Source organism: Nicotiana tabacum, chromosome 22 (assembly GCF_000715075.1).
Source record: "Nicotiana tabacum cultivar K326 chromosome 22, ASM71507v2, whole genome shotgun sequence".
NCBI classification, from domain to species: Eukaryota; Viridiplantae; Streptophyta; class Magnoliopsida; order Solanales; family Solanaceae; genus Nicotiana; species Nicotiana tabacum.
The window spans coordinates 205,254,304-205,326,392 of NC_134101.1; the positions used below are offsets into that span (position 1 = coordinate 205,254,304).

General features: G+C 40.1%; 1 pseudogene; it reads left to right on the forward strand.

The window, feature by feature from the left end:
• The first annotated feature begins 28,335 nt into the window (after positions 1-28,335).
• LOC142176923 (5S ribosomal RNA) lies at positions 28,336-28,439 on the forward strand (annotated as a pseudogene).
• Positions 28,440-72,089: the final 43,650 nt, after the last annotated feature.

Below are 72,089 nucleotides of genomic sequence, written 5' to 3' on the forward strand. Positions count from 1 at the left end.
GTTATCTCGCTGCGGATCAATTCTCTCTTTCTCCTTCCCCTTTTCCGTGGTGTCTGACCCCCTTGGACCTTGGTCCGTGATTTATCAAAGTTTTTGCTGGAGGATCTTCTTGGAACTTGGTCCACAAGTCCTTCAACCGTCGTTTTCCACTTTTCCTCATGTTCCTCTTATCTTCCTAGGCCAGTTTGTCATTTGGTTTGGCAACAAACGCCTTTTGTCCTATTGCCTTGGCTTTGGCCTGTGCCCTTCGCATTTTGCTTTGCACCATTTTGGCCCTTGGTAGTAAACTCTAAAAAGTCCTTCTCAAAACAAATTTCTGGAAAAGTCTTTTTAGACAAAGAAATGAAAAAGGTAGAAAAGAGAAAGATCTTTCTGAACAAATGCTGGGGGAGAAGAAAAGGAAAGAACTTATCTGGATGGTATGACTGGTCCCTACGATCATGTCGTGCATTACGGATTACCCGACCCAGTCTATTTGTATCAATCAATCTTCCTGATGGCCTTATTTGCTGGAGATAAATAAGTGCCCACCTCTTCGCAAATGCGGATCCTTTTGCCAATCTATCTTGTCGCCTTATAGTGTCCTTCGAGGGGTTTTCACTAATAAGACTCTCTCTTTTCTCTCAGCTCCCATCGCCTTACGGTGCCTGTGAAGGTTTTCACCGATAAGACTCTCTCATTTTATCTATCAACGGGGGATTTGAGTGCTGCCGATATGACTCTCTCTTTCGGAGATTCTTTTCGGCTATCAATTCATTTCCAGTTTAAGCTCCCCTTCCTTGCTGGGGTTCAGCGTATTATTCTCGACTTTCATTTGCCTGACTTGGCACCTCTCAGATATTGATCGGGAGGTCTTTTTGGACATCGATATTGGTTTTGTGTGGGTTTAAAGAAAGGCTATCAAGAAATTCAAAAATAACTTTGACGGGTGAAACATTACAACTCTTGGAATCAACCCATTTTTGAAACTTCAAAAACATAACTCCTGCCCCAGTTCTTTTTTTGCTTGGGGATTTTTATATTTACGCTGTGTGGAGATATGCACATTACGCATACTATGCACACTATGGTGCACTATGGTGCCTTATGACCGAGCCGTGAGGCGCCTACGTATCCTCTTTGAGGAATCAGGTCAAACGTAGTTCCTACGGTTTTCTTATGATCTTTATCTTGTTTTCATTTTTCTTTTCTTTTCTTTTTTTTTTCATATATTTTTCCCGTTAGTGATTCCAAAAGAGGGGTATGAAAGAATAAATAAGGCTCAACGGGGGGAAACAAAGGTTAAAAGTGTTTGGATAGAAGAAAGAATTGCCTCCGTCATTTCATTATCCGATAAGTACCAAGTACAAACAAACGAACCAATAACTATCATAATCAAAGAAATTATGCATAATATCTTTTGACTGCATCAGAATTGATAGCCATGTTGACACATCTTCCTTCGATATCTGTTAGACATAAAGCGCCGTTGGACAACACTCTGGTCACGACATAAGGCCCTTGCCAATTTGGGGCGAACTTGCCTTTTACTTCAATCTGATGTGGGAGGATCCGTTTCAATACTTGCTGCCCTACTTCGAATTTTCTGGGGCGCACCTTCTTATTGTATGCCCTTGCCATTCTCTTCTGATACAACTAGCCATGACACACTGCTGCCAACCTTTTTTCATCTATTAAGTTCAACTGCTCCAGTCGAGCTTTGACCCATTCATCGTCGTCAATCCCGGCTTCAGCGACAATCCGGAGGGACGGAATTTCGACCACTGCCGGTATTACTGCTTCAGTTCCGTACACCAACAAATAAGGAGTTGCACCTATGGAAGTCCGGACTGTAGTGCGATAACCCAACAAGATAAAGGGTAATTTCTCATGCCATTGTCTAGATCCTTCTACCATCTTCCTCAGTATCTTCTTGATGTTCTTATTGACTGCTTCAACTGCTCCATTCGCCTTGGGATGATATGGGGTGGAATTGCGGTGTGTAATCTTAAACCGTTGGCATACCTCTCTCATCAAATTGCTGTTAAGATTTGCACCATTATCCGTGATGATCACTTTTGGGACCCCAAATCTGCAGATGATATGGGAGTGAACAAAATCCACCACTGCCTTCTTGGTTACCGATTTGAAAGTTTTAGCTTCAACCCACTTGGTAAAGTAGTCGATGGTCACCAGAATGAACCTATGGCCGTTGGTCGCTGCCGGCTCAATAGGCCCAATGACATCCATGCCCCATGCAACAAATGGCCATGGCGCTGACATTGTATGCAATTCCATTGGCAGAGAATGAATCAGATCTTCGTGTATCTGACATTGATGGCATTTCCTCACGAAATTGATGCAATCATGCTCCATAGTGAGCCAATAGTACCCTGCTCGAAGAATCTTCTTTCCCAATACATATCCGCTCATATGTGGCCCATAGACTCCCGCATGCACCTCTACCATAACTGTCGTGGCTTGACCGGCGTCTATACATTTTAGAAATCCCAAGTTTGGGGTTCTTCTGTACAACACTCCTCCACTGAGGAAGAAACCATTTGACAAACGTCGGATGGCTCTTTTTGGTCTCCGGTGGCCTGCTCCGGATATATCCCCATCTTGAGGTACTCCTTTATGTCATAAAACCATGGCTCGCCATCCACTTCCTCTTCTACCATGCTGCAATAAGCGTGCTGATCACGAACCTGAATGTGCAAGGGGTCAACATACATTTTGTCGGGGTGGTGTAACATTGATGCTAAGGTGGCCAATGCATTGACAACCTCATTATGAATTCTTGGGATATGTCTGAATTCCACTGATCGAAATCGCTTGCTCTGATCGTACAAACATTGTCGATATGGTATGAGTTTCAAATCCCGTGTTTTCCACTCACCCTGAATCTGATGTACCAGGAGGTCCGAGTCTCCCAAGACCAAAACGTCCTGGACATCCATGTCTGCAGCTAGTCGCAGACCCAAAATACATACTTCATACTCGGCCATGTTGTTGGTATAATAGAAACGTAGCTGAGCTGTAATAGGATAGTGACGCCCTGTTTCCGAAATGAGTACCGCTCCTATTCCAATCCCCTTCGCGTTTGCGGCTCCATCAAAGAAAAGCTTCCAGCTTGGTCCTCGGGTAATTCCAGCTCACCTGTATGCATTACTTCCTCGTCCGGAAAATACGTCCTCAAAGGCTTGTATTCTTCATCAACGGGATTCTCAGCCAAGTGGTCGGCCAGCGCTTGGTCTTTCATGGCCGTCCTCGTCACATAGACGATATCAAACTCTGTGAGCAAAATTTGCCATTTTGCTAACCTCCCTGTAGGCATAGGTTTCTGGAAAATGTACTTTAATAGATCCAAATGGGAAATGAGATAAGTAGCATACGAGGACAAGTAGTGCTTCAACTTCTGAGCCACCCAAGTTAGGGGACAACATGTCCTCTCGAGTTGAGTGTACTTGACCTCATATACTGTAAACTTCTTTCTAAGATAATAAATGGCCTGCTCCTTCCTTCCAGTAATGTCGTATTGCCCCAACACGCAGCCAAACGAATTCTCCAGGACCGTCAGATAAAGAATTAATGGTCTCCCCGGCTCAGGTGGGACCAACACATGTGGATTTGACAAATACCCTTTGATCTGGTCGAAAGCCTCTTGATATTCCGCCGTCCAGTCTACCGCAGCATCTTTCTTCAGCAGCCGAAATATGGGTTCACAAGTCGCTGTGAGTTGAGCGATGAACCTGCTGATATAATTTAGTCTTCCTAATAGACTCATTACCTCCGTTTTGTTCTTTGGCGGTGGAAAATCTTGGATGGATTTGATCTTGTATGGGTCCAACTCAATACCCCGTCGACTGATGATGAATCCTAACAGCTTTCCTGAAGGAACCCCGAAGGCACACTTGGCCGGGTTGAGCTTGATATCATACCTTCGAAGTCTTTGAAAGAACCTCCTCAGGTCTGCTACATGATCTTCCTGACGCCAAGACTTTATGATCACATCATCTATGTACACTTCAATTTCTTTGTGTATCATGTCGTGAAACACAGTAGTCATTGCTCGCATGTACGTTGCCCCAGCATTCTTCAGTCCGAATGGCATTACCCGGTAGTAGTAAGTTCCCCATGGTGTAATAAAAGCTGTCTTTTCCGCATCTTCTTCGTCCATTAAGATCTGATGATATCCTGCATAGCAGTCCACAAAGGATCCGATCTCGCGCCCGGCGCAATTATCGATCAGGATATGGATGTTGGGCAATGGAAAATTATCCTTAGGACTGGCTTTATTGAGATTGCGGTAGTCGACACATACCCTGATTTTTCCATCCTTCTTCGGCACTGGTACCACATTGGCCAACCAATCGGGATATCGAGTGACCCGAATAACCTTTGCCTACAGCTGCTTAGTCACCTCTTCTTTGATCTTCACACTCATGTCTGTTTTAAACTTCCTCAGTTTTTGCTTGAACGGAGGGTATGCCGGGTCAGTGGGTAATTTGTGAACCACTAGATCGGTGCTTAATCCCGGCATATCATCATATGACCATGCAAAAATATCTTGAACTCAATGAGGGTTTTGATTAATTCCTCCCTGATGTTTGGCTCAATATGGATGCTGATTTTGGTTTCTCTGACAATATCTGCATCCCCTAGATTTACAGCCTCGGTGTCATTCAGATTAGGCTTGGGTTTCTCTTCAAATTGGCACAGTTCTCGGTTTATTTCTTCGAAGGCTTCACCCTCATCATATTCAGACTCATTATCACAATCGATCTCTTATATCATTAAGTCAGAGTTAGATTGATTTATTAGACTAGGTGGAAGATCCGCTGTGCATGCCATGTCATTAGAACTAGTAAAAAGAGAAATGTTCAGAAAGAAAAAGAACAAAATAAAATTAAAATGAGACAAGAGAAGAGAATTTTATTAAAAATGCGGGATAAAAGGGTTCAAACTTTTACAAAAATAAAATGAGATTTGGATTACACCCTGGAATAATCCGAAAACAAGAAAGAAAAAATCAAAGCCTACTACCAGGACTCCCCCCGGATAGGAAGATGAGTAACCGTCCAATTGCTGGTTTTGGCCTCAGGCCCCACAAACTGTATGTCTGCTCCGCTGGAACCCTCTCCAAATTTTACCATATTGACGTCAGCGAACAGTCTTTCAAAGCTCTGATTCAAATCCCCATCCATCCCAATCAATGGCCCGAGAATTTTCGGGACCGGTGACCCCTTAGCACTTGCTTTAATAAAGGATCTTGAGAGACGCAATATTGGTTTGGGAAGAAACCAAACTCTCTTCTTCATTTTCCGTGCTCGCTTTACATCTGCCGCAGTCGGTTTGAACCCCAATCCAAAGGTCTCCAAATTCTTGGGCAAGGAGACAGGTTGGACAATCCCCTGAAGCTCAGCCCCCAGGCCTTTTCCTGGCACAAACCCATTACCGAGCATCTCTGAAACCATCATGACAGTTGCGGAAGCTACCCTGGGGTGTGGAATGCTTTCACCCTCGAGAATCTTGTCTACTGACACTGCGTCGAAAATCTAATAAACCCAGGGACCTTTGTCACTGTTGGTTTCTATGAAGGGCACAATGGCGCCTCCCATGGTGCATGCAGTGTCTTCGCTGTGCAGCACGACATCTTGTCTATCCCATTCGAACTTGACCATTTGATGTAAGGTGGATGGCACCGCTTTAGCCGCGTGGATCCATGGTCGTCCCAACAGAAGGTTATAAGATACCGCGACATCTAATACTTGGAACTCCATGTAAACTAGACCGGGCCGATGGTCAACTCGAGTATAATATCCCCCACAGTGTCTGTTCCACTTCCATCAAATCCTCGGACGCAAATGATGTTCTTGCGGATTCTACCATGGTCAATCTTTAACTGTTTCAGGGTGGATAATGGACAAATATTGGCACTTGAGCCGTTATCCACCAATGCCCGAGTAACTGCCAAATCTTCACATTTGACAGTCAAGTAGAGAGCTTTATTATGTTCTGTGCCTTCTACTGGCAGATCATCATTAGAGAATGTTACCCTATTCACCTCAAAAATCTCAAAATTTTTGTTGGCAATCGTTTCAAGGTAGTTTACTGAAATTTCATTGGGCACATGAGCTTCATTCAGTATCTTCATCAGGGCCCGATGATGTTCATCCGAATGGATCAGTAATGATAACAACGAGATCTGGGCCGGTGTTTTCTTCAACTGTTCGACAACAGAATAATCCTTCACTTTCATCTTTTTCAAGAATTCCTCCGCCTCTTCTTCTGACACAGGTTTCTTTGTTATAGCTGGGTTGGATCTTCTCAATTCTACTGGAGAAAAACACCGTCCTGATCGAGTCAGTCCCTGCGCCTCACAACTATCCTCCTCCACTTTCTTTCCTTTGTACATTACCACTGCCTTTTCATATTTCCAAGGCACAACCTTGCTATCAATCACTGGTAATTGGACTACCAACTTTATGGTGACCAGTTCCCTGCAGACCCCTTTCAATACAACTACGGGTGTGGATGAGGTCCCTGATACTACCAATTTGGGTGGCTTTGATTTCTTTGTTGTGGTGGACGGATTCTTCCCTAGTATCACCACTGGCTTGACATCTTCCCTCTTCAACTGCACCCCTGCTTCCCCACCGGTTGATTCTTCTTTCGGAGTGGCCTGGATCATCATCACTGCCTGTGAGGGTTTCCTCGGCTCTACTCCCTTATACACCAACTCGATCATGTGAGCTTCGTGGTGTGCTGGCAATGGGTTCTGGTTGATTTTGGGTGCCTCCGGCGCCTGGACCTCGATCTTGTTGGTATCAATAAGATCTTGTATGTCCTACCTCAACCTCCAACATTTTTCAGTATCATGCCCTAGCATTCCTGAGCAGTACACGCAGCTTATTGATCGGTCCAAATTTTTGGGTGGGGGGTTTGGCTCTCTAGGCTCGACAGGACTCACCAAACCTAGCCACCTCAATTTGTGGAACATGGCGGTATAGGTCTCTCCTAACTCAGTAAAAGCTCTCTGTCTCTGTAGCCTGTCATTCCTAGCAGCGTGATTTCGTCGAAAGCCCGCCCCTAGAGGGTTCCTGTATGCTCTTGGTGGAGGATAGGCGTTTTGTGGTGGAGGGTATGTGTTTTGTGGTGGTGCATATATGTTTTGGGGAGCCAGCGCGCGCCATTGCGGGCAAACCGGAGGCTGAGTGTATGATTGGGCTTGGTGTATGGAGAAGTGTGGTTCCGGAGGTGGATAGTAGTGTTGTGGCGGGCTGTGTGGATAATTTGGCCTGTGGGGTCTGGGTTGGTTGTAGTATGGTTTGCCGGACCTGGACCAACTGCCTGCCTCAACCGTGGCGACTTCTTCTTTCTTCTTCCTTCCCAGCGCACCTCCCGTGCCGCTCTGAATAGCCTGGGTCCTTGCTTTGAGCGCTGAGTAATTCAGGATTTTATCAGATCTCAGTCCTTCCTCTATCATGACCCCTATCTTTACTACTTCATTGAAGGATTTTCCAACCGTCGTCACCAAGTGACCAAAGTAAGTTGGATCCAGCGTTTGCAGGAAGTAGTCCACCATTTCTCCCTCTCTCATGGGAGGATCAACCCTGGCTGCCTGTTCTCTCCAGCGGAAACCAAACTCTCGAAAGCTTTCCCCAGGCTTCTTTTCGGTCCTTAGTAATGTGAGATGGTCAGGGACTATCTCGAGATTGTATTGAAAGTGACCCGCGAAAGCCTGCGCTAGATCATCCCAAGTGTACCATCTGCTGGGATCTTGCCTAGTATACCATTCCAATGCCGATCCACTCAAGCTTTGACCAAAATAAGCTATCAGTAGCTCATCTTTGCCGCCTGCGCCTCTCATTTTGCTGCAAAAACCCCGTAAATGTGCCATAGGATCACCATGCCCTTCATATAAGTCAAACTTAGGCATCTTGAACCCAGCCGAGAGTTGGACGTCCGGAAAAGGGCATAGATCCTTGTAGGCCATGCTGACCTGGTTACCCAATCTATGCATGCTCCTGAAGGATTGCTCCAAGATTTTGAACTTCCTCATTACCTCATCTTGCTCTGGGACCTTAACCGGCTTTTCAATCTCTGCCGGTACCTCCAAGTGTGGATTATAGGTATGGGGTTCTAATGCATTGAATGTGGGTTCAAGGGGATAGTACTGCACATCGTGAGCCTGAAACAAGGGCTCACTAGTTGATCTTTGCAGTGTGGTTGGTGGGGGTCCCATAAAGGTGGGAACATTTGGTGGTGGGAAAGGTTGATAGAGTGGTGGAGCTTGGCAATCATGGGGACTTCTCTCCTGATAATAGCGGTGATTCGGGAGGCTTGTTGAAGGGCCAGAGTGAGGGTATTCCGGCATATGCCCTGATGGTTCAGGGCTCTTTTGTACTTTAGCCAAGGCTAACTGCATCGTATTCATCTCCAATCCCATTCTTTCTATCTTCTCCATCGCTTCTTTCAACAACTGGCTTACTGTCCTTTCTTCCTCGGCACTATTTTCTGAAGTAGTCATGCTTGTCGGTACCGATCCTTTGGATCTGGTTTGATAAGGATGTGTTGCCAGAACGTTTTAACAACTAACTGTATGGTATTTGTGGAAAACAACAAATTTGTTAGTGTTAGAGTTTAACAGATTTTGATAATAGCACATTGGGGATGCAATGCTCCTAGGCAGTTAACCATTTCTAACATGTTTTGCTCCAAACGCATGCGTCATCCCAACTTGCTTTATTTGTGCCTTTAAAGTGTTTTGGGAACCCCCATTTTTCTCTCTATTATTCTTTCTTTCTTCCTTTTTTTTTTCTTTTTCTTTCTTTTTTTTTCTTTTCTTTTAGTGGTGGTCGAATCTTATGTGGATTGCCTACGTATCACGTCCTCGCGTGAATCAGACTGGGCGTAGTTCTGCCACAAAGTAAAGACGCAAAATTCTTTTGGAATCATTCAATTTATCACCAAAATTTGCTATTACAAACTACTTATTTTAAACAAAGAACAGCAATAGTACAAATTCCAAAATTCTTAACCTGACTCGATAAAAGAAACAAAAAACAACATAGGGGAAGATAACAGACCCATAAAGTCAACAAACAAGACTCGAACTAGGGATACATTAAGGATTTCAACTTAGGTGCTCGCGAGGCATCGTTCGGCCTTTCCGCGGGCTTTGGTTTGAGACCTCTTTGTAAGCTTTTCAACTCATTCAGGATCCGGTGAACATAGCCCATGACAAAGGCGAGTAGGGTATCACGAGGCATCTGCTCACACGCCAAGCATCTCCTGTAAATGTAGTGCCCAATTTCGTCAATCCTACCTCGAATGTTGTCCCTTTCCCTGAATAAGTGCTCTATTCGCCGGATTTTCAGTCCCAGTGCTTGAGCATTGTCGGCAAGTCGATCCTGGAACCTTTCCATTTGTTTTTCCATTCTGGTCATCACATCATAACAAAGCCTTCTGTCAGCTTGGGCATCTCGGGCTTGTTTGAAGATCTGCTCCTGAAGAGTGGAGTTCATTTTCCTTAATAGCCCGATGCTCATTTAAGAATCCCTTATGACTTGTTGCAGATGCTTTCTCCGGGCCATTGTACCTTTTTCCCATCTGACCCTCATTCTTGCTACGCAAGCTTTAGATCTCTCCAAGTCCTCTCGGCTTTTGCTGACCTGACTCCTTAGCTCTGCTATCAACCTCTCATTGGACTGATTTTTCTGTTGGTCACCGGCATTCTTTCTGTCTTGGCGGAGTCGGGCTCTCAGGGCCTTGTTTTCTTGGGCCAACTTATTCTTTTCCCCTTTGTCGGCAGCAATTTGCACATCATTTTCAAATTCCAGGTCCCTAATCTGTTGCTTTAGCTTGCCTATTTCTGCCCTGTAGTTTTCTTCTTTTGCAAGCCAGCCCCATTGTTCTTGCGATGACTCAACAAAATCTTGGAGGTGAGGTCTTTTGGTTGGCCATTCCGGTTCGTCTCTCGCAGTGCTCTTCTTCCTATGCCAAGCTAGATAGGCAGGTGAGACTTCACCTCTGGATAGGTCACTCACTCGAGTATTCGCCGGCAAATACTGGCATTCGCTCCATATATAACGAACTGTCTCTTCATGAAATTGGCCGTCGTTGCTGACCTCGACTGCGTAAATACTGAGATCTTCGTCTGGATGTACCACCTGACATCTTCCCATTTGTCTCATCACCCGGTAAGGAGCATAAGGCTGAACACCTCTGAGTCCCATTAACAGGAAGTAAGGACCAGTGGCAGGCATGTACACAATTTCTTCAACAGGAAGCCAACCCAATGTCCAATCTATTTGAACTGCGGTGATGGCATGGAGATAGGATACCAGTCTTCAAACCCTTCCAGTAATCTGAGCCCTGAAACCCTCAGGTTATATCCTTCGATGCAGCCTTCGTTCGTAGATATATAGCGCATACACTGAGGATGATGACATAAGTGCTCGATCATCCACATCTACAATAACAAATTGCACCCTACGAAGAAATCTGCCCCGGCTTTACAGGCTGTGAGAGCTGAGTATATCTCGGACACTATCATAGGAGAAAACATGCTTTTGTCGTTGGTAATCAGGACCTTGACGATTCCAGCCACCTTCAAGTCAATATTTCTGTCGTTCCGGGGAAACACCACAATGCCCAAGAATGCTACCATGAAAGCGAACCGCCTATGTTCATCCCACTTTGTCCGATTCCCTCTGCTGCAAACACCGCTTTTCGGATCATCGAACCCTCCTATATGCCCATACCTCTGATATGTGAATTGTAAGGTAGAAAAACCCCTATCCAATTCAGCGTACGGGACTCCCTTGCTTATATTCAGTAGATCCATGAATTTGTGTGAATTTACGGCTCTCGGAGCGATCGAATATTTGTGCCTTAACCCTTCAGTAACGTCCATGTAGCCTGCTACCTCTTCTAAGGTTGGGGTGAGTTCAAAATCCGAGAAGTGGAATACATTGTGGGCCGGGTTCCAAAATGTAACCAAAGCCTTTACGATGTCGCCTCTGGGCCTGACATTCAACAAACTGGTCAGACCTTCCAGATGCAGTTTGATCTTGTCTTGCTCTGACTTTTCCAAATCCTCCCACCATAAGCGCAACTCCAAAGGGATATTGCTCCTAACTGTTACCGGCAAACTTGGACCTGTGCTCAATCTGCATGTTTATTAAGGTGATTAAGCAAAAATCCAGACTCATTTGACCCAGAGACAAAATTGACACACTTTTTCTTTTCCCTTTTTTTTCGAAAATAAAATCCGGTTTTGTGAATACGGCCTTTCAACACCTCGACGACGAAGGTTTTAAGGCTGTGTTGGCTAACTGGTGAAAACCTTGAAAAATGACCATATGCAGTTGTTCTTGCAAAAACAGCCTTCCGGCGCCCTTTTAGGGACATTCGGCTATTTCTGAAAAGAATGGCATCACCCTAACTAAATAAAAGTAAAATTTTTTTTTTGGATTATTTTTGCAAAAGAAAGTTGGACCCGACGGGGGTTGCCTACGTATCTCACACCCTGCGAGAATCAAACTGGCGTAGTTCGGGCGGAGACTATAAACCAAATTTGGAAACATGACAAACAATGACCATCCTATTTTCCAACCCAAAATAAAAGACTCTTTTTCTATATTTTGTTTTGCTTTTTGAGTGAAACAAACTATATATATAAAAAAACCAAACATTTTTTTCTCATTTTCCAAAATTTCAGCAAAATTTCGACAGTATTTGGGCATGGTTTTTCTAAAATAGGCAATTAATTCTCTATACTATTACCTCACTTTTTTTTCCCACAATTTTCCCACATTCCAGATCTTTCGAAACCGGTCAGCATGCAAGTCTGAAGCAAATAAATGCATAACGCAAACAGGATGTAGCAGGATGGTCTTTTCATTTCAGTTTGCTAGTCCTAGACGGACTCAACCCCTGTGTTGAGTCCCCTAAGTCAAATGCACATGATGCAAATAAGCGTTACTACTAGGGATCCGGCATGAATCGTTATACTAAGTTTTAAAACCTAGGTGTTTGTTCTAGACCTGGCTTACCCGAGCAGACAACTCGAGCTAAGGATGGGAGCTGTGTACCTGTAACCAAAGGGCCATCCAATTTTGCAACTCCTCCAAATCCTCGTTATATTTTGGTATATGACACTAACAGAAAGAAGTCACGACCAGCGTGCACTCCTCGAGAGAGAGAAGAGAGGGGTTTCGGCATAGTTTATATATACAGTCCAAGTAATATCAAAGCGGTAAGAGCAACATTTTGCACATTTAGGCTAAAACATGTAATAAAAATCAGATAATAAATAAAGCCAAATAATAACAATTATTCTAAGCTCAAATTCTTAACCCTAAACCAGTGGTTCGGGGCTATTTATCCCCAGCGGAGTCGCCAGAGCTGTCACACCTCCTTTTTCCGCCCCCGCGAGGGGTGAAGGAGTTTTTCCAATTAAAGGACAATCGAAACGGGATTTATTTATTTATTTCAGAGTCACCACTTGGGAGATTTAGGGTGTCCCAAGTCACCAATTTAATCCCGAATCGACGAAAAGAATGACTCCATATTATAGTCTGCGAACCAGAAATCCAGATAAGGAATTCTGTTAACCCGGGAGAAGGTGTTAGGCATTCCCGAATTCCGTGGTTCTAGCACGGTCGCTCAACTGTCATATTCGGCTTGATTATCTGATTTAATACATATTGAACCTATGTGCAAATTTTAATTTTCAACCGCTTTTGTCATTATTATTATTATTTTTACAGGGAATTGCAATGTTGTGAAAATGTATCTCGAATCGCGTCACAATCAATGCACCCGTGGTTGTCGACACACTTTGACTCCGTTGAAATTTGGACTTGGGTCACATAAATATGCACCCGAGTTTAAGAAAATTAAATTATTAAAGGCGCGCCTAAAGAGACTAGCGTATCATTTACTTTGGGTAGGGCCGTGAAATTTGCTAAACGGCCCGTCCCGGAATCTAAGCAATTTTAAAGCAAATATTTACTGAGGGCCCCGCAATTTTTGTATTTTTATTCGGCGAGGTTTATCTCATTCTTATTTTTAAAAAAGGGAATTTGCAACGTCATGGACACGCATCTCGAACCACGTGTCACAATCAATGTACCCGTGATTAGAGACACATTTCGACTTCAATGTACCTGGTATAGGAAAGCAAAAGAAGAAGGGGAATGATCAGTAGAGCAGTATGTAACAACACAACAACAACAGCAACAGGTACAACCCAATAATAGACCAAAACTCAACAGCAACTTAAGTGAAAACCCAGCAGAAACTTCAGAAAAACCCAACAGCAACAAACCAGTGGACTTTTAGTCCAAACAGGGAACCAAGACACTTAACTGAAACAGTTTTTAGCAAGTAAAGAACCCAGGGAAGCTAACTGAAACCCAGCAGTGTGCCCAACCAAACCAGACCAAAGCAGAGAAAGAAAACAGGTGCAGAAACACAGTGACTTCTGCTTGTTATGTTTAGAAAACCAGCACTCTTTTAACTCTCAACACTTAAAATTGTCCAGCCTCTAATTTCTGATTTTTCTCCCCTTAAACTCTGATGTGTAACCAAACAAACACCCCAGAAAGAAGAAACAGCCTCCAACTCCTTGATGTGGAGTTTCAACTTTAAACACTCTATTTCTCTCTCAAACTACTCTTTTAACTTTGGAAAATTATCTCAACTTTCAGCCTATTTCTGACTTGTGAAGGTTCAGAAAAACAGCAGCTGAAAGCTTTTCAAATTCTGAAGTCTTAGTGTTCAGCCTTAATTTCTGATTTCCTAACCTCTTAACCTCTCATCTCTAACCCTTTACTCTACCTTAAATGAGCCTATATATAGGCAAAATACAAGCAAACCCCCAGGCTGCCTCGTTTTTCCCAGCCCTCAACTCTGCCCATACCCCTTTATTTCCCATTAACATGTGTTTTGTGCCCCAATGGTATGGGCAGTTGATAGTCTTCAATTACCCCCATGCTATCAAGTTTTATTCCCCACTATTGTATTAGTTTAATGCTATTTCAATACCCTATGTCAGCCCAACTTAAACTAACCATTTCTAATCTTTTCCCACCCCTAAACTACCCCTGTTAGCCCCTGATTATTACTGTATTACCCAACTGCAGCAGTAGGACATTTTGAACTTCTGAAAGTTCAAATTCAAGCTGCCTTAAACTGAGTTCTAGCTATTACATTGCAGCTACAATCCATTCACAGATAATGTCAAACAATCAACTAAACGACAATGATTCGATCAGTCATATGAAGCTATACGAATCAGAATATTTGCACATTCAGTCCTATGAAACTAATCGACGACATTTATCTAATCGACTATACTAATCATAACATAGAACAAACAGTCGATTAAATGAACCACATGAACAGGGCATCAACTGCCTTCAACAACTTTGCATGACACAGGGAAACTATATGAATTGTCGATTCGACGATATTAATCAAATTGAAGTATATATATCACTATACGTATTCAACCATAAACGAAATAACAATCGACCAAATAAAAGGTCTTACGAAGATGGAGAATAATTGAAAGAAAAATATCAGAAATAACAAACAAACTGACTAAACACGTTATCAAATTCAAACAACACTCAAACAAAAATAGAAAAAGAACAAGGAAAACTCACTGGAAGCTCAACAACAAATGACCCAAGCCTGAACTGGATTTGCTCATTTGAAGTCGAACAAACTTTAATCGAGGTGTTTTTAATCGAGAACACTTCGATTAAGGTCTATTAGACCCCAACCCTCCGTTTAAACTAGCCGGATTCCAAAAGTTCTTGTGTTCTAGGGTTCGAACAGTTCGATTTGGGGCTTGAGGATTTGTGGGTAGATTCGGACCAAACCAAGCTTGGATTGGTCACGAGTGAGGGCAGGGTAATGGTTGGTATGAATCCGGGGTGGGTTGGTGTAGATCGGGGTTTTGCTCGAACCTTCAAATGAAGATTCAAGACGATGGGGACTGATTCGAACCCAACGGTTTGCAGATCCGTGTTCAGGGTGGTTGGGTGCATCAAGGGTGTTACTTTGGTGGCCACCGGTATCGTTGCCGCCGGGCTCACGGTGAGAGTGTATGGGGGCGGCTAAGGTTTGGAACGGCGGTTTGGGTTTGTGTTTGGGACGATAGAAGGGGGGGGGGGTGTTCGGATAGGGGTGTGGGGTAAAGGTTTAAGCTTATATACGTAGTGGGCGGTTAGATCCCGATCGTTGGATGAAGTGAGATCGATGGTAAGGATCTTTCACTTAATGGGGAACGACACCGTTTGGCATTGGTTGGGGGGGGGGTCGGTTTGAATTGGTTACCAGATCGGGTTTGGAACCGGGTTGCTGAAAGGGATCTTGGACCGTTGGATTGGACTGGATGGAGGGCTCAGATCAAATGCCCTATGCGGCATCGTTTGGGTAAGGGAATGGCCTGATCTGGACCATTCATTTGAATCAATCAATGGCTCAGGATGGGGATGCTAATACGACGTCGTTTGGGGGCATGCCTGGGAAGCCTGGGTTTGGACTAGGTTGTGGTAATTGGTTTGTGCCTGATTTTTCATTTAAATTTTAGCCCAAATCCGGTATTTTCCTTCTTTATAATTAGACAAAAATTCCTAAAAACCAAAATTAAACACACAAATATTAATTAATACCTAACAACAATTATCACATGAATTAAAACATCTAATAAAGTTACCATGACAACAAATAGAATAACAATGCATATTTTGTGATTTTCGCTTTCAAAACCAAATTATGGTTAATTAATTCGTAAATGTACCATTTTCCCTAAATGCATGCAACATGTATTTTTTTGTATTTTTTAACTATAGCAAGGCGAGCATTTACGGACAAAACAATTATCAAAAAATGTTACACAAACCCTCAAAATTGTACCCGAAGGTAACCTGTTTTATTTCTTTTCCGATTTCTTTTGGAGTAGTTTTCGTGAAGCAAAAATCATGTGCTCACAGTATTGACCTGACAATCTATATCGAGGCTGTTGGCTTCTTAGGGCTTTCCTCGAGTAGGCGAGTCGTCGCTGCTTCTCGCATATATGTGGGGCGACTTCGGCTTTTTCACAAGACTTCACTATTTTTAGATAGCCGCGTTTCTGTTTTGGCATGGGGTATTTCATTTATTTAGGCGCAAAAAGTGTTGGTGCACGCCCTTGCTTTGACCTGTTAGTTTCACCATAGTCATGGAAACCACTTCGGGGCCGATCCGGTATAGGACAGGGGTGCTGCTCTTGGTTCTTAGGAACTAAGGGAGTTCGCTCTGGAGACGGCGTCCTTGATAAGAGAGGAACACCTGGAGATGGCGAGGAGATAATGCGGGTGGAGCGAGGGGATAACACTACAGGTGCTTTCCCCAGATGAGGGCTTTGTGGACTCCACCGATGGATTCTTGAGCGTATAGGTATACCCTTTCGCATTTGCCCCCCTGATAGGGTTGTGCTTGATTTTTGCTTGAAGTATCGGGTTACCATAGGATAGATTCATTCGTCGTTTTGGAGAATGGCGTTGATGATGAGGTTCTTCGCGGAGAAGGCCGGGCTTGAATTCACGCTTGATCACCTTGTCAGGCTTTATCAGCCCTTTCATCATTGAGGCCTGCTAACACTTAGGTGTCGTTCATCCACACCCTTTGTAATTGATGAAGAGGAAAGCGGGGATCGAGAGTGGGCCAGTTGGTTTATCTGGGTTCGGACGACCGACATTATCCTTTTGGAGTTTTTGCCATTTCCTGAAGGATTGAATTATGCACGTGAGTGAGGCGTTTGGTGCTTTTTCAAATTTCGCCTATAGCGAAAATCAACTAAGTAATAATGTTGTCTCCCTTGTTGCAGCAACTTCGTGGATGCCGGGCGAAGTCCATAATCTGCCCGGCTGGGTCCGGAAGCTAGTGACCCATTCGTCCTGTGATGAGCGCAGGTGGTGAGCTGTACTTCGTACCGGATGGGGAGCGCAGTACCAAGGTATGTGTGTATGCTACCTTTGCCTTGCCTTCGTATACCCAAGGTAATATTTTCCCCATCCATTTGTGTTGGATTCGCCGTTTGCAGATATTGGGCGGTTCCTTGGGATGAGGCACCCGCAGTGTGACGGAGCCTTTAGTGGTGCCGGTCGGGCTCACATTTCCGAGGAAGGGGCAACACTCGGGTCCACTGCTCCCGGAGTGCCTAATTCCCGGCCGGCGGTTCCCTTGAGCGAATACGCCGTGCCCGAGGTCGGTTCTTCTGGGGCCGTAGTATGAAGATCAATAGGAGTGTGTTCCGAGTTCGAGAAAGTTCGTCGGCTTCACTTTGTGGTGAGTTTATGTATAGTTTCCCTGTGCCTCATGTCCTCCTCCCTCTATTGAACCTTCCTTGTGCAGGCTTGTGATAGGCTTAGGTCTGAGCTGCTCTGTCATGGGGCCAAGCTTCAGAAAATTCTGGATGAGGGCGAATCCCTTAGGCTCCTTAGCGAAGAGAAGGAAGTTGAGCTGCAACATTGGCGATATGAGGCATACTAGAGCTCAAACTATGAGAGCTATTTGGTGGAGCAGGTAACTTCCTGTAGTACGTGCTTCGCTCCTTTCTAAACTTAAGGCTAAACCCTTTTGCCGTATCAGTTGCAGAGAAAGGTGGAGGACTTGGAGTACCTCAAAGGCGACGTCAACCGTGTCAGGGTTGCTTGTGGGGAGCTAAAGGCTCAAGTGCAGGCTCGAACTTTGGAGGAGATGAGTGCCTCGGCCAAGGTTCCTACCCTCGAGGTCCAAATCCGCTTGACTCGTGACAACGCCAAAGTTCAAGCGGATATGATTAGGAAACTCAAATCTAATCTCTCGAAGGTCAGAGCTGAGATAATTGATGCCCGGGTGAAAGCGGCACTAATCCAAACCAAGGCTGATCATGAGATGGCGATTCGTATGAAGGATGCTGCTGATGCCCAAGCTGAGCTAAAGTGAGCCCTCGACTGGGGGAAGAGGATCGAGGAATATATTTGTTGTAGATCCCGAAGAGTGGTACTCGAGAAGGTCAGTGCAAGGGGCTTCGTCCTCTCGGAGGAATTGGCTCGAGCAAGGGCGAACGAGCGTGACGCTCGATTATTTCTTGCTGACGTTGCGGAGGGTGAATTTGACAAGCTGTAGCCCTTTAGTGCAGAGTGTAAACTTTGCCATTTTGTCACTTTAAACTTTTCCATTTTGTCGCTTTGTCTCTGATATACGTAGGGCATGCCTATAGATGGAGAATGCGTTTTTTTTCTTCGCGCATGTAATATATAAGCAGAAACTTGAAGCTTTATTTCTTTTGTTCCTTTTTTCTGTTGTTGCTTTCGATCGGGTAGGCTGGTTTTGGTGTTTGGCAAGGTCCTCATAGGTCTAGAACGGATCGGACAGACCCGGGGGCTCTTAAGTGCGATCCTTGGCGTGACCAGGTGCTGGGGCCTCTGTGCTTAGCCCGACTGTTTAGGCTTAGTCTCTGAGTCGGGCTCCGGCTCGAGCCTTCTTGTCCTCGAATATTTTGTGCCCGTGCGAGCAGGTAATAATTGTTTTTATCTCTTTCCCTTGGGCATTTTCCGTTCAAACTGTTTTGGGTCCAGTCTTCGAGTCGCATTGTGACTCGAGCTTCAATTGACCCTCAAGCTCTTTCCTGCCTGCATGGGCGGATGATGATGGCCCTTTGTGCTCTGGGTCGAAGTAACCTTACGGGTGCGTGGCTCGGAGTTTTACTCGGCTGTCGATAGCGACACTTATGGCATGCCCTTAGGCGTATTGCAGTTTTCGGGTCCAGTGGTTTAATTGATTGGCTACAACATGTAAAAGATTGTTTGTGTAGTTATTTTGAACAATTATTTTGTTTAAATCTTTATTTATTGGTTCTTTATCGAGGTGAATGCTTTCTCTTTTGAAGGGGGAAGATGTTATGACCTCACTTTGAACTGGTATTATTATTTTATCCAAAGGCGGAATAGTGGTTTCTATTGTACCTTTATTTTTAGTATACCATTTGTTAATAATCATTTGTAAAGATTCCTTTTGATTTGGAATCTGCCCCGTTAATTAGAACCATCTAAAGAATTCTATATCACATCTAAGTCTTTTTAGATCTTTAATCCATTTATTTCTGAAAGACTTTCTTTGATCTAAAGAATAGGCATTTACATACCATTTTCTTTTAATGTTGTTATCAGGGTGTTCCCACTGAGCATTTAGACTTTTCCAATCTATTTCGAAGTTACTTTCTTCTTTAAGAGTTCCAAGTCTATCTATTGTTTCTGCGGATGAACTTTTATGAATAGAAGGACCCTTTTGATAGATTACTTTAGGAACAGTTTTATTAAAATCTACTCCTTTTATTTTCCTATCAAGTTCTTCGATTAGTTCTTCATCGCTTTTATCGCTTATATTGCTTTTATACTTTTCCTCCGAGGGTTTAGAAGAAGAAGGTCCACTGAAGGACATTCTTTTACTGGAAGAAGCATCGCTTATTGAGTTAGATCTTAAAAATTTTAAGTCTACTGCACCTGTTGGGTGTTGAATTACTTGTTCGATGTGTGAACTTTCTTGTTCATATTTAGTTTGAGTTATGGATTCAAAACGCCATTCATCTTTGGATAATATTTCATCCCATCGAATCATTCTAGGGACGAAGAGTACCCACTACTAAAAAATCCTCAGCCATGACGGTTCTTGGGTCTATCCCAACAGGAGCTGGCCCATTTCAACAGGCTTCCTCAAAAGCCTCTACCAGCCAGACAGGAAAAGCACTAACAAGTGTAGACTATGATTCAGACAGTAACAGCTCAATAGAAGACAATTGTAACTGTACTGGAGCAATTTGCGTGTGTAGTCAAAACTCACTTAGAGTAATATCGGAAGATTCCAAGGAAGTCTTATTCGACATCATCGAACATATTGATAACAATGACTTAACGAAAAAATATCTAATTGAATTAAAAAACATTATGGTTAAACAAAAGGGAAATCGACCACAGATAGAACCTTTTGATATGAAGAAAGTAATGGATAGATTTTCTGTTAAAACAGAAGAACCCACTACCGTCCAACATCTTCAGATTGAACTTAAATCAGTAAAAGAAGAATTAAAAGATATTAAGCTCAGACTTAATAAAATCGAAATGGAAAATATTACTGAGAAAATATTATCCCAAGTGAATAAAGGGAAAACGATTAATCAAGAATTCTTCAACGAAGAAGAAGAAGATGGTAATAATTCTGACAACACTTCAAAATTAAACGATTCAATTGTAGAAGAATCAAAAGACGATTCAGCAGCCTTAGTTAAACTTACTAAAGTAAAGGCTAAAAGCTATCATCTACCCATAACTTTAAAGGTTCAAAATATGACCTTTAATAAATTAGCATTATTAGATTCAGGTACAGATAAGAACTGCATAATGGAAGGAATAATACCTCTTAAATATTTAGAAAAGAGTACGCAAAAATTATACACCGCCACAGGAGAACTATTGAATATAAATTATAAATTATCTAAAGCACATATCTGTAATGATAGAATATGCTTTATTAATGATTTCATAATAACAAGAGATATAAATGAAGAAATAATTTTGGGAATTCCTTTCCTGACTCAAATAAAGCCACATTACGATGACTTAAGTGCCCTCTGCACTAATGTATTAGGAAAAGAAATACGATTTCCTTACTTAAATCCAATCTCTAAAGAAGAAAGTGATTACATTAAATCACAAACAACTTTTAAAATAAACCGATTATCTCAACAGGTTAATTACTTAAAAAATGATATAAAAGTTCACAAAATTGAACAAACTTTAAAAACCCCGGAAGTAGAAGATAAGATTAAACTATTTCAGCAAAAACTCGAACTAGAAGTTTTTTCCGATTTACCTACAGCCTTTTGGGAACGAAAACGGCACCTAGTCTACCTACCTTATATAAAGGAATTTAATGAACAAAATATACCTACTAAGGCAAGGCCTATTCAAATGAATCATGACTTAATGGAAGTCTGTAAAAAGGAAATAAGTGATCTTCTCCAGAAGAAGATAATTAGGCCTTCCAAATCCCCTTGGAGCTGTGCAGCTTTCTACGTTAACAACAACACAGAAAAGGAAAGAGGAGCCCCTAGGTTAGTAATTAACTATAAACCTTTAAATAAGGTATTACAATGGATTAGGTACCCAATACCTAATAAAAGAGATTTATTAAAAAGAACTTATAAGGCTAATATTTATAGCAAATTCGATGTGAAATCAGGTTTTTGGCAAATTCAAATTGCTGAAGAAGATAAATATAAAACTGCCTTTAATGTCCCCTTTGGATAATATGAATGAAACGTAATGCCTTTTGGGTTAAAAAATGCCCCATCAGAATTCCAAAATGTGAGGAATAATATATTTAACCCTTATAGTAACATGTCAATAGTTTATATTGACGATGTATTAGTATTCTCAGAGGACATAGATTCTCACTTTAAACACCTTAATATTTTTTTTAAAATAATAAAACACAATGGTTTAGTAGTCAGTGCTAAGAAGATTAAGTTATTCCAAACAACCATTAGATTCTTAGGGCACGACTTATATCAAGGTACTTATAAACCAATCTGTAGAGCCATTGAGTTCTCCTCTAAGTTTCCCGACGAAATCACAGATAAAACACAATTACAGAGGTTCTTAGGAAGCCTTAACTACGTAGCAGATTTTATTCCTAACATTAGAAAAATCTGTGAACCCCTCTATCAACGTCTTAGGAAGAATCCGGTCCCTTGGAGTCTAGAGCAAACCGACACAGTAAAGAAAGTCAAGTCCATTGTTCAAAAACTCCCGTGTCTAGGGATTCCAAATCCTGAAGCATTTATGATAGTCGAAACTGACGCTTCTGATGAAGGGTACAGTGGTATTCTAAAACAACGAATTTCTTCAGAGTCTCCCGAACAGTTAGTTTGTTTCACTTCTGGTATCTGGAATCCGGCTCAAAAGAATTATAGTACAGTCAAAAAAGAGATTTTGTCTATAGTACTATGTATTAAAAAGTTTCAAGATGATTTAATAAACAAAGAATTTTTATTAAGAGTTGATTGTAAGTCAGCTAAAGAGATTTTACAAAAGGATGTTAAAAACCTTATTTCAAAACAAATTTTTGCTAGATGGCAAGCTTTATTGTCTAGTTTTGATTTTGAAATTGAATTTATAAAAGGGGAACAAAACTCTTTGCCTGATTTTCTAACCAGAGAATTCTTACAGGGAAAAAATGAGACCACAAAAGGGTCCTTTCAGGGCCTCTCCGAAAAGGGAAAATAGGTATTCTGCTCTAGCAGAATTCCCACAATTACTACCACCAGTGAGACCACCCGTGGGATCACTACTAGAAATAATGGTTACCCCTCCGAGAGTACCCACTACTGAAAAATCCTCAGCCATGACGGTTCTTGGGTCTATCCCAACAGGAGCTGGCCCATTTCAATAGGCTTCCTCAAAAGCCTCTACCAGCCAGACAGGAAAAGCACTAACAAGTGTAGACTATGCAATGAAGGTTCCAAAAACCTTCGCTCAAGCGGTAAATCCGCACACTCCGTCAAAAGTTGAAGATAAAAGACCAGCTTCTTCGGAAAAGGAAACTTTTGAGCTCCTTACAAAAGAACCAATAAAGATTTTAGCCCTAGACAAAGGCTATGAAAACTTTGAACTGGCAGATTTAATCTGACCTTGTTACACAGACAGGAATTACGTCGATACCAGTGACCCTCTAAAAACAAGAAGGTACTACGAATTAATACTGACGGACTCCGGATCTGTTACCTTTGAACATACACTTTACAATAAAAGAGATCCTACTAGCATTAGGATTTCAAAATTTACTATTAACAAAGTTTTAAGCCCATTTGAATGGAGTATGGATCATCTACACACTCCCATAGTGTTATCAGTCCAGTATAGGCCCCAAACCTATAACTTTAAGGACTACGTAGATGCATGGTTTAACTTCTTATACTTACGACCAAAAACCCATACATGGTTCGTTAAGTATAGTGAACAAGCCCAAAGACAAATCCTACCCAGATGGTTTTACAATTGGTGGAAATTATTCGGAGGAACAGAGCAAACCATGCCTCGAAGCTTCCATACTTACTATAAGAGATTCCAAATTGAAAACGAAATCTCCTCTCTTCCGGACCACATAAAATTATGCAAATATTACTTTGCAAAAAGAATATCTTTTATTATTAATTGGTCATTTGATATAGAACTAATTGATAAAATCAAATATTTAGTTAAAACACCTAAAATCAAAGGTTGGATTCCTGAAATCAAAGAAACCAAGAAATCCAGACCAATTAAGACAGAATCAAACACCTCTCCGAAAGAGTTAAAGAAAAAACTGCTTGGTATGATAGCCAATATTGAGTCAGCAGATCCGACACAAATACAGGCCATGTTAGAAGCAGTTTCAAGTTCATCCTCTGCAGAAAGCGGAAAAAACGGAGATATGGAAGATCTAGACGGAATAGCCCAAGCATATGCCCAGTCTAGCAGATGATCAATTACCTCTTCAAAGAAAAAACAAAGGCACTAACTCTTCAGAAAAGAAGATAATGACCTCTACCTCTTCAAAAAAGAAGACAACGACCTTTGACTCTTCAGCAAAAAGAAGAGACAGTTGCCCTTTCAAAAGGGTAAGGGGCGACCCTTCTAAAAAGCAAAAGACAAGAAGATCTGACCGCTCGTTATGAACGATCAGGATTAATTTAGAAGTCTATATAAGACTCTTAAATTGTAATATTCAGGGCAGACCGAAAATCGCCCTTCTCTTTTCATATATGTTTTTCCTTCCCTCTCTGTAAAATTTCCGTGTATTTCAGTTCCTCATGTTCTAAATAAAAGTAAGTTTCTTAATTATATCTTTATTTACTTTAATTTCCGTATATTTTATCTATACTTTGGATCCTTCAACTTGGTATCTAGGTCCCTTCATATGTTCATAGACTGAACTGTTATCATTATCTTCTAGAATAGCGTAAAGTTTTTCTTTAGTATTTTCGTCAATTTCTAAAGAATTAACTTTATTCCTTTTCTTTTTCGTGACCTTACAGTCACTGGCTCTATGCCCTGTTTTTCCACATGACCAACATTTATCACCATAATTTTTCTTTCTTTTAAACCTTTTCTTTTTAGAAGTTTCGCCTTCTTTCTTTTCTTTACGCCTATGGCGTCTTCTAGGTTTATCAGAAAATTTATGTTTGTTTTTCTTTGATGCTCTTTTTGAAGGAGCTGCAATTGTTTTGTAACCGAAGTCTTGGTAGAAACTACCAAGTTCAGCTTTGGATTGTAGCCTGTCCTTTTTAATAAGACTTTTTAGTTTAAGGTCTGTACATAGGTCTAAACCTGTAACATTAATGAAGCTTATTAAATCTCCATACGTTAGATTATCATATGGAATTGAACCATTAAATCTATCTTTAATTTTATTTCTTACCTTTTCGGCAAATAACCTGGGTAATCCACTAATGAATCTTTCTTTCCAGAAAGGTCTATTACAGTTTTCTCTGATCATCACCTTTTCTATAAACATATCTTTATACCTCCTAAAATCTGTTAATTTTGGCCAGCTAAGATTATTAAGAAGTTTGAGACTTCTATCTTGGAATAGTTTTGGTTCACCAATAAAATGTTTGGCTATACAGTAGATTAAGGTTGTTGTGTCATCTTCTTTAGCTACTTGTTCGGTTGTCTGAGCATTATTTTCAGTTTTTACTACAGTTTTTATGGTCGTAGCATTAAGAATGTGATTCCTGTTATCTTCGAAGAGGTAATTATCCCACCAAATTTTTAATGTACCGGTAAAACCTAATATTACTAAGGTTGCAACGTGTTTATCTGACGCATTTTTCATTTTATAGGCTGTTACCGCAATTCCTATTTCGTGGAGTTTTTAGTAGATTTGGCCTTCTGATAGGCCATCAATATTCCATTCATAAATTCCAGTTCCGTCATGACTGGAGTAGGATAGATAGACGTCTTCTTCAAATTGAACATCTGGGAATGTTGGTTTTCCATAATAATTTTTCTTATTAGGATGCCGAGGATTTCCCATTATTCTACTTACTTCAGAAGTATTAGCAGAGATAGTTTTTAATGTTACTAGAGGTTTTATCTTATTAGTAGAGTCTGAGCATTCGTTAGAAGCTTTCTCTATTATTATTAATTTTGCTTCTCTGTCCGGGATGGTTTCATCCTTTAGTATTGTTTCATATGTTTTATTTAATGAAGTTAACTGTTTTTGTAATTTATGAAGTCCTATAGTCTTGTCTATACTATTACTAGTTTGTTATGTATGGATTTTTGATACACTTAGTTTGGTTTTAAGTTGTTCTTCTATTTTTTCTAGAAGCTCATTTGTAAAATCAAATTTATCTTTTAATTGCGGGAACTTTTCTTTTGAAAATTTAGGGATTTTGATAGTAGGATGTGTTTCTATGGTAGGTGCTACTGTTGATTTTGTTGGGATCCCTAATCTGTTAGTGTCCTTTAATTGATTGGCTACAACATGTAAAAGATTGTTTGTGTAGTTATTTTGAACAATTATTTTGTTTAAATCTTTATTTATTGGTTCTTTATCGAGGTGAATGCTTTCTCTTTTGAAGAGGGAAGCTGTTATGACCTCACTTTGAACTGGTATTATTATTTCATACAAAGGCGGAATAGTGGTTTCTATTGTACCTTTATTTTTAGTATACCATTTGTTAATAATCATTTGTAAAGATTCCTTTTGATTTGGAATCTGCCCCGTTAATTCGAACCATCTAAAGAATTCTATATCACATCTAAGTCTTTTTAGATCTTTAATCCATTTATTTCTGAAAGACTTTCTTTGATCTAAAGAATATGCATTTACATACCATTTTCTTTTAATGTTGTTATCAAGGTGGGAAGCGATGAAGAACTAATTGAAGAACTTGATAGGAAAATAAAAGGAGTAGATTTTAATAAACTGTTCCTAAAGTAATCTATCAAAAGGGTCCTTCTATTCATAAAAGTTCATCCGTAGAAACAATAGATAGACTTGGAACTCTTAAAGAAGAAAGTAACTTCGAAATAGATTGGAAAAGTCTAAATGCTCAGTGGGAACACCCTGATAACAACATTAAAAGAAAATGGTATGTAAATGCCTATTCTTTAGATCAAAGAAAGTCTTTCAGAAATAAATGGATTAAAGATCTAAAAAGACTTAGATGTGATATAGAATTCTTTAGATGGTTCTAATTAACGGGGCAGATTCCAAATCAAAAGGAATCTTTACAAATGATTATTAACAAATGGTATACTAAAAATAAAGGTACAATAGAAACCACTATTCCGCCTTTGGATGAAATAATAATACCAGTTCAAAGTGAGGTCATAACAGCTTCCCCCTTCAAAAGAGAAAACATTCACCTCGATAAAGAACCAATAAATAAAGATTTAAACAAAATAATTGTTCAAAATAACTACACAAACAATCTTTTACATGTTGTAGCCAATCAATTAAAGGACACTAACAAATTAGGGATCCCAACAAAATCAACAGTAGCACCTACCATAGAAACACATCCTACTATCAAAATCCCTGAATTTTCAAAAGAAAAGTTCCCGCAATTAAAAGATAAATTTGATTTTACAAATGAGCTTCTAGAAAAAATAGAAGAACAACTTAAAACCAAACTAAGTGTATCAAAAATCCATACAGAACAAACTAGTAATAGTATAGACAAGACTATAGAACTTCATAAATTACAAAAACAGTTAACTTCATTAAATAAAACATATGAAACAATACTAAAGGATGAAACCATCCCGGACAGAGAAGCAAAATTAATAATAATAGAGAAAGCTTCTAACGAATGTTCAGACTCTATTAATAAGATAAAACCTCTAGTAACATTAAAAACTATCTCTGCTAATACTCCTGAAGTAAGTAGAATAATGGGAAATCCTCGGCATCCTAATAAGAAAAATTATTATGGAAGACCAACATTCCCAGATGTTCAATTTGAAGAAGACGTCTATCTATCCTACTCCAGTCATGACGGAACTGGAATTTCTGAATGGAATATTGATGGCCTAGCAGAAGGCCAAATCTACAAAAAACTCTACGAAATAGGAATTTCGGTAACAACCTATAAAATAAAAAATGCGTCAGATAAACATGCTGCAACCTTAGTAATATCAGGTTTTACCGGTACATTAAAAAATTGGTGGGATAATTACCTCTCCGAAGACAACAGGAATCACATTCTTAATGCTACAACCATAACAACTATAGTAAAAACTGAAAATAATGCTCAGACAATCGAACAAGTAGCTAAAGAAGATGCTACAACAACCTTAATCTACTGTATAGCCAAACATTTTATTGGAGAACCAAAACTATTCCAAGATAGAAGTCTCGAACTTCTTAATAATCTTAGCTGCCCAAAATTAATAGATTTTAGGTGGTATAAAGATATGTTTATAGAAAAGGTGATGGTCAGAGAAGACTGTAATAGACCTTTAATCCATTTATTTCTGAAAATCCAGTGCGTTAGTGCTGGTATGATCGCATCCGACATTCCTTGCACTCTAAATTTTCTTATTACTCTTCCTCCTTCCGCTCTAGGTGCAAAAGTGTGAAGCCTTAAAACGACATAACTTTACGCTCATTTATCCATTTTACGCGATTCCTCTTTTGATTTTATGTATTTTTACGGATGCCGCCTTCGAGGCCAAGGCGTAGTGACATGTAAAGTGCATCGGTGCTAAGCCCGTAAGGTCGTGGTACATAATCGTAATTTTTAAACATTTTCTTTATTTTTATTATCAAATCGTTTTACCTACAGCCTTTTGGGAACGAAAACGGCACCTAGTCTACCTACCTTATATAAAGGAATTTAATGAACAAAATATACCTACTAAGGCAAGACCTATTCAAATGAGTCATGACTTAATGGAAGTCTGTAAAAAGGAAATAAGTGATCTTCTCCAGAAGAAGATAATTAGGCCTTCCAAATCCCCTTGGAGCTGTGCAGCTTTCTGCGTTAACAACAACGCAGAAAAGGAAAGAGGAGCCCCTAGGTTAGTAATTAACTATAAACCTTTAAATAAGGTATTACAATGGATTAGGAGCCCCTAGGTTAGTAATTAACTACGCCTTGGCCTCGAAGGCGGCATCCGTAAAAATACATAAAATCAAAAGAGGAATTGCGTAAAACGGATAAATGAGCGTAAAGTTATGTCGTTTTAAGGCTTCACACTTTTGCACCTAGAGCGGAAGGAGGAAGAGTAATAAGAAAATTTAGAGTGCAAGGAATGTCGATGCGATCATACCAGCACTTACGCACCGGATCCCATTAGAACTCCGAAGTTAAGCGTGCTTGGGCGAGAATAGTACTAGGATGGGTCTCCGAGTCACATTGCGATTCGAGCTATAATCGACCCGCAAATTTCCTCGATGTGATGGCCGGTGACAGTGGTTCTTATGCCGTGCCCTTAGGCATATTGCTGTTTTCGGGTCTAGTCAATAGTCTCATTGCGATTCGAGCTGTAATCGACCCTTAAATTTCCTCAATTTCCTAGCCGGCGACAGTGGCACTTTATGCCATTTGGTCATTGAGATCTTTCAGTATGTGGCCTGGAGGCTTGCATAGTTAACTATTTTGGATCCTGTCTACGAATCGGGTTACGATTAGAGCTCATTTTAATCCTCAAGTTGTCAAAATTTTTTTAGCTGCCGTCAATGGCTCTTACGCTGTTTGGTCGTAGAGACCTTTCAATATGAGGCCCGTAGGCTTGCTTAGCTGGCGATAATGACTCTTACGCTATTTTTTCCCGTGGGCTTTTTGTAGGCTTTGTTTTCGCTCGTTAATATCTTTTAGAGTATTTTTGCTTGACCCGTCGTCAGTTCCAGAGGAACCTCAATTTCAAGTCATTGTCGGTGATGTTTCGAGCACCCCGTAAGGTTCATAGCTCATAGGTTGAGTAGATCGACGCTCTTGCGGTTTGGAGCCGACATGGTCGGATCTCGTTTTTGCCTATTGAGGGAAGCCTGTTTTAACCGGTTCTTTCCAAAATATATTCAGAGTAATGGCCTGTGATTTTTAGCGACAGTCGGGCGTTCTCGAGTCGCGCTATTTTAGCTGTATCAGTCGTTTTGGCCGTAGTCATATGCATTTGGCCGTAGCCATTTTTGATTCCAAGTGATAGTTTAGGCGTCTACATCGAGGGTATGCCCTTTAGGGATTCTTACAAATGCGACATATAGCCTAAACTTCGGGATTTTCATGTCTATTGAGGTCTTACAGTTCGCCATGCCTGTTGAGGTCTTACAGTTTATCATGCCTATTGAGGTCTTCCAGTTTGTCATGCCTGTTGAGATCTTACAATTTGTGTAATGTAGAGTAGATCTGGTTACGCCGAGGCTGTCAGCTAGGGGTCTTACAGTTTTGGGTTTTTCTAGCGTATGGAGATTAACAGTAGTCTCTGAGTCATCGAGTTTGTTTAAGCTTGAAGATCGCTTCTCGTGAGCTCGGAGTTTCCTTATAGGGGCTTGATGAGCCCGGAGTTCCAACCCTAGGGTTACGCAGGTGTTAAATTGCTGATGCTAAGTCCCCGAGTATATCGGGATGCATTCGATGGAGAAGCATTTGCTGCGAGTATGTTGAAATCGCCCTTTCTGAAGTAGAAATGTCGAAAAGGTATTCTTTATTGCTTGGCGTAAATATACGCTGTAAATACATGTTGTCTCATTGCTGTGAGCTTGGCCTGCATGGGTATGGCTCCTTTGATCATCTGATCGGTTTACATGATTCCATTTTGAAACTTAGCCTTCCATTTATTGGCCCTTCCGAGGGGATGGTTTCCTTAAGAGAAGGTCATCACACGTCGTCTAATTGTTGAGGAAAGGCCCGCGATTTCGTCGGATCCTCTTCTGGGGAGCATGCTGCTCTGCTAATAATCTTGCTGGAGAGACCCTCTTTAGGTTGGAAGTCCGGTCGAGGGAATAGAGAACGGCGGGCCTCGCAGAGGCCTTGGATCTCCGAGTGGAGTTAGAACTTATGAATGCCTCGGCGGACTGCCTGCATATAGGTTAGCAAAAGAAAAGAAACAACAAGGGAGCGGAGTAGTTCTTCCCTAAACCCTTTGATGTGTAGGCGACGTTTCGAGGTCTGCTATGTTCCTGCCATTTCGAGGTGCGAGCCCTAATACAGCCTTCTGCTATGTTCAACCAGGCTTAGCCAAAGATGTGGTTCTGCTTACCCTTTGATCCCTTCGAGGACGGAGGCATTGATGCCGGCGATGGGTCAAATGATGAGGGATTTCCTCTCGTCGCGTGTAGCTCCTTGTCGAATACTTTAGTCCCACCTCTGTCGGGGAGTTTCATCCCTTTGGCGGAGTGGGGTCAAAGTCGCCTCCGGGCGGTGTGCCTGTTGTCATTTGAATGAAATGTCTGTGTTTCGCGGGTTAGATGTTCCAGCTCGAGCTCAGGCAGGCTGTATAGAGGGAGCGACCTTCCTGATTGTTGTGGTGATCGGCCTCTGGAGTCCATCAAAGATTCGAGGTGTGGGAGTGATTTGGTTCATTAGTCCGAACTGCCCCATTGGCTTTGGCCTGACATCATCGGTATAATTGGTCGAACCACCTATACTCATGAACACATGTTTTATTTGAAATAGGTCAAATGAGGGAGGGGTTACCAACGCGTTAATATGAGGCCGAGGCAAAGTCTCGGCGTTCCTTTCCTTGGATTCAAGGGTGTCCTTTGGGTATATTCCCCGGACCCATCTTTTCCCGGTGATGAGCACTTTCACTCTACATTTTATGGAACTTTGAAGGGTGCCGTCGCACCTTTACTATCATGGCAATATGTCGTGGCTTGTCAGCTTCATTTTTCCCAATCTCCTTCCTCCCTTGGAGCTGGATTCAAGCGTGACCGCTCGAAGATACTTGGTGGAGATCTCTATTGAATAGCATAGTTGTCGTTCTTTTGAGCCGATGATAGCGCACGCCCTATGGTTCCTGCGCTGGGCCATGGTTCTCTTGAAGGGGTCTTGGTCGAATAGGTCTGAGCCGCCTGGCGTTCCCGATTTCACTTATGGTGATCACAAAGTTTGGTATAGCAATGTTGAAATCATACTCGGCTGGGCGGGGTTTCTCTGCCAGCTGTGCCTTGTTAAGTCTGGTTCTATTGGAGGTTCCTCGTGGGTGCTGTCCTCGGGCTATTTCCTTATTTTTGTGAGGTAGGTTGCATATCGAGTCGTTCCTTCCATTCGCAGTGCACGGATGATACCTCCATCCGTTTGGCAACAACTTCTTTTTCGGGAGTCTGCTTGGATATACCGAACCCGAGGAGGTTCTCAGATGGTTGTCCACGGCCCCAATTCGTGACTGGTGCCGGTTGTGGGCATCCAACCAGACCTTGGCTGGGTATCTGATCAGGCTTTGCTTGAAATGTCCTGGAGTCGTCGGGCATGCTTCGTTTAGGCTTCGTCCTATTAGGGAATGAGGTGCGACTTCCCGCGGTATTTAATTTCTTCTTCGTTCGGCCTCAAGTGTATCGGTCCCTCTCGATACTGCTTTGATGGTATCGGCGCGTGCTTCCGCGGAGAACAACGCTGGTATGGTAAGCGAGTCTGTGAGGTCAGGTGCCAGGCGGTGGCGCTGCGTTATGGTTTCTTTCGAGAGAGTTTCTTCAAACTTCCTTAACGGGACGAGCTCGAACTCATCATCTTGGAGGTCACTGCCTTTGAATGAGCACATGTAAGTGGGGGTGCGCCCGTAGGGATCTGAGGTCCCTTCACACCTAGGGGGTTTTGGCGTTCCGGATTTCTATGAAGCGAGTTCTGGGACCGTTTCCTTGGGAGACGGTTGCTGTAAGAGCTTCCACGAACCTGATTCGATTCGTTCGAAGAGATTACCAAGCATCCTCACTGCGGCGGAGTTGGTTACCGATCCGTCGTTACTTGATCTCTCGGGTACTAGCTCAGCATAGGGAGATGTTTCTGGCACTACTGCGTTGGGAGTCTTCGGGCGATTTTGCAGCTGAGCGATAGTCAACTGCCGTGCCTGCAACATTTCAAAAATAACATGAAGACTGACTTCCTATTGCACCCGGGCCAGGGTTTTTTGAGATTCTTGTCGGTCAGTGCGCTGTATGCTATCATTGGTGCACGAGGTTTCGTCGACCTTCAGCGCACCTTGCAAGCCCGCGCCTGCTTGAATCGATCCAAATATGTTATCAGGGTCCTGCGGTGTCGCGCCAACCTTCGGAGCAGCCATACTATTTTCGCCGTGGTTTTCAGGGTAGTCGTTCTAGATTTTGCTTACCGAACTTGACATTAACCTGAAATCAAAAGATCTTAGGTAAGAAAAAGTGTGAAAGATAATGTGCGTTTGTGTGACAAAACTAGCAAGAAAATAGTCACTATTATTTTTAGCCCCACGGTGGGCGCCAAACTATTTACCGTAAAAATGGTAACAACAATTAAATTTGTAAATGAGATTCTAAAAATACGTGATGTATTCTCGAGCTAGTTGTTAAAGCAGTTAATGCTAAGAATGCTAGGTATAAAGATAAAATGTCGGGTAAAAGAGGCAGTAACCAAACCGAAGGTGGCTTGTTGCCCGGATGCAAAGCCAGTTGACAGGGACCTCGGGGCCAAGGTTCGAGCCAAGCTCGAGCTACTGAGGGCAGTCGGGAATGGGATAACAGGCAGAGATATGATTAAGAAAGGCTCTATGTTACCAATATTGAGCAATATAGTGAGGAACAAATAGGAGAATGATAAATGCTAAAGCGGCCTCGGGCCAATGAGAATGAACAACTCAGAAGAAAAGAGAGAGAGAGACATTATGGCATTTGTGGAGAAATGGAGCAACATCCCCTTTACAAGGTATGGTGAGTCCCCTTATATAAGAGGAGAGAGATGGCTACAAGTATGTGGAGATCAATTACAAAGTCCGGAGATGGGATGTCTTGACGTGATGCCTCAGTATAGGCTCTGGATAGACTGGTCCTGTCAAACGTAGCCATGTGCCTTGGGGGCTTCCCCCTATGTCATGGCTTCGGTCTTCATTTCCTCTGAGTCGGGTTTCGACGAGCCCCGAAGTCAGGAACTCGGTCACGACCTATTACACCCCAAGTTTTCATACGTGAGAGTACGTCGTAAGTCATTTATGTAAGCTCGAAAATGAGATTATATTTGGAAGCAAATAAAGTAATTTAATCATGTTACCTTGGAGGCTACAAATATTTAAGATCATGAATAACGAGTACCAATAGGGTTGGAAATCTTAGAAGCTAAACCAATTGAAGAAAATAAGTTTCGTCGAAAGTCAACAAGTTTCGAATGTTATAACATGTACTTTGGGGTGAGACTAGGGTTCTTAGCATGATAAGGAGGTTATTATATGAGTTATTTTAGTCGTATGATATTCATTTTCTACATTTTGAAGGCAAGCAAGTTGTGGAACAAGAGTTGGCAAAGGTCATCACAAGTTACATTCATAAATTTGCTGATTTTTAGGTCAAATGTATATGAGAATTTCTCCAAATACACTTGGAATCATGGGGTTTTCTACCTACCAAATTGAAGATCTACGGGTCTAGTTTCTAACTCATTAAACCGTTCATCAATATGACATCAGAGTAGAGAGGTATTCGTGTTTTCGCGAGACTGCGCAAGCCGCTCCCAATGAGACCCACTTAGGCGGTGGTTGACCTACTTCAATTTATAAACGATTTGGACGCCTATTTTTGCTCATTTTTCACCTAAAATTCGTCTCCAAACTTCTCCTAACCCTTCTAAACATATACCACAAGGGTTTGAAGTGATTCCAAAGTGATTACACCATATTTCAACATCAAAACTTAGTTCTAGTGAAGAACAACACCTTTTTGAGGTTGTGTTGTCATTGAGGATTGTTGTGGGCTGTATTTGGATGAAATTCCAAGTTGTTGCTGCTGTCTAAGGTGATTATAGCAGCCTACTAATTGTGCTTAAGCTTTCTTTTATGTTGGTTAAGTTGTTAGGATGATAAACTACAAGATAATACTTGGATTAGCTTAAGTCACTTCTATGGTGTTGTATTGCTATTGAGGGTTGTTGTAAACTGAATATCACTTGGATTTTGACTTGAAGTTACTGTAGAAGGTATGTATATTGTGATCTTGCTTGTGCCTAAGGTTATCTTCATGTTGATTAAGTTAAATGGATGGGCTAGACATGAACTAGTGAATAAAGTTGCTAATTGAGGATAGTTGAAGTTGTGGATTATTTTCGTTGTTATAAATATATGGTATAAGTCTGGAATAATTGATTAATGAATTCATTATCATGTTAATGATACTTTTATGTTGAAGTAAGAAGTCTATAAGGATTGATAAGGGGTATACGGATTCCCAACGGAGCTTGCCGCTCGTCGTAATGTAGTTGTGACTTGTTGTTGTTATATGGTGTCTTGATATTGATAATTATGTATTGATGGATTTCTCTGGTCATTGTTGTTGGTACATGGTATTGGAGGAGGCCCTTGTTACAAGGGATATGCTGCCCAAATATACGTAAACGAGCTACTAGCTTAAGTTATAGACTTAGCCTTTGCTCAACACTGATTTTGAATCGCCTTATACTATGATAGATTGAGTTGACTTGTTTGAAGAGTTGCTTGGAAGGGATTACGGACTCAATGGGTTTAAGGTAGGTTAAGTCACTTTCTTCTTTCTTTTGGCATGATCTAAAATGAAATGAACATAAACGATACGCTATTTCATAATGACTCTACTCCTAGCAACTTAGGTTGTCCATGTTATTCTTTCCTTATAAAATTATTCTAAACAAGTGTGTATGATACTTAAATCCTACTAAGGTATATATTGATGGTGGGGATGTCCATAATGTTCTTAAGTCACTCCAAAAGGTTTAAAATGTGATTCCATGAGTTGAGCATGCATTATATAAATGTATCTATTTTACTCTACCGAGCCGCGCTATAGTCGGCCGGGTACGACACCTATTGTGCAACCACTGATCAGTTGGGTTTACCGAGCTCCACGTGGCCGGGTACGATTCTACCAAACCTTATGATGGTCAGGTACGCTTTTACCGAGTCCTCTTTGAGGCCGGATATGATATGATGATGATGATGCCCACAGAGGCGAATGTTTTAAAAAGTTTATGTATATATATGTATTATGCATTTCATATTAGTAGCCCCCAGAGGCACTCAGATGTTACAAGTTGTATCTCCTCTATCTCTCTCGTTACATTACTGTTCTTGTTTATGATTTCTTGCCTAGCATACTCGGTACTTTATTCGTACTGACGTCCCTTTTGCCTGGGGACGCTGCATTTCATGCCCACAGGTCCCGATTGATAGGTTGACAGTCCTCCTAGTAGGCTATCAGCTCAGCGAAGGTGTTGGTGCACTCCACTTGCTCCGGAGTTGCCTATTTGGTCAGTATGCTTTGGATATGTATTGATTGGTATGGCGGGGCCCTGTCCCGACCTTTATGATTTTATATACTCTTAGAGGCTTGTAGATAGATGTCAGGTGTATGGATACTTGTATGGCCTTGTCGGCCTATGTTTCAAGTTTACTAATGGTCATGTCGGCCTTATAGGCCCGTATGTCACATATATAAGTTTGTATATCATGTTGGGTCTTTATATGTTGAGTATTCTCTTATGTTTTATTCTTATTATCTCATGACGGGTTTTCTGGCTCATTTACTCATGATAATATGATAAGAAAGATATGTTACGTTGGTACTCGGTTGAGTAAGGCACCGGGTGCCCGTCACGACCCTTTGGTTTGGGTCGTGACAGAAGTGGTATCAAAGTAGTTCTATCCTAAGGAGTCTACAAGCCGTGTCTAGTAGAGTCTTGTTTATGGGTGTGTTGTGCACCACACTTATAAGCAGGAAGCTACAGGGCATTTAGGTCTGTTACTCTTTCTTCTTACTCTAGATCGTGTAGTAGAGCTCAGTTGTAAGAATTCAAACTCCTAAATTCGACTTTTGTCGTAATATAATGATACCTACATCCATAAAGATAGTTGGTAAGAGATTGCATGTGGATGTGGAAGAGTTGAGTCAGAGGAACTCGATTTCACATCATGCTTATGATGAGTAAGTGTGAGGTCTTCAACAGATCATGTGTGTACTAAGATGTGTATGCTTCTTAATAAGGAGCCTTAAGGCAAGAATATCTATTCACGAATATGGTGAAAATCTATGAGGGATTCAGAAGCTAGATACAAGTTTCAACAAGTAAAAGAAGTAAGGTGAAGAGGGGTACGAGACACCCAGATAATGAAGATTATCAATATTTTCAAATCAGGCAGAGAAATGTAAGCATTTTGGTACCTTCATCAATGACAGAGGTAAGTACAATTGGCCATACCCATCTCAGTTATGTTCTATGGAAGCTAACAAATATTATTTAAGAGAAAGATGGGATATCAGGATCCAGTTAGAGTTAGAGTAACCCAAAAATTGTGGATGGGTTGTTATCATTAACTAACGTTTCCGAAAGATGGTGCAAATGTGGTAATAGATCTCCTTCTAAGACACCCAGATGGTGAACTCTAGAGTAGTACAATCAGATACGAATACTGGAATATTCAAAAATTTCAGAAGATAGGCAGTGGGATCCTAGAAGGGACAAATATTTACCTTAGTATGACTCTAGCCCCGAGTAAAAAAAGAATGTTAAGCATTCCAAAGAGCCAGTGAGATGAAGCTAGGGGAGCTTAAAGGGAAAGAACTTTTTGTTGAAGTTTTCAGAATAAAGTGATAGACAAAAAAATATTATCAGGAGAATAAGAAGAAAATAAATGAAGCATCATGAGTAAGATATGATATATGGGTGATAACAGTAAATCAAAATATGACACGATGACAGAGTCTATAGTAAAGTGAAAGAAAATACAAGCGGTGACAAGCCTTAAGGAAATAAAAGAGTATAAGCCATAAAGTCATATCCTTATTTCGATAAATGAGTTGGTGACTTCAACGTGATTACCAGGAGGAAAGGTTAGACCCTAGAGTAATAAAAATCAGTATGGGCTGATGAACAAGATAAAACCGAACATGAATTAGGGACCGGAGGATTTGATAATGGTCGACATCGTGAGAATTTCAAAGATCGTGCTCCAACAATAATAGAATAGACAACAGACGAATAACCTTTAAAGGCCATTTAGGAAGTCGCTTACCTAAAGCAAGCACTTTGAGCAGAGTTAATCTTAAGGGACTAAGTGTGCCAGTTACAGTAGGTGTCACCTTTGTGCGTAAGAAATTTAGTTATCCCTGGTACAAAAGGTTACCATAAGGTGATTAAGGTTCATTGATAATGTGAAAAGATGCCAAATATGAAGAGGTAAAACAACTATAGGTAGATCGTTGTAGTAATAAATCTTAGTACTCCCCTAAAGGGGGGAATATGGTGTGATATGATATTAAGTTGGAGTTAAGCGGTTCAGTTAACTATGGAATGGTAAAGAAAGAATGTGGTAAAAAGGAGAAAGGGATGATGTTGCATTTATTCAGTTCCTGCAGATATGTTGCGACTCCAGAAAATTATACAAGCACGACACCGGAGAGAGGCAGTAAAAGTTTCCGGCCAGGATGTTATTGATAAATAAGTGTGAATGGACACTTGATACATCAGGATCTAGTGGCGAGAGATAAGTTAAGACAAAGGATATATCCCAAGAGGGATTATGCAGAATATATATATATATATATATATATATATATATATATATATATATATATATATATATATATATATATATATATATATATAGACCCTCTGCTCTCTTGACTGAATTCAGGAAGAGCCCAGTTATGGCTAGACAAGAGGTCACAGATAAATCAATAGATCATGCAAGATAAATGTAGTGAATCGCAGCATAGTGAATTCAGTCTCGCAGATACGAGATCACAATCATTTGAAAAAATTTCAGATAGGAGTTGAGGCAGTTAAAGGTACCATTTTTAAGGTTTATGAAAATAAGAGAGAGTGCCACTAAGGAGACAATAAAAATTTGAGCTTAGAAGTAACCCTACGAGCACAAAGGCATAAATTTATGTAACTAAGGATTATTATAGGCGAGTAAGAATAACGAAAATTACCTTCGGGTGTACGATATATCAAGCTCGCAACTTTACAAGAGCCAGAAGGTCTCCCTAAGTACTACAATGAAAGACTAGCTGAGGAAATAAGGAAGAAGGTTTCCACCTAAGCACAAGGACCTAAAGAGGAAATGATCGTGTAACAACAGTCTCACAACAACATTGTAAGCACTCCAAAGGAAAGTGGTATTCCTACCATGGCAAATGAACGGGAAAAAAAAGCCCTCAAAGGTGATGTTTGAGATCATATGAGGTACATGAAATTATAGTATTCGTGGCCAAAAAGACAAGCCAAGTATTCATGCAACAAGTGATAGAGCGACCAGCAAAAGTAATTGCTTACATTTAAGGACAAATGAGAAGGCACGAAAGGAAATTTATGGTGCTAGCAAGTTAAAGGAAGGTTGCGACTAGTATAAATAGATCGGTGTAGGTCCTAAGGTAAAGTATTGTAGAGCAACAAGGTTTTAGGTAGATAGAAGTAAGGATATGAAAAGGTGAGTGAGAAGGTGACGAGAATATGTATGTCCTCGGGATTTAACCCATCAAAACAAGGGAGCTGATGATTTCCATATGTAATAAAAAGCTCGGTACAGCCTGAATGAACACATAGGAGTCTAAGACTAGGTGCATTTAAAAGAGATGGAATGTTGCCCTGGCAGTAGAATAAGGGTGTAATTGTGATAGATAAGAGGATGATGCTTAGGCCTTTGATTGAGTAACGATTTAACGAGAAAGGGATTTCATTAATTGCACGGGATTAGAATACCCCCATAAGATGAATCACGTTGGGATGCAATGAAATACGGTTATTGAATTATAGTATTATCCCTAGGTGGATCAGGAAAATCACTTCATATGTTCCCCGATAAGATGTGAGCCCTAGTGACAGTGTATTACGTAAGAGGTTACAAGTTATCAGTAATAGATTATAGATCAACATTAAGGTGAATAAACAATAGATGGGTACAAGTTCCAAAGTATGAGATGAGATTTGTTTGTTATTCTTAGATGAATAATAATAAGGAAGCACTAAAGGACTTAGATTTATACATATAGGATAAGCAGCGAGAGAGTAACCTGGAGTTGGGTAGCAAACCTCGGTAATAATAAAGCGAAGTAAGTTTTATGGTATAGTATAACCTACCTAGATGTAGTAAATCCATAAGGATAGATATACAAGACTATGAAACAAGACATAGAAATAGTCTTAAGTTTGATAAAGTACCAAGCGAAAGACATCAGTACACCTATAGATGCCTAGAGGGACAACTTGTCATAATTCTGTATATGTTCATAAAGTGAGGCTTAGAGATTGGCTACAAGATGGAGGATAAAGAGAATAGGAGTCACTAGGCGCTCATACAAGGACACAGTCGTACATACTACATGACATAAGGTAACAAATGTTACGGTGTTGGAAGAATTCCGACCACATGTCATGGCATGACAAAGAGGCCTAAAAGGGGGGAATGCCCAAGCGTTTGGATTTATTCACAAAACATTTACTTAGATAGAAAGATGAGCATTAAAGGATTCGTAAGAGCTATAGTTTATGAAACTGATAAGCGCATCAATCAACATTCGAGGACGAATGTTCCAAAGAGGGGAATGATGTTACACCCCAAGTTTTCATACGTGAGAGTACATCATAAGTCATTGATGTAAGCTCGGAAATGAGATTATATTTGAAAGAAAATAAAGTAAGTTAATCATGTTACCTTGGAGGTTACAAATATTTAAGATCATGAATAACGAGTACCAAGAGGGTTGGAAATCTTAGAAGCTAAACCAATTGAAGAAAATAAGTTTCGTCGAAAGTCGACAAGTTTCGAATGTTATAACATGTACTTTGGGGTGAGACTAGGGTTCTTAACATGATAAGGAGGTTATTATATTAGTTATTTTATTCGTATGATATTCATTTTCTACATTTTGAAGGCAAGCAAGTTGTGGAATAAGAGTTGGCAAAGGTCATCACAAGTTACATTCATAAATTTGCTAATTTTTAGGTTAAATGTATCTGAGAATTTCTCCAAATACACTTGGAATCATCGGGTGTTATTCCTACCAAATTAAAGATCTACGAGTCTAGTTTCTAACGCATTAAACTGTTCATCAATACGACATCGGAGTAGAGAGATATTTGTGTTTTTGTGAGACCGCGCAAGCCGCTCCCAATGGGACCCACTTAGGCGGTGGTTGATCTACTTCAATTTATAAACGATTTGGACGCCTATTTTTGCTCATTTTTCAACTAAAATTTGTCTCCAAACTTCTCCTAACCCTTATAAACATATACCACAAGGGTTTGAAGTGATTCCAAAGTGATTACACCATATTTCAACATCAAAACTTAGTTCTAGTGAAGAACAACACCTCTTTGAGGTTGTGTTGTCATTGAGAATTGTTGTGGGCTGTATTTGGATGAAATTCCAAGTTTTTGCTGCTGTCTAAGGTGAGTATAACAGCCTACTAATTGTGCTTAAGCTTTCTTGTATGTTGGTTAAGTTGTTAGGATGATAAACTACAAGATAATACTTGGATTAGCTTAAGTCACTTCTATGGTGTTGTATTGCTATTGAGGGTTGTTGTAAACTGAATATAACTTGGATTTTGACTTGAAGTTACTGTAGGAGGTATGTATATTGTGTTCTTGCTTGTGCATAAGGTTATCTTGTTTTTGATTAAGTTAAATGGATGGGCTAGACATGAACTAGTGAATAAAGTTGCTCATTGAGGATAGTTGAAGTTGTGGATTATTTTCGTTGTTATAAATATATGATATAAGGCTGGAATCATTGATTAATGACTTCATTATCATGTTAATGATAATTTTATGTTGAAGTAAGAAGTCTATAAGGATTGATAAGGGGTATACGGATTCCAATCGGAGCTTGCCGCTCGTCGTAATGTAGTTGTGACTTGTTGTTGTTATATGGTGTCTTGATATTGATAATTATGTATTGATGGATTTCTCTGGTCATTGTTGTTTGTATATGGTATTGGAGGAGGCCCTTGTTACAAGGGAGATGCTGCCAAAATTTACGTAAACGAGCTACTAGCTTAAGTTATAGACTTAGCCTTTGCACAACACTGATTTTGAATCTCCTTATACTATGATACATTAAGTTGACTTGTTTGAAGAGTTGCTTGGAAGGGATTAAGGACTCAACGGGTTTAAGGTATGTTAATTCACTTTCTTCTTTCTTTTGGCATGATCTAAAGTGAATTGAACATAAACTATACGCTATTTCATAATGACTCTACTCCTAGCAACTAAGGTTGTTCATGTTGTTCTTTCCTTATAAAATTATTCTAAACAAGTGTGTATGATCCTTAAATCCTACTAAGGTTCATATTGATGGTATGGATTTCCATAATGTTCTTAAGTCACTCCAAAAGGTTTAGAATATGATTCCATGAGTTGAGCATGCATTATATATATGTATCTATTTTACTCTACCGAGCCGCGCTATAGTCGGTCGGGTACGACACCTATTGTTCAACCATTGAATAGTTGGGTTTACCGAGCTCCACGTGGCCGGGTATGATTCTACCGAACCTTATGATGGTCGGGTACGCTTTTACTGAGTCCTCTTTGAGGCCGGGTATGATATGATGATGATGATGCCCATAGAGGCGAATGTTTTAAAAAGTTTATGTATATATATGTATTATGCATTTCATATCTGTAGCCCCCAGAGTCACTCAGATGTTACAAGTTGTATCTCCTCTATCCCTCTCTTTACATTACTGTTCTTGTTTATGCTTTCCTACCTTAGATACTCAGTACTTTATTCGTACTGATGTCTCTTTTGTCTGGGGACGCTGCGTTTCATGCCCGCAGGTCTCGATTGATAGGTTGACAGTCCTCCTAGTAGGCTATCAGCTCATCGAAGGTATTGGTGCACTCCACTTGCTCCGGAGTTGCCTATTTGGTCAGTATGCTTTGGATATGTATTGATTGGTATGGCGGGGCCCTTTCCCAACCTTTATGATTTTATGTACTCTTAGAGGCTTGTAGACAGATGTCAGGTGTATGGATACTTGTATGGCCTTGTCGGCCTATGTTTTGAGTTTACTAATGGTCATGTTGGTCTTATAGGCCCGTATGTCAAATATATAAGTTTGTATATCATGTTGGGTCTTCATATGTTGAGTATTCCCTTATGTTTTATTCTTGTTATCTCATGACAGGTTTTCTGGCTCATTTACTCATGATAATATGATAAGAAAGATATGTTACGTTGGTACTCGGTTGAGTAAGGCACCGGGTTCCCGACGCGGCCCTTCGGTTTGGGTCGTGACACAGCCTCCTCCTCTCGTGGTCCCGAGGCATGCTTATGAAATGTCTTGACAGCGAGAAATCAAGTCTTCTGAATTTGCCACATACAATACTCTACCATTAACACAAGGACACGAACACTTTGGTTCAAAAAGCTCTCTCACACTCAAAAACTTTCTGCTATCTCTTTGGTTACTTGCTATTGTTCTGAGTTAGCCAGCTGCAAGCCAAGACTAACTATTGTGGTTTCCTATTCCTCACTTTGTGTTTACCATCTCTCTATTGGTATGTTCTGATTTTAATTCAAGTCCCAAAACAATATGCTTCTCCTATTACTTCAATTTATCATGTTTCTGATATGCTTCTATCTATAGTTTTGTTGTTCAACCTACAATTAACATGTCTACTTCACCGTCTTCTTTACTGCATGCTATATATCCCTTTAGGATTAGCCTGCTCATGAATCCCTTTCTAGCATGCCCAATGTGACCATGTTGCTCTGATTCTTGGCATGCACCCTCCTGTGTGAAGTAAGTGGCTATCCTAAGCCTGTTTGATTATGTATTAACTCTAAAGTCATGTTGGACCTTAAAATCCTTTGAACCGCTTTCAAGGCTTCTCTGATTCTGAACCTATGTGCATCTGTGCTTATTATGTGCCCTATACTTACCCCAAATCCCTATTACCCCTGAGTGGATGTGCGTACCTATTTGATTCCATGTATTGAAGTGATGATGAACTTCTTCTAGTTCTTTATTTGGTTTGGTTGATTGTTGGTCACCTTGCCTTTTCAAATTGTCTTATTCAGTAACTCCCCATGTGTTTCTTTGCTAAACTATTTCAAGCAAATCTCTTGTAACACTGTTTTCCTGCTGAAACCTTTTTCAATTATGACAAGCACTCTCACTCTACTCCTAAGTCACTAGGTTCTACCCACTCCAGTTTGTGTACTGCCTTGGGACCCTCTTGAGAACCCTCTGAACTCTAGCACACCGAGGCTGGCTCTTCCACACTGCACTTACTCAATTTGGTTACAAAGTCTAGGTGTGAGCAGTGCCCGGGATCCTTGAGATCCTTAGGGAACTCTGACGCACCTAGACAAAGATATCGTCTATGAAATTGGCATTTGAGGGTATTGGAGGTTTTGGGAAATCACTTGGCCCTTCTTCAGGCTCCCTATAGTGTAACTTCTTCTTTCCCTTTTTATCTATTTATGTAATTCATTCATCTGGTCTGCAATAATTTGTAAACGAATATTGGGGTAACTAGTGAAAATGGATGGGTAGTTACATATTTGTGGGGTAATATGGGTAAAACCATGCCTATAGGATTTTGATATTTTTGCTATGTTTGCCTTACCATGTTAGAAATCATGCCTATAAGTCTCAAGTGGTTCCAATAGTAGAAATCATGTTTATAGGTCTTAAAATCATCTTTACAAATAGAAACCATGCCTATAGGATTTTATATTTTTGCTACATTTGCCTTATCTTGTTAGAAATCATGCCTATAGGTCTCAAGTGGTTCCAATAATAGAAATCATATTTATAGGTCTTAAAATCAACTTCAAAAATAGATACCATGCCTATAGAATATGATCTAGTTCAACTTCTGTTATAACAGATATTTATGTGTGCTTTCATTTATTATCATGCCTACAAGTTTAACATCAGCTCTTAACAATTAGATATCATGCCTATAGGGAACAACATCTGAAATTCTGCCTATTGATCTAAAACCAATTTAGATTAAATAAGTCATTCCAGTTCACAATTAGTAAACTTCGAAACTGTCTAATTAGTGGTTTGTTTTCCGTGAAATGAATTCTTTCAAATACTGCCCTAATCTATCACTAGACAGGATGCCTATATGGACTTAATAGTTAGTTTTAAAAAAATTTGCCCACTGTTTTACTATATAAAATGTAGTTATCATGCTCTTAGGACACCATTATTCCACGTGTAGGCAATCCTATAGGGCGTTTTCAAATCATGTAACACTGAAACTGTTTCTGCTACTTAATGTCTTTTTGATTTTAACAGGCTTAAAAGTCAGTAGGCAAACTGATAGGGCCATTACTCCTGAGTTTATAAACTACATATCTCATGTATTCTGATATTCACCTCGACATCATGTCTTAGGATACTGATTAACGATATTGCCCTTATTTGTGTTTGGTCATGCTATTTACATGCATTATTTGTGGAGGTGAACCTGGGCCTCTTATCTGCTACTTCACGCTTTTTATTTGCTAAAGTCCTATTTGTTCTTGCCTGTTGCCTTAGTATTTTCTCCTTTAAAACCTTAGGGGTCTGTCTAGAACTACCTATAGGTAGAGGTTCTAAATTTCCTCCAGGACCATCAAAAAGGGATGGGTAATAGCACGCAATAGAGATCGCTAACCAACACTCGCATTAATAACCACTAAGGGTGTGGGAAGGGAAGATATGGGATATGATGACTACATGCTAATGTCACGTGTAGCCCCTCATTGAGGAGTGTTTATCGGACATTGTGTGGGGTGATCTTATAGGCTAACCAACATAGGACTCCTCCTTTCCCAAAATTCTTTTTGTTTAAAACTTTGTTTTATATGTATACTACTTGTTCAAAATCTTTGCCTTATTATTTGAGTTATACAACGTCCAACTTGGCAGAATTTACTTCTATAAGCCATTCTAGGCATTTAAAATTCCCGTAATTTTGTTTTAAGTTTTACTTGTTTCAAAATGAATGCTCGATTCATCGATCCGTACTTTGTCTGGACAATTTTTCAAGTTTTAATCAAATGCATTTGCTCTTTGTTATTCACTACTATCTTTACATTTTTCCTTTCTACAACATTATTATTACTTTTCCTGATGAACCAGTGACTGTGACATGTAATGAGGCAATGCAACATGAGAATAGTGATTCGGATGAAGAGGATGAGATACCCGAGGAAATTGTATGGAAGGTTGAAAATTTTGAGAATAAGCCTAAGTACAATCTGGATGAAACCGAAGTAGTAAATTTGGGGGATGCTGAGACCGTCAAGGAGATTCACATCAGCATTCACTTGTCACCAACAGAGAAGGAAAAGTACGTCCATTTCCTAAAAGAGTATGAGGACATTTTTGCATGATCATATGATGACATGAATGATTTGAGCACGTCTATAGTGGCTAACAAGCTGCCTACTAATCCCATGTGTCCGCTAGTAAAATAGAAACTTCGAAAGTTCAAGCCAGATATGAGCTTGAAAATCAAGGAGGAAGTCACCAAGCAGATCAAAACCAAAGTTCTCAGGGTGGTTGAATATCTAACCTGGTTAGCTAACATTGTTCCAGTTCCGAAGAAGGACGGGAAGGTCAGAGTATGTGTTGACTATCACAATTTTAACAGAGCATGTCCCAAGGACGACTTCCCGCTACCGAATATACATATCCTGATCTATAACTGCGCCAAGCATGAACTCCAATCCTTTGTAGATTGCTTCACGGGTTATCACTAGATTTGGATGGATGAGAAAAATGTAGAGAAGACAGCTTTTATTATATCATGGAGTATATACAGTTACAAGATGATGCCATTTGGTCTGAAAAATGCTGGGGCCACTTACATGAGAGTCATGACAACCATTTTCCATGATATGATACACAAAAAAAAATAGGTGTACGTGACGACGTCATTATTTGTTACACCCCATGTTTTCGTACGTGAGAGTATTTGTAAGTCAATTGATGTTAGCTCAGAAATGAGATCAACTGTGAAAGTACATAAAGTAGGTTAATAATGTTACAATGGATGTAACAAATATTTAAGATCATGAATACCAAGTACCAAAAGGGTTTGAAGGCTTCGAAGCTAAATAAATTGAAGAAAATAAGTTTCGTCGAAAGTCGACAAGTTGGAATGTTGTAACATGTACTTTTGAGTCGAGAATAGGGTGTTTAAAATTGTAAGAAAATTATGTTATGAGTTATTTTAGTCGTATGGTAGACGTGTGTTTTGATTTTAAGTCAAGAGAGTGGTGGAACAAAAGTTGGAAAAGGTTGTCACAAGTTACATTCATAAATGTGTTGAAACTTAGGTCAAATGTAACTGCAATTTTCTCCCAATATACTTATAGTTATGGGGTGTTCAACCCATCAAATTGAAGCTCTATGAGTCTAGTTTTCTAACTCATTAAACCTTTTATCAATACAACATCGGAGTAGAGAGATATATGAATATTTGCGAGACTGCACATGCTACTAGGTGACAAGTAGGTGTGTCACCTACTTGGTTAAATGAGAGCCCAAAAAGAGGCAATTTTGGGTCATCCAAAGAGCCCATTTAATGGCTTATCTTCGGAAATATAAACCTCATTATATATCAAAAATAACCAGACGTAAACCCCTGCAAACTTCCTACCAAAAATTACCCACAAACCCTAATTGATTTTCTCTCCCTTTCAAGTTCTAATTGGGGGTAAAACCTAGAGTTTGAAGAAGCAAGATAGGAGCTGAGTTATCCAACAAATAAAATTAAGGTACGAAGAGGCGAGTTCAACTTGGTGATTTGAAAGATTGTGATAAGGTATGTTAAGGCTAAACTTTTCTTTCATTTGGCATGATCCAGTAACTACATGTGTTTGACAACGAGACATAAAGAGAAGTTCATACTCCCGAATTTATTTACACTATCCTAGTCTCATACGTTAGAGTATTCTCCCTTATCGAGACTTCATATTCAGTTTAGTTTTGTCTTATGTCAGCCAATAGAGTAGAGAGTCTCTATATATACATTATTACAATATTTTTATCACCATCGAGCTATAATCAGTGGGCAGGCCCCTATTGGGCAGTACTACAGTATTTTCACCACCATCGAGATATAATTAGTGGGCAAGCCCCTATGGGGCAACCTCTGATCAGATGGTAAGTTATATACCGAGCCTTATGTGGTCGAGTGCCTATGAGTGAGCCCAGAATGGCCGAGATACAAAGCCTAGCATGACCGAGCGCCTATGAGCGAGCCTACTACCGTAGAGCAGTTGCACATACCGAGCCTTATAGGGCCGAACAACTATTTTACATACTATATGGAGAGAGTTGAGTAAGTATCAGCATGTAAGCATATCTTTAGATTATCTCTGATTCCCAGTTACATTCAATTATTATATTATCAATTCAGTTTCAGCTTTCAATTATTCTGTTGCCTTACATACTCGGTACACTATTTTGTACTGACGTCCCTTTTGTTGGGGATGCTGCATTTCATGCCTGCAGGTCCTGATAGACAACTGGATAGACACTCCCAGTGCACAGAGTCAAACTGTAAGGCCCCGTGAATTTCCTACCCAGAACCCCGAATCCCGTGGTGCCAAGTTAGGAGCATGTGTTAGGATTCATAAAAATTCTTCGCGGCGAGATTGCTCGCCGCAGTTCGGACCCCTTTGGATTGAACAGTGCATTAAAAAGTCAAGAAATAATGTTTTCCAGAGAAGTGCGATTTTGTGGTCGAGAATGCGGTCGCATATCAGGTATGCGTACTGCATAGGGGGCATAGTCACCAGCAAAGTGAGTCAGTATGTTAGTCAAATTTGAGGTTAAATATGCGGTCCATTATGCGATCGCATAACCGATATGCGGACCGCATAGTCGTCGCATGATTTCCTTGGGATTTTGTAAGGAGCAGTTCTGCAGTGCATTATGCGACCGCATAACGAGTATGCAGACCGCATTTCTGCCGCATACCCAGATAGAATGTTTAGATTTTGGGAGCACTTTTGCGGTCCATTCTACGGGCCGCATTACCACTTTGCGATCACAAATGCGATCGCAAACCTGACTTAGGGCTCCAATTTTCTAAATTTTAAACTCGACCCCTTATCGATATATTCGGTGTTATAGCTCACTTTGAGCATATTTCCTGATGCTTTTAGAGAGAGAGAGAGAGGGAAGTGCTTCCCATCAAATTACTCCATGAAACCTTGCCAAATCTTTGAAGATAATCAAGTGAGGGCACCTAAATCTTCATCCCAAGAGGTAAGACTTCATTACCTCAGCTCTTATTCCTATGCTTAGCAATAAGGGATCACTAGTGAAGTAATTCATGGGTATAAGAATGAATTTCTTGCATGCATATCACACCATAGAATATTGGGAGGTAGTGAACTAAAAAGAAAGCAATTGGGGTATAAAATGATAGAAATTTCTCTCAAAAGAGCCTAAGATCACAATGCACCTTTAGTGTTTGATAGTATGCTCAAAACAAGCTAGAATCTCAATCTCGTCTCTAATTCTTGGTTTAATTTGTAATTCTTACACAATAGATCGAAGTGCTAAAAGTTCCAAAATTTTGTAAGGAATAAGGAAAGCTTTATTGAGGTATGTATGGCTAAAACCCCGTCTTTTAGAAATTGAGCTTCATTGTTGGTTGTGTGAGTACGGTAAGGATAAATTGAATTATTGTATTGATTGCTATTCCACTTTACTTGGTATTGCAACCTTATATGCATGGAAACTGTCTCAAATTGATCAACGTGCTATTCTTGATAATTTGAAAAGGTGCAAGGACTATGAATCATGCATCGAAATGTTTAAACCTTAAATTGAAATTGAAGTGCGTTGTTGTGCCATTTACATGAAGTCTCATCTACGCCTACAACCTTATTTGCTCTTGTGTGCCATACTCTCTTGAATTACAAACCTAATGTTAAAAATGGGAACAATGTGAAACGTGAATTGTGGAATGTGAAAATTGTGGCCCCAAGTGTCGGTAAACTAATACATGCGTAACTAAAGATTAGAGTGAGATGAAAATTGGAAAATGGTAACGCCTCGGTAAGGCGGCCTAGCTGATCAGGCCGTGATCGGACACCGTGACATATACACAGGCGGTTATGCATTGATGATTGAAACTGGAAAGTGTGAATAGAATATTGGTAACGTCTCCGGGAGACGGCCTAGCCGATTGGGTCGAGATCGGACTCCGTTCAAGATAGTGGTGGTAATGTGAACGATGTGGAATAATATGAAATGCCCAGCTAAAGGCTATGGAAACATGATGTGAAGGTTGTGTAATTCTTTCATGCTGATAATGTTGTGATCGTTTAAAGCTTTGGAGTGATACCTGTGATTTCCTTATTTGTGTATGAAAGTTCTTTCTAATTTGATGGTGTTTAGTTATACATACTAGTACTATTCCATGGTACTAGCGTCCCTTTTGCCGGGGACGCTAAATTTTTTTAAATGAATGTAGATGGCTCCATAGCGGATAGTGCCGGTCGTGTGTAGCGAAGCATCCCTCTTCTCAAGATCTTGGTGAGCCCCTTTCTCCTTCAAGAGGCTATATTATATATCTTTGTATTGTGGACTTTCACTTTTGAGGTATAGCCGGGGCCTTATTGCCGGCATTGTCGAACTCATCTTTTGTATCCTAGAGGCTCCATAGACATATGTGTGGGTTATGTACGGGGGTTGGATGGGTTTACGAACCATGTTATAATTCTAAACTTATGTTGCCTATAAATTGTAACTCTATAGGGATCTTGGAAACTAACTCATTTATGGTTTAACGTGGTGTTTAAAATGAACTATCAATGTAGAATGTGCTGTCTTCCCCGTCTAAATGGATAAACAAAAGTATGGTTTCTTTATTCATATTAAGGTGGGTAGGAAGTGTATGGTAAGTCTTGCTCAGTTGGGTTCACTCGATTGAGCGCCGGTCGCGCCTCCCGAGGTTGGGGCATGCCACAAACATCAACTTAGTTGGTAAGCTCCAGTTTCTCGGAGTTGCCAGGTCTAGAACTTAGAGTCCATTTTATATAAACAGATTTGATGGGTAGGTCGAGGCCCTGTCCCGACCATGGTACAATTCAGTTATCTCTAGAGGCTTGTAGACGAGTCCTGTATAGTTTGTATATAAGTAGATGTTCATGGCGGCCTCGTCAGCCTCCGCAGTTATATATATATATATATATATATATGAGCTTTTGGGTATGTTTACCCCACATATGAGAGAGACGTTATTTTAAGACGATTCAGAATATGGCCTCATCGGCCTAATTTGCGGGTTACCCCTCCAGAGTCCACAATTACAGAATGGTACGCTTGGGCCGAGTATGGCACTGGGTGCCGACGACGCCTCTTCAAGTTTGGGGCGTGACAAACTTGGTATCAGAGCAGTTCTGTCCTAGTGAATCTACAAGCCGTGTCTAGTAGAGCCTTGTTTATAGATGTGTTGTGCACCACATTATATAAATAGGAAGCTACAAGGCATTTAGGAGTTACGCTTTTTTCAAATCCAAATCGTGCTATAGAGCTGAGTTATAAGAGTTTGAGCCAAGACTTATATTTGCTAATGAAGTAGAGATGCCTTCAATTAGAAAAAAATTATAGCTAGCCAAAGGGCAAATATAGAAACAAGTAAGGGCACTAATAGAAGAGAGTTCTTGATGACGTGGCCCTGTTTGAGGCCTATCATATCGTGCATACCAAATGTGCAAATTTCCAGCTTAAGACCCTAAGATGGGAATATGAAATACACCCCATGAATTGCAGGCCATGGGAGTATCATAAGGTAAATAACTAAAGAAAGGTGAAGGAGGGTACGAGGTACCAGTTAGTGGAGATTATCAATATTTACAATTCAGGCAGAGAAATACAAGTACTCTGAGTTCACTTTCAAACTTAATAGAGGTATGTACAATTGGCCAGACCCATCTCAATTATGCCCTATGTGAGCTAAAATATATAGTTTAAGAGGAGGATGGAATATCAGGATCCAATTTGGGTTAGAGTAACCCAAAATAGTGGATTGAGCCAGGGGAGCTAAAAGTGAAACAATGTTTTGTTGAGGTTTTTAGAATAATGTGATAGACAAAAATATTAGCAGGATAATAAGAAGAGAGTAAATGAAGCATTATGAGTAAGGTATGATAAATGAGTGATAACAGTAAATCAGAATATGACAAGATGACATAGTCTATAGTCAAATGAAGGAAAAGACAAGAGGTGACATGCCTTGAGGCAATAAAAGAGTATATGCCACAAAGTTGTATCCTTATTTTGAGAAATGAGTTGGTGACTCCAACATGATTACAAGAACTGAACATGAGTTAGGGACCATAGGATTTGATAATAGTCGACATAGTGATAATTTCAAATATTGCATTCCAGCAATAATAGAATGGACAACAAAAGAATAATCATTAAAGGTCATTCAGGAAGACACTTCCCTAAAGCGAGCACTATAAGCAAAGTTAAGCTTAAGGGACTAAGTGTTCCAGTTACACTAGGTGTGACCCTTTTGCATAAGGAATTCAATTATCCTTGGTACAGAAGAATTACCACAAGTCAAGTAAGAGTCAGTGAAGATGTGAAAAGATGCCAAAGATGAAGAGGTAACTATGAAATAGTAAAGGAAGAATGCGGTAAAAAGGCGAAAGGGACGAGATTGCATTTATTAGATCCTGCAGATATGTTATGACTCTAGAACATTATGCAAGAACGATGCCGGGAGATGCAGTAGGGTTTCCCTCCCAGGATGTTATTGATAAATAAGTACAAATGAACACTTGATACTTAATGAGTTAGTGCAAATGGTAAGTCAAGACGAAGACGAGATTGCATTTATTAGATCCTGCAGATATGTTGTGACTCTAGAACATTATGCAAGAACGATGCCGGGAGATGCAGTAGGGTTTCCCTCCCAGGATGTTATTGATAAATAAGTACAAATGAACACTTGATACTTAATGAGTTAGTGCAAATGGTAAGTCAAGACGAAGGACATAACTTGAGAGAGAGTATATGGAAGATAGATATGAGCATGGACTGGCGATCACTTAGTAGTTGATTTATGAAGAGCCTAGTTATGGCTAGACAAGAGGTCTCAGATAAATCAGCAGATCATGCAAGATAAACGTAGTGAAACCCAACACAGGAAATTTAGTCTCGCAGATATGACGTCGTAATCCTTAAGGAATATTCAGATAAGAGTTGGGGCAGATAAAAGTACCATATAAGTATTATAGAATAAAGAAGAGTGCTACTAGGGAGATAGTAAAAATTTTAGTTCAGAAGTAACCCTACGAGCATAAGGGTATAGAGGTAAGTAAGTAAGGATAATTATAGGCGAGTAAGTACATCAAAAATTCCTTCAGGTATACAATGTAATAAGCTCGTAGCTTTACAAGAGTCAGAGGGCCTTCCCTAAGAACTGCAATGAAAGACTAGCTGATGAAATAAGGAAGAAGGCTTCAATATAAGCATAGTGACCTAAAGAAGAAATGATCTAGTAACAACAGTCTTACTACAATGTTGTATGCACACCATAAGAAAGTGGCACCTATCGTGACTAAGGAATGAGAAGTAAAAATCCAAAGTAATATTCGAGATCATATGAGTTGCACAAAGTTCCAATATATGTGGGCACTAAGATAAGCCAAGTAATTCATGCAACAAGTGGTAGAACGACCAAGAAAAGTAATTGCTTACTTTTAACGAAAGCTGAGAAGGCACGAACAGAATTATTTGATCGGTGACCTGGAGTTAATTACATTATGAACATGCTTAAGATTTAAGAGTGTTATCCATGCAACATGTATGTTGTTAATGATACAACATAGGATACTCCAGTATAAGTTAAAAAAAGAATTGAGTCCACATTATAGACAAAAGCTTGAATTGCTAGAAGGTTGTATCATGGATATTCCATAGCATCCACGGGGGGCTAAAGTAATAACTAATACCCTGAGCTGCAGATCAGAAGATAAAGTAAGCCTACTTAAAGGCTGATATAGAAGAGGAAACTAAAGATTTACATCAGCTAAATGAATTAGGAGTCCGATTATTAGACCCCGATGAGTATAGAAATCGTGATTTAGAATATTGTAGAATCACTCTAAATATAAGAATTACAAAAGAGATAATACAATAGCCATATTCTATAATGGCTTTATGATAAAGCTAGGTAGGAGTGTACCGACCACATAAGAAGCCAATATGAAGCTCCCACTGGATTGTGTATGCACTAGAGGTGCAAGTATTATAGTAGAGCTTCAAGTTGTGGATGTGAATTCCAACTATGTGGAAGGGAGGTTATGAAAGAGACAGAAAATATGATGCAAGATTTAAAGATAAGTAAGGTACATATGAAGAAGGTACAATATGCCCAAGTACGGAAGGTTACGAATAATCTAGATATCAGATAGAGGGTTAGAAGTGTCGTAATTCTGTATCAAGAAATGATAATGTTGTCATCAGTGGCATATTTTCCATCATGTGGTTACCAGATATAGATAGGGCTAGTTAAGAGAAAGAAGAGTTAGAGATGATATGATGTCTCGCTTGAGGTTCCAGAATAACATAAGAAAATCTATGGTGCTAGCAAGTTAAAGGAAGATTTCGAGTATTATAAATAGATATATGTAGGTCGCAAGCTAAAGTATGGTAGATCGATAAGGTTTTAGTTAGACTGGAGTAAGGATGAGAAAAAGTGAGTGAGAAGGTGACGAGAATAGGTAAGTCATCGGGATTAAACCCATCACAACAAGAGAGCTGATGGTTTCCATAAAGTGATAAAAAACTCAGTATAGCATGAGTGAACTCAGAGGAGTTTAAGAGTAGGAGAATTTAGAAAAGATGAAATGTTTCCCTAATGGTAGAATAAGTGTGTAATTGTGATAGATAAGAGGATGACGTTTAGACCTTTGATTGGGTAATGATTCAAAGAAAAGGGATTTCATGAATTATATAGGATTAAAATACCCCTATAAGGTGAATTTGGGATGCTATGAGATACAGTGAAGTATTGTATCGTCCCTAGGTGGATCAGGCAAATAACTTTAGATGTTCCTCGATGCAACGTGAGCCCTAATGACATATATTACAAAAGAGGTTTCAAGTGATCAATGATAAATTATAGATCAACATTAAGGTGAATCAACAATAGATGGGTGCAAGTTCCAAAGTACTAGATGAGATTTGTTTGTTATTCTTAAGATTAATAGTAATAAGGAAGCACTAAAGGACTTAGATTTATACATATAGGATAAGCAACGAGAGAGTAACCTGGAGTTGGGTAGCAAACCTCGGTAATAATAAACTGAAGCAACTGTTATGGTATAGTATAACCTACCTAGATATAGTAAATCCATAAGGATAGCTATACAAGGCTATGAAACAAGATATATCAATAGTCGTAAGTTCGACAAAGTACCAAGCGAAAGACTTCAGTACACCTATAGATTCCTAGAGGGATAACTTGCCATAGTTCTGTATATATTCACAAAGGGAGGCCTAGAGATTGGCTAAAAGCCGGAGGAAGTAGGAGAGAAGAGTCGCATAGGCGCACATACATGCTGCATGAAGGTCGCAACAGCTATGAGATTTGAAGAACTACGACAACAAGTCATGGTGTGAGAATGAGACCTAAAGGGGGGAATGACCTAGCCTTCGAATTTATACACAAAATAGTTGCCTAGATGGCAAGTACAATATTAAAATATTCGTAAGAGATATGGGTTATAAGACTAATAGGCACATCAATCAACATTTGAGGACGAATGTTCCAAAGGGGGGACTGATGTTACACCCCATGTTATCGTATGTGAGAGTATTCGTAAGTCAATTGATGTTAGCACAAAAATGAGATCAACTTTGAAAGAACATAAAGTAAGTTAATCATGTCACAATGGAGGTTACAAATATTTAAGATCATGAATACCAAGTACCAAGAGGGTTTGAAGGCTTCTAAGCTAAATGAATTGAAGAAAATAAGTTTCGTCCAAAGTCGACAAGTTGGGAATGTTGTAACATGCACTTTTGGGTCGAGAATAGGGTGTTTAAAATTATAAGGAGATTATGTTATGAGTTATTTTAATCGTATGACAGATGTGTGTTATGATTTTAAGTCAAGAGAGTGGTGGAACAAAAGTTGGAAAAGGTCATCACAAGTTACATTCATAAATGTGTTGAAACTTAGGTAAAATGTAACTGCGATTTTCTCCCTATATACTTAGAGTTATGGGATGTTCCACCCATCAAATTAAAGCTCTATGAGTCTCTTTTTTTAATGCATTAAACCTTTTATCAATATGACATCAGAGTAGAGAGATATATGAATTTTTGCAGGACTGCGCAGGCTTCTAGGTGACAAGTAGGTGTGTCACCTACTTGGTTAAATGAGAGCCCAAAAAGAGGCAATTTCGGGTCATCCAAAGAGCCCATTTAAGGACTTATCTTCTGCAATACTAACCTCATTATATATCACAAATAACCAGACCTAAACCCCTACAAACTTCCTCCCAAAAATTACCCACAAACCCTAATTGATTTTCTTTCGCTTTCAAGTTCTAATTGGGGATAAAACCTAGAGTTTGAAGAACCAAGATAGGAGCTAAGTTATCCAACAAATAAGATTAAGGTGCGAAGAGGCGAGTTCAACTTGGTGATTTGAAAGATTGTGATAAGGTATGTTAAGACTAAACTTTTCTTTCATTTGGCATGATCCAGTAACTACATGTGTTTGATAACGAGACATAAAGAGAAGTTCATACTCCCGAATTTATTTACACTATCCTAGTCTTATAAGTTACAATATTCTCCCTTATCGAGATTTCATATTTAGTTTAGTTTTGTCTTATTTCAGCCAAGAGAGTCAGAGAGTCTATATATATATACACATTATTACATTATTTTTATCAACATCGAGCTATAATCGGTGGGCAGGCACCTATGGGAAGTACTATAGTATTTACACCACCATCGAGCTATAATCGGTAGGCAGGCACCTATAGGGCAACCTTTGATTCGATGGTAAGTTATATACCGAGCCTACTGTGGCCGAGCGCCTATGAGCGAGCCCATAATGGTTGATATACAAATCCTAGTATGGCCGAGCACCTATGAGCGAGCGTACTATGGCAGAGTAGTGACACTTACCGAGCCTTATAGGGCCGGACAACTATTTTACAACTATATGGACAGAGTTGAGTAAGTATCATCAGGTAAGCATATCTTCAAATTATCTCTGACTCCCAGTTACATTCAATTATTATATTATCAATTCAGTTTCAGCTTTAAATTATTCTGTTTCCTTACATACTCGGTACATTTTTTTGTACTGACGTCTCGTTTGCTGGGGACGCTGGATTTTATGCCTGCAGGTCCTGATAGACAACTGGATAGACCCTTCTAGCATATAGAGTCAAACATTAGCTTGGTTGGTAAGCTCCACTTCCTTGGAGTTGCCAGGTCTAGACCTTGGAGTCCATTTTATATATACAGATTTGATGGGTAGGTCGAGGCCTTGTCCCGACCATGGTAGAGTTCAGTTATCTCTAGAGGCTTGTAGACAAGTCTTGTATAATTTGTATATCAGTAGATGTTCATGGCGACCTCGTCAGGCTCCACAGTTTTATATATATATATATATAAGAGCTTTTGGGTATATTTACCCTATAGATGAGAGAGACATTATTTTTAGATGATTCAGAATATGGCTTCATCGGCCTAGTTTGAGGGTTACCCATCCAGAGTCCACAGTTACAAAGTGGTACGCTCGGGCCGAGTATGGAACTGGGTGACGGCCACGCCTCTTCGAGTTTGGGGCATGACATTATCAAATCCAAGAGGGCCACAGATTATATAGCGGACCTGAGAAAGTTCTTTGGTAGTCTCTGGTGTGCATTCGGGGTTCCCACAGGAAAGTTCCTGGGATTCATCGTCAATCGTCGAGGGATCGAACTGGATCCGTCTAAAGTCAAGGCTATTCAGGAGTTACCACCACCTAAGAGCAAAAAGGATGTGATGAGCTTCTTGGGACGTCTCAACTATATCAGTCGCTTCATAGCACAGTCCACAGTCATATGTGAACCCATATTCAAGATGCTGAGGAAGGATGCCGAAACAAGCTAGACCGAGGATTGTTAGAAAGCCTTCGACAATATTAAGGAGTACCTGTCCACACCACCAGTCCTGGTCCTGCCAGAACCAGGACGACCTTTGCTACTCTATCTATCTGTATTAGATGGAGCCTTCGAATGTATTTTGGGACAACATGACGAGAAAAGAAGAAAGGAGCAAGCCATATATTACTTGAGCAAGAAGTTCACACCTTATGAAGCACATTATTCTCTGCTTGAACGCACTTACTGTGCTTTGACTTGGACAACCCAAAAATTGAGGCATTACTTCTGTGCCTACACTACATACCTCATATCCAGGATGGATTCTCTGAAGTATATATTTCAGAAACCTATGCCTACTAGAAGTTGGCTAAATGGAAGATATTATTGAGTGAACTCGATATTGTCTACATAACTCAAAAGGCAGTCAAAGGACATGCATTGGCAGATCACCTTGCTGAAAATCCGGTGGGAGGAGCATATGAACCTTTGAAAACTTATTTTCCTGATGAAGAAGTGTCATTTGTAGGGGAAGATATTACCGAAGCATACGATGGTTGGAGGATGTTCTTCGATGGAGCCGCAAATTTTAAAGGAGTGGGCATCAGAGTAGTTTTGGTATTAGAAACGGGTCAACACTATCCGGTATCTGCTAAACTCAGATTTTCTTGCACCAACAACATGGCGGAATATGAAGCCTACATACTAGGGCGCAACATGGCCGTCGACATGAACGTTCCGGAGCTGCTGGTGATCGATGATTCAGATTTGCTTGTGCACCAGGTACAAGGAGAGCGGGCCACAAAGAATTCCAAGATATTGCCATATCTGCACCATGTGCAGGAATTGAGAAAGAGGTTCACGAAGATAGAATTCCAACATGTGCCCAGAATTCAAAATGAGTTTGCCAATACATTGGCCACCTTGTCATCTATGATAAAACATCCATATAAGAATTATATTGATCCCATTCCGGTGAAGATCCATAATCAGCTGACATATTGTGCTCATATTGAAGAAGAAATGGATGGAAAGGCTTGGTTCCATGACATCAAGGAATACTTATCAAAAGGAGAATACCCGGAGCATGCAAATCACACCTAGAAATGCACACTCCGGAGATTGTCAAACCACTTTTTTCATAGCGGAGGAACCTTGTACAGAAGAACTCCTGATTTGGGCTTACTAAGGTATGTTGACGCGAATGAAGCTTCTAAGCTACTTGAGGATGTACATGCCGAGACCTGTGGCCCACACATGAATGGTTTCGTCTTGGATAAGAATATACTCAAAGCCGGTTACTTTCGGATGACCATGGAGATAGATTACATCCAGTATGTCCGCAAATGCTTTCAATGTCAAGTACATGCCGATATGATAAAAGTACCGCCAAACGAGATCAATGCAACAAGATCACCTTGGCCATTCGTCGCTTGGGGAATGGATGTTATTGGTCCAATTGAGCCCACTGCTTCAAATGGACACAGGTTCATTCTGGTAGCCATTGATTACTTCACAAAATGGGTAGAGGCTGCATCTTATAAAGCTGTAACCAAGAAGGTCATCGTGGATTTTGTCAAGGATCGTATTGTTTGCCGATTTGGAGTTCTCGAGTCCATTATTACTAATAATGCCGCCAATATCAACAGTGATCTGATGAAAAATATGTGTGAAGCTTTCAAACTCAAGCACAAGAATTCCACAGCCTACAGACCTCAGATGAATGGAGCCGTAGAAGCTGCCAACAAAAACATTAAGAAGATACTAAGGAAAATGGTAGAGAACCACAAACAATAGCATGAGTTTCCCTTTGCTCTATTAGGGTACCGCACCACGGTTCGCACATCAACCGGAGCAAGTCCCTACATTCTGGTTTATGGTACCGAGGCTGTCATCCTAGCCGAGGTAGAGATTGCTTCTTTAAGAACCATACAAGAAGCTGAACTCAGCGATGCAGTGTGGATAAGAAGCCTCTATGAACAATTGGCCCTTATAGATGGAAAGAGGATGAATGCAGTGTGTCACAGCCAACTTTATCAGAACAGAATGTCTAGAGCTTTCAACAAAAGGGTCAAACCAAGGCAAATTGCACCAGGTCAGTTGGTGCTGAAGAAAATCTTCCCACATCAAGATGAAGCCAAAGGGAAATTCTCACCCAACTGGAAAGGTCCATACATGGTTCATAGGGTGCTGATAGGAGGAGCACTCATACTTGCAGAAATGGACAGAGAAATCTAGCCAAAACCAATCATATCAGATGCAGTCAAGAGATACTATGCCTAGATTATTTCACATTTCTTTTCTGATGTAATTGAACTACGCTTGACTTGATTCCCGTTTAAGAGGGGATACGTAGGCAGCCTTATAGGTTCGGTCATATCATAATAAAATTTTCATTTACCCCCAAGATCAGAAATTGGGGCAGAATTTTGAGGAGGGTCCTCAAAATTCTGGAGCAAGTCTAGCCAATGCCAATAGGTGTTAGATAGTCAACAATTGGTTAACGAAACTGGGACAGAATTTTGAGAAGGACTTCTCAAAATTCCGAAAAACACTCAGCAAGGCTTATTATCCGCAAACAATCAAAAGATCATCCACCGAATTGGGGGCAGAATTTTGAGGAGGACCCTCAAAATTCCAATATAAGAGAGCTGCAATGCCTTTGAGATGTGTTACAGTCACTAGTTCATTTAGAATTACTTGATATATCAATACGTTTCTAAAATAACTCTATTTTTATCAATGATTGCATATTTTTCGAAAACTCTATTTCCATAACAGTCAGGTGTTACCGAAGGGAACTCGAAAGGGCTTTCAGAATGGAGCAAAGCAAGGACGACAGATGATGCACGAACCAACCTCCCCTCACAAAACTTACAATTTTTCTTTGAACACAGACATATTTGACATACCAATAGCATTCGTAAACATATATACACAAAGAGATCACTAGCAATCAGGCCATCAGACACCGAATATATCTCTAGCTAAGACATATATTACTCTTATTTGCTACTTGATTTCTGCATGAGGCTGATCCCTGCCTCTCTATTTGCATGAGTCTAATCCCTAACTCCATACTTGCATGAGGCTAATCCCTCCCTCCCTATTTGCATGAGTCTAATCCCTGACTCCATACTGGCATGAGGCTAATCTCTGCCTCCCTATTTGCATGAATCTAATCCCTGACTCCATACTTGCATGAGGCAAATCCATGCCTCCCTATTTGCATGAGGCTAATCCCTGCCTCCCTATCTGCATGAGGCTAATCCTTGCCTCCCTATCTGAATGAGGCTAATCCTTGCCTCCCTATCTGCATGAGGCTAATCCTTGCCTCCATATCTGCATGAGGCTAATCCTTGCCTCCATATCTGCATGAGTCTAATCCATGACTCCCACATTTGCATGAGGCTAATCCTTGCCTCCCTATTTGCATGAGTCTAATCCCTGACTCCGTATTTGCATGAGGCTAATCCATGCCTCCATATCTGCATGAGGCTAATCCTTGCCTCCACATCTCCATGAGGCTAATCCTTGCCTCCCTACATGCATGAGGCTAATCCCTTCCTCCATATTTGTATGAGGCTAATCCCTGCCTCCCTATTTGCATAAGTCTAATCCTTTACTCCATGAGGCTAATCCCTGCCTCCATACTTGCATGAGGCTAATCACTGCCTCCCTATTTGCATGAGCCTAATCCTTGACTCCATACTTGCATGAGGCTAATCCCTGCCTCCCTATTTGCATGATGCTAATCCCTGCCTCCCTATTTGCACGAGGCTAATCCCTGCCTCCCTATCTGCATAAGGCTTATCCTTGCTTCCATATATGCATGAGGTTAATCCTTGCCTCCATACCTGTTTGAGGCTAACCTTGCCTCCATACCTACATGCGGATAATCCTTGCCCTTATACCTGTGTGAGGCTAATCCTTGCCTCCATACCTACATGAGGCTAATCCTTGCCTCCCTACCTGCATGAGGCTAATCCTTAACTCCCTATTTGCATGAGGCTAATACCTGCCTCCACACTTGCATGAGGATAATCCTTGCCCTGCCATTCCCATGGGACTAAGCATTGTCCCTTTTCGCACAAATTTGCTCTATTTCTAGCACTATCTATTTGCTCTGTTGTCGGGCTAAGCTCTGCCCTCCATTTCACAAGACTAAGCCTTGTCTTGTTAATGGCATACTACTGTATATCATGGGTTGAAATATCGACAATTTATCTAGAGGTATCATAGTCTGAAGGCATCATCCTCATAGCCGGAATACACTATGCCATGGCCTGAGAAGCTCTCAATTTGCATGCCATTATTCAAAGGCGTCATGGCTATGAGGCACCATCTTTATGGCCCGAGAACATCATTTCATGGCCTGCAAACCCCTCACCGAACAATTCGTGGCCCAGGACATCATTGTCTGAGGATGTCATCTTTAACCGTCCGAACACAACCTTCATGGTCCAAAGGGAATTTGCATCATGTCAGATTTTCACAAATACAGGTTTATAGCATCTTTTATCTACAGTTAACTAGTAAGAAACCTCTATCCTTGCAGGAACAATATCGTTCTAGTTCCCTCCAACTGTCTCAAGCCTTAAGCACTCACCGTAGCTGCTTCCGCATCGCGTGTCCATTCTTGCAGAAATTTCATCAGTATATTCCGCAGATGAATCCAAAACTACACATGGACTAATTCCTGTAAAACCATGGATATGTAGGCAACTCGAAGACTGAAGTCCGGCCTCTGTCTTTCAAAGCATCCCGCCCGATCAAAATTAGCCATCATTTCTTTACCCGAAAACTCTTTCATCTTTCCCGGGTAAAGAGGGGAAGCTATTGATACCCAATTTTTCCTTATATATTTTTAATATACATATATGCTTTCAAAATGGCATACATATGCATATATAAGCATGCACAAGGTCTTTATAATTTTTTTTGTAATTTTTAAAGGTGTTAAATTGATTTACTTCTTCCCTTTTACTTATAAAATTCCAATAATTATCCTTCAATTTATTATTATTATAATTTAACCATCTAAATCCTATATTTATGCCAAAATATTGCTTAAATATTTTTTGCGCATTTTTTACAATTGCATTTGTATTTTTAAAGGCCAATTTGTATAAAATTGCAATATTAGCCTCATTAGTGTGCAATTACGTTTTATATGAATAAAATGATCTTCTATACTTTTAAAATGTTAAATACTTATTTTAAACATTTTTAGTACACGAAATTATTTTTAGAAACCATTTATCATTTATTATAAATTGTATAGGTTTAAATTGGCTATTTAAAATTTAGCCAAATCATATTTCAATTATAGCCTCAATCAAACCCTATACCCAGCCCAATTTCAGGCTAAAATACCTGACCCGTACCCTAAACACACTTACCCAACCCAGAACCCATTAGATCATGGCCGTTGATCTGAAAGATCAACGACCCGTATTGATTCTTGCCTTTTTTAACTCTAAACGACCCCTAACCCTAACTCATTCTTCCAAACCCGTCGCCTCTGTATTCTGTCATCTCCTCTCCTCATCCTCAAACCCTAGCCCTTCAACCGCCGACCTCACATCTCTGGTCATCTCCGCGACCTCTCATCATCTCCTAAGCCTCTAATGGCTTCCCTCATGCCATGCTTGCCTTCCCTAAGGTTTTCAAGGGCCCAGGGTCATTCCAACTTGCATCTAGGGTTCGTCACCTATCTGTTCTTGGCTACTCCAGCTGATTTTAAGCAAAATAATGCTGTATTTGCAACGATTCTTGGGTTTTCTAAGCAGGTTCTTCATCTCTATGCGGATTTCTCTCGAAACCCTAATCTCTTTTCTATACCTCCTAGATCTGTACAGATATAGGACGATTTTGAGTTTGTTTCTTCAAAGCTTTACACTGTCCTTGAGATTCTTTACAAGAATCGTTGAGTTTTAAGTGTTTTCACCTCCTTCTAATACTAGGGTTTTCGGAACTTTTTTTTTAAAATTTTTGTTTAACTAATTCTTTGTGTTTAAACTTCTATTTCTTGTATATTTTTGACTGATTCTATGATTTTACTATCTCTTCAACTCGTCTATGCTGAAAGCCCTAATTTTTTAGGTTTCTTCGTTTTGTTTTGTATATTAGCATGACTAATCGTTTCTTGTTTGAGTTTCTGTGACTATCTTGCCTCAAATATGTTCCTACTGAGTTTTTAGCCTAACTTATATCACCTCTATGTGCTTGTGTTCATCTTGACTATTCAAGACTTGCCTTTTTCTATTAGTGCTGTTTAACCTTCATGTTTGCTATGTCTGGTTATTCTTATCTTACTCTATTTATATGCTGAACACTTAGTCATGACTTTCTCTTTGATTGATTTTGGATTCCCTGTTTCATGGTGTGATTGGAAGACCTTTCTTTAAACCTTCGATTCTGACCCTTTCTATTCAAATTGATTGATTCGCCTACCTTATCTACATTGGTATTTCATTCCTACTAACTATTTCCTTAATTAGAGTTTTCTGAACTTAGCCCTAATTGTTTACTCTATACTTACTGAATTTGAAATCTTTCCTTATTGGTTGTATATTGATTTCTTTCCTTATTTCTTACATGTTCTTACCGTTTGAACTAATTCCCTTAAGTTAAGGAAGTAGTTGTACTGATTTTGCTCTAATTGGTTCTGAGTTCCATAATTACTATACTATTGTGATTCTTGCCTTATTTTACCTAGTTTCAAACTACTATATATACATACTCTCCCATTAACACAAGGACACGAACACTTTGGTTAAAAAAGCTCTCTCACACTCAAAAATATTCTGCTATCTCTTTGGTTATTTGCTATTATTCTGAGTTAGCCGGCTGCAAGCCAAGACTAACTATTTTGCTTTCCTATTCCTCAATTTGTATTTACCATCTCTTTACTGGTATGTTCTGATTTTAATTCAAGTCCCAAAATAATATGCTTCTCCTATTACTTCAATTTGTCATGTTTCTGATATGCTTCTATCTATGGTTTTGTTGTTCAACCTGCAATTAACATGTCTACTTCACTGTCTTCTTTACTGCATGTTGTATAACCCTTTAGGATTAGCCTACTCATGAATCCCTTTCTAGCATGCATAATGTGACCATGTTGCTCTGATTCTTGGCATGCACCCTCTTGTGTGAAGTAATTGGCTATCCTAAGCCTGTTTGATTATGTATTAACTCTAAAGTCATGTTGGACTTTAAAAGCCCTTGACCCCTTTCAAGGCTCCTCTAATTCTGAACCTATGTGCATCTATGCTTATTATGTGCCCTATGCTTACCCCAAATCCCCATTACCCCTGAGTAGATGTGTGTACCTGTTTGATTCCATGTATTGAAGTGCTGATGACCTTCTTCTAGTTCTGTATTTGGTTTGGTTGATTGTTGGTCACTTTCCCTTTTCAAATTATCTTATTCAGTAACTCCCTATGCGTTTTTTTGCAAAACTATCTCAAGCAAATATCTTTTAACACTATTTTCATGCTGAAACCTTTTTCAACTATGACAAACACTTTCACTCTACTCCTAAGTCACTAGGTTCTGCCCTCTCAAGTGTGTGTACTGCCTTGGGATCCTCTTGAGAACCCTCTGAACTCTGGACACTAAGGCTGTCCCTTCCATACTGCACTTACTCAATTTGGTTACAAAGTCTAGGTATGAGTATTGCCCGGGATCCTTGAGATCCTTAGGGAAATCTGACGCACCTAGATAAGGATATTGTCTATGAAATTGGCATTTGAGGCTATTGGAGGTTTTGGGAAATCACTTGGGCCTGGTTTAGGCTCCCTATAGTGTAACTTCTTCTTTTCCTTTTTATCTATTTATGTAATTCATTCATCTGGTCTGTAATAATTTGTAAACGAATATTGGGTAACTAGTGAAAAGGGGTGGGTAGTTACATATTTGTGGGGGTAATATGGGTAGAAACCATGCCTAAAGGATTTTATATTTTTGTTTTATTTGCCTTACCATGTTAGAAATCATGCCTATAAGTCTCAAGTGGTTCCAATAGTAGAAATCATGTTTATAGGTTTTAAAATCAACTTCACAAGTAGAAACCATGTCTATAGGATTTTATATTTTTGCTATGTTTGCCTTACCATGTTAGAAATCATGCCTATAAGTCTCAAGTGGTTCCAATAATAGAAATCATGTTTATAGGTCTTAAAATCAACTTCAAAAATAGATACCATGCCTATAAAATATGATCCAATTCAACTTCTGTTATAACGGATATTTATATGTGCTTTCATTTGTTATCATGCCTACAAGTTTCCAACATCAGCTCTTAATAATTAGATATCATGCCTATAGGGAACAACATCCAAAATTTTGCCTATTGTCTAAAACCAGTTTAGTTTAAATAAGTCAATCTAGTACGATTAGTTCACTTCGAAACTGTCTAATTAGTGGTTTGTTTTCCCTGAAATGAATTCTTTCAAATGCTTCCCTAATCTATCACTAGACAACATGCCTATAGGGACTTAAGAGTCAGTTTTAGAAAATCTGCCCACTATTTTACTATATAAAACGTAGTTATCATGCTCTTAGGACACCATTATTCCGCGTGTAGGCAAGCCTATAGGGCGTTTTCAAATCCTGTAACTCTAAAAATATTTCTGCTACTTAATGTCGTTCTGATTTTAACAGGCTTAAAAGTCAGTAGGCAAACTGATAGGGCCATTACTCCTGAGTTTATAAACTACATATCTCATGTGTTCTGATATCCGCCTAGACATCATGTCTTAGGATACTGATTAACGATGTTGCCCTTATTTGTGTTTGAATCGTGCTGTTTACATGTATTATTTGTGGAGGTGAACCTGAGCCTCTTATCTGCTACTTCATGCTTTTTATTTGCTAAAGTCCTATTTGTTCTTGCCTGTTGCCTTAGTATTTTCTCCTTTAAAACCGTAGGGGTATGTATAGAACTACCAATAGGTAGAGGTCCTAAAGTTCCTCCAGGACCATTAAGAAGGGACAGGTAACAGCACGCAATAGAGATCGCTAACCAACACTCGCATTAATAACCACTAAGGGTTGGGAAGGGTAGATATGGGATATGATGACTATGCGCTAATGTCACGTGTAACCCCCATTGAGGAGTGTTTACCGGACATTGTGTGGGTGTGATCCTACAGGCTAACCAACCTAGGACTCCTCCTTTCCCAAAATTCCTTTTGTTTAAAACTTTGTTTTATATGTATACAACTTGTTCAAAATCTTTGCCTTATTATTTGAATTATACAACGTCCAACGTGCTTTACTTGCAGACTATTTGATTCAACTATTTATTTGTTAATGGACTAATTCGTAAGTAGGCCGGGACCCACAGTTGTGGACCAAGAGGGGTGCCTAACACCTTCCCCTCGAGGTCATTTCGAGCCCTTACCCTAATCTCTGGTAATTCAAATCAATCCAAGAGTTAATCGCTCTAGTTTCCATAACGCACCATAACCCGTTAGGTGGCAACTCTTCAAGTACCTAATTCCCAAAAGGAAATGAGTTGTTACCCCTATGAATGTCGAAATCCGGAATTTCCCTGCAAAGGGAAAAAGGGGGAGCGACAAAAGGTAGGGAGGACTTTGAGTGTAAATGTTTGAATGAGGAAAGGCTAGGGTTTTATAGGTAGCTGGCAACGGTTCAAAACCGGTAGTGGCCGACAACAATTGAAGTATTTAATGCCTCGATACCTGAACCAATGGTATGTTTCAGTATCCACTTGTCACCGACATCATGGTCGGCTTTGTCGCTTACGTCATGACCCATTAAAATGGGATTGGAAAAGTTCATATCGCTTCTCGTCATCTTCTCTTTGAGAAACAAGGGGACTATCTGTATACAGTCAAAATCAGGCTTGCCCTTGAACATGGAAGGCTAAGGTTCGACCCCGTGTTATATCGGACCATGGTGTAAAGATAGATTGTTGAGATCGAGCAAGATCGAGGGAATCTTACCAAGACAAATAATGGAAAGCCGAAATATCCGCAATCGGACGAGGATAACGACGGAAATCTCGACACGTATCAAGAAGAGACCGATAAATTAGCTAATCATGGGATTGCTTACTATATTTAGAATTGAATGAAGGGTAGGAATCCTCTACTATATAAAGGGGAACTGTTCATTTGTAAAGGGCATTACATTTGTGCAATACAAAGCAATATACTACATTTCTCTTAAGCTCTCAATACTCCGCTACTTTGTTCATATTTTCCAATGGAATATTCATTTGATTCGAGGGTGACCTAGCTCGAGGGCCAAAGTTATACATTTTCTTTGGTTTGCTTTTATTTCTATTTACAGTTAATATCAATTTATGTATTTTCTCAGTTTGTGCCAGGTAAAATCACGTGCCCTTAAAACTACATATAAATTCAATTGTTATCCGCTTTTAGTATAACACATGGTTTTCTTCACATTCTAGCCAGCGATGAAATGCTACTTTCATAAAATTAACTCAAATTTTCAACGAGACATCATATTCCGAACTTAAAACTCCTTTAATTTTCAAGTTTCAACTTCTAAACTTCACTCGAGATGGGTTCCTCTTCACTGTTAGCTCAAATTTTTGACCCCAAATGTACTTTAAATAATTTCAAATTTGGTAATACAAATTCTCAAAACAGTTAAAAAAACCCTAGTAATCAATTTGAGCAAAGATACGAAATTAAACAACTCAGCTCATCTTTGTCACCGAGTTAGCTTCGAGATTTATTTATCAAATCTAGCTCCGAAATGACCCAAATCTTCATATTTAGTTTTGTTCGATGCTATCCAACAAGAATTTGTAACACTCTAATTATAACAAGCAATGATTTTTGAATTGGAATTCTTAGATCTAAAGAAACCTCAACTCAATTATTGATCTAGAAATCTCAAAATTGAATTTCAAACCAAACTTTAATAAATTTGTTTACCCTTAAAATTGAATAACAATTAAACTTATATGTGGTTTTACGGATATGCGATTTAATTTGGCACAAATTGAGAAATATGAGAATGTTAGAAATTAACTAAAAATGAAACAAACCAATATAATGAGCCTTCGAGCTAGATCTCCCTCGAACCAATAGAGTATGTTAAAAAAGAGTATGAACTAAACAACAGAGCTTAAGAGAGAAAATATAATGTATTGCTTTTTTATGCATGAATATGATGATTACAAAATTATTAGAACCCCCTTTTTATAGTATAATAATTCTACTTATGGTACAATTCTAAATACATAAAGAAATCTCTTGATTGGCTAAATGTCTAGTTTTGACTTGATATGTACCGAGATTTCTCACGATCCTTTCCCAATCACGGATATCTCGGCTTTTTGTTATTTGATTTAGCAGGCTTACTTCAATCTCACTCGGTATCTATCTCGCTCGGTCTCGATCACGGCCGGTCTCGGTCTTGATCGATCATCAACTCATTAGCTTGGAAATCCATCTCCATGCCATGGTTTGATGCAATATGAGGCCGAGGCTTGGTCTGCCACTCTAGTTTCGATTAGCCATACTAAATTAGGGAAGCCTGATTCTGACCGTATACAGATAGTCCCCTCATTTTTTGGAGTGTGATGACAAGAAACGAATTGAGTCTTCAAACTTCCCCTCGGTTTCCAAGCATCGTGATACAAGCGGTAGAGGTGACCGAAACATCCCGTTGGTTTAGTTCCCTAGGCATTTAATACGCATCAGTCGACGGTCGACCACCACTATTGCTGAATCGTCGTTGCGAAACCAATAAATAGCTACCTTCTTCATTCTTTCAAGCTATACTTTCAATTTCCTTCATCCTAATCTTCACAGTTCTTTGCCTTCTCAAGATCTTTGTGTTTTCAGTTTCCTAGGTTTATTCACTTGTTTCTTCGCAAAATATCCAATTGTTCCTCCTCTATTTTGTTCTTCCCCATTTGCAAAAATGGCTAAGACCTCAAAAACTATCCCACACAACGAAATTGCTTCTTCATCAAAGCCTACCAGCGCCGTAGCTGCGGCAGATCCTCCCCTAGAGGACTTCATTCCGATAAAGTGCCCCACTTCTGCTGATATTAAGGTGGAGAATACACCCTCGACACTGGGTCGATGCGAACCGATGTCGAGATACATATGTATGGTTATCGAAGATCTTCTCGAGAAGGTGAAAGAGGAGTGCAACTGGGTAGGCAAAGATGTAGTGGTTCCGACACCGAGGAATCCATCACAACCCATGTAAAGGGGTATCTAAGTTTTTATACTTACCCCTTCACGATAGGTTCCGTAGACCCCATCATCGTTGCCTTTTGCAAGAGGTACGATGTCACTCTAGGCCAAATCCACCCATCATTCTGGAGGATCATAATCCTCCTCTGATTCTTTGTAAGCAAGATCGAGGGCCATCCTTTTACCCTCGATAACCTTATGCGTCTCTACAACCCCCGACTTTATCATGGAGGTTTGATCAAACTTTACTGCCGAGCAAACAAACCCCCATTCTGGAGCATAGACGAGACCCGAGACCGCGATTGGATGAGCAAATTTGTTCGAATAAAGACTTCAGACCTAATCCCTGCCGAAGATATGCCGTTTCCTAAAAAATGGAACATGAATTGTAAGTATTTCTTCCCCTTGAATATCTAACTTTACCATTTTGCTTCTTATCTCCCTTCCTCATCTAAGCTTTTGTGCTGTAGATGTGGCCATTATGCCAGAGGTGATCCCCAATCTCAAGCAATGGGTCAAGGGTCTGGTGTTGCAAAGGTCATACTCTGAGCGTGTTTGGATGGAAATATTGAAGGGACCATGAGAGGTCCGTAACCATGGTAATCTTCTCTTCTTAGAACGGTTTCCATTTGGGCCTTGCATCGAATTTATTCATCTACTAAAGAAGAGGCGCTTTCCCCTCCACCTGCCTCGAAGCAGACCAAAGAGAAGAAGAGAAAAAGGGCTCCAAGCTCTCTGGGCCAGGAAAAGAAAAGGCCGACAAGGAGGCCCCGTAAACCCAAGGTGAGCGTCATCCATCTAATTATGAAGTCAGTCAAACAGTTGAGGGATGAGGCTGAAGAGGAAGAAGAAGAAGAAAAAGACTCCGGGCTGGTGACCCATGTGTGAACTGTTACCGAAACTCAAAGAACTACTGGGCCGGCAGGAGATGAAACTGCTTTGCCTCATTTTGAAGAAGTCCCCGAGTCAGAAAAAGCTTAAGATGCTTCATCTCGAGGTGATAAGGCTACCGACGAGGCGATCGAGGCTGATGTAGAAACCGTGCTCAACACTTCTCGTGATGAAGGCGGAGCCCCAAAAAACTCACTTGGGGCAATAGAGATTGGAGATTCCCCCTCATTTTCTTTATTCTCTGATACTACGATCAAGGACGCTCATGTGATGGAGACTTGCCACGGCAAAAGGATCTATGAAGTAGAGGACCCTTTTGATGGCTATTAGCTGAAGTGGAAGATGTCACCAGTCTGGGTGACTTGGATGTACCGAGGAAGAGCTCGAGTAAGGCTTTCTCGAGCTTTAAATTGACCAACCAATTCCCGGCCCCCAGTGTCGATCCCGGACGTAAGCGGCCACTTATCATATCAGTTCCAGAGGATGCTCGAGTTTTTTTCCGCCACCGTTGGGGTGGCTAGCTATCTCCAATGCTTGGTCACTGAAGAGGAACAAGACAAGATGGATGAAGTTGAAGTTGTTTTCTTGTTCAACGAGGCCCAGCATGATCTGAATCAGGTAAGTTTGAGGGTCATTCCATTATTTCTTTATGACTTTGAATCGTAGATTTTTCAAATGTTTTCTTCCTTTCCTGTAGGCTTCGGCATTGCATCATGAGGCCATTCTTCGAATCAGAGAGGAGCTCAAGGTTGAGGTTTAGGGCCTCACTGAGAAATGCAATACCTACAAGATTCTTAGTGAGAAGTTTCAGGAAGACTTGGTGATGGCTCGAGATGAGCATGCTGAGATGGCCGAGTAGGTATTCTGATTCCTTCATGATAGTGAGGATGAGTTGGAGATACTAACGATCCAATTCTGCAGGTTCGATAGAGGCTCGAACAGATCAAGGACCTCCAAAGTCAAATAGATTAGGTACGAGCCTAGGCAGAAGAGCTTAGGGATGTATGGACATTTTGGCTGCACAAAAAGAGGTTGTTCAAGCAGAGCTGGAATTTGCCAAGTCTCAGCTTCGGTTTGCAAGAGAGATTTCCTTGGTTCAGGTAAAGAAAGTCGAGGAGCTTGATTCCAATTTAGCCAATTTGGCCAAAGATCTCAAAGTGGCCAGATCTGAGGCGGTCGTGGCCAATATTAAGGCTCAGGCTAGTGCGACTCAATACAAGGCCGATACTGAAGCCACCCTAGCGTAGTCCAAGAGCATGGTGGATCATGCAAAGTGGAAATCTCTAAGGGAGGCCCTTGATGGGGCCCGTGATCAAAGCTTCGATATATCTTCTGAGATCGAGATTACTAGGGCAGAGGAAACAAAGGCTCGGAGGCTGGATTTTCCCCAGGAAGACTCTATGAACTTGAGTGAATCTGGCGGTGGAGAAGATTCTGAGGTTGAAGATACTTCTACAGATAAGGATTGTGCTGCTTAGGCTTTGTGCTTTTTATAATTTTGCGCTTTTATTTTGAGGCTTATCGGTCCTTGTAAAGAACTCTTAATTGGGACATATGGCCCTTGTACAAACATTGCGATGAATATATGAAACCTTTTCTCATCCATGGTGTTGATACCCAATTTTTTCTTGTATATTTTTAATATGAAAAATACTTTCAA